The sequence below is a fragment of the Grus americana genome, chromosome 2 (genome assembly GCF_028858705.1).
Source record: "Grus americana isolate bGruAme1 chromosome 2, bGruAme1.mat, whole genome shotgun sequence".
Classification (NCBI taxonomy): Eukaryota; Metazoa; Chordata; class Aves; order Gruiformes; family Gruidae; genus Grus; species Grus americana.
The window spans coordinates 74,538,625-74,610,713 of record NC_072853.1 but is presented as its reverse complement, the minus strand read 5'-3'; the positions used below and the strand labels follow the sequence as shown (position 1 = coordinate 74,610,713).

The 72,089-nt window shown below is 39.0% G+C and overlaps 1 long non-coding RNA gene across 2 annotated transcripts; it reads right to left on the bottom strand.

The window, feature by feature from the left end:
• Positions 1–34,244: 34,244 nt before the first annotated feature.
• Positions 34,245–43,858, bottom strand: LOC129203261 (uncharacterized). Of its 2 annotated transcripts, XR_008575966.1 has the most exons (4): positions 43,574–43,858; positions 41,435–41,552; positions 35,936–36,041; positions 34,245–34,783 (listed from the first exon to the last, which is right to left on the bottom strand). It is a non-coding gene; the product is annotated as an uncharacterized LOC129203261 (long non-coding RNA). The 2 variants fall into 2 exon arrangements; XR_008575967.1 differs by lacking the exon at positions 35,936–36,041.
• Positions 43,859–72,089: the final 28,231 nt, after the last annotated feature.

Below are 72,089 nucleotides of genomic sequence, written 5' to 3'. Positions count from 1 at the left end.
CTCATTTCTCTTCAAGCAGTCCTGGCTCATTGTGATACTAGATAAGTAGACAATTAGCAGCAACGCTTCCCCAGTGTGTTTCATGCTATTCTCACTGTCTGTGTCCTGAATTGATTCAGGAGTTCACTTATTGCTTTGAAGAAGTACTTTCAGAGTTCTTAGTCTCACAATCTTTTTTTTTTTTTTTAAAATCTAAAAGGTTCTTTGAAGACGTATCTGAGCAATATCTAAGAAAGTAGCTTAAAAAGAAGAGATTCCAAGGTCTTTTTTCTAATTAGGAAATTTTGCAGTAATCCAACTAATTGATTTAAGAGTGAACACATAAATTTCAAAATGGAACTAAATAAATCTCAAGGGCTGATGATACCTTGGTAATGCAAATAAGAGCTAGCTCACTTTCATGGCAACTACCTAATTACGTGATTGGGAACAAGCTTTGAGTGATGTTCACATAGAAAGTACGGAGTCTTTACTGCTCTCTGCAACAAAACTACAAGTCTTTTTCAAATGTGTTTTTTCAGAAAATATTCTGATATTCTGGAAAACATAAAATTTGAGGGACTATTTTTAAATTATCGTTCTTCTGTTCTCTTCTTTTTTCCTCCTCCCTTTTCTCTCCACAGTGCTATTTTTTCATATCAAAACCAGGCCAAAACAAATACGATGTTTGCACAGTAATTAGTTTCACCATTAAAAGCTAATGTAGGTAGCCTGTCAGTTGTTGGCTTATCTAACATTGATAATTTAATTAGGTTGCTTAGTGACATTGGGGAGATACATAACAGGACAGGCAATCATAATAGACACTTTTTCCTCACTGAGACACATTAACTTCTTTCTATTAAAAGACAAGAAGCTTATCTTCCTGTTGGTGTACACTTAAACTCCTTTAGCGCTACCAGAAGTATGATATTCCATCAAGGCTAAGTAGAACGCAAGCAGGGCATTCAGTAGGCAGCACTTCAGAGACTAGTTCCTTCAGAGGTGAACTACTGTCCAACACCGGCTGCTCAGGCCCCATTTCCACTGCTTTTAAAAGTCTTCCTTATCTTTTTGCTAGAGGAAAAGAAGTAGGAATTCTGATTTTGAGGTTTGTTTGACAGACTCTTAAGCACTGCAAAGAGCAAATAACTACATCTGTGAGAGGTGGAAAGACTGGCAGTCAATGAATAAAGAAAGAGTAATCACTGTGTTCACCTTCATTTCAACATGTACCTTATTTACAAGTTCTATACAAATTCAATAGCAGCTATTTTCATTCAGGCCTGGATCAGGTCTGAAGCATGTTATTTTAGCTCTGGGAGAGTACTTAGCTCCCAAGAGTCAGGTCCTGGCAAATGTTCAAAGTCTTTGTACATAAAAGTAAATAAGAATTTCTCCTTATTCAGTGTTTCTGCACTGATCACTATACTCCTCCAAAACATGACATTTAATTTCCTTTTCCATCTAAGCATCCTTTGAAAGGTGTCGAGCTGTTCTTTAAAATCAGTTGCATTCCTACCTCATATGAGCTTTTTGCTGTAGTATACATAAGGAAAACAGTAGAACCAAAGACATTTGATTTCATTAGGGCTGTGACTATTGTACCAATACAATTTTCACCAAATGTATAAAACTGAGCACATTGATTAATCACAGAGCCAAAATGGTATGCTTCATTCAAATTTGTTTACTCAGAATTTTACTGCATGATTAAAAATGAATGGAGTATATTTCATATTATTTACTAAACCCATTGCATTTTAATGATACTACATGTATATTGACACTCTGTTTAGGTTCATATTTTTTATTTATCATCATACCTCCTCCAAGCTCAGGAGCGATGCATCCCAACAAAGAGCAAGTCAAGCAAAACCACCAAGAGGCCCCCATGGATGAACAAGGAGCTCCTGGGCAATGTCAGGCAAAAAAAGGAAGCTGACAGAGGGTGGAAGCAAGGGCAGGTAGCCTGGGAGGAATACAGAGAAACTGTCCGAGCAGCCGGGGATCAGGTTAGGAAAGCCAAAGCTGATAGAAATTAGTCTGGCCAGGGATGTCAAGGACAACAAGAAAAGCTTCTATAGGTATGTCAGTGAAAAAAGGAGGACGAGAGAAAATGTGGGTCCCCTCCTGAATGAAACAGGTGACCTGGTTACCCAGGATATGGAGAAGGCTGAGGTACTCAATGACTTCTTTGCCTCAGTCTTCACTGGCAAATGCTTGAGCCACACTGCCCAGGTCGCAGAAGGCATAGACTGGGAGAATGCAGAACCACCCACTGTAGGAGAAGATCAGGTTCGAGAATATCTAAGGAACCTGAAGGTGCACAAGTCCATGTTGCATCCACAGGTCTTGAGGGAACTGGTGGATGAAGTGGCCAGGCCACTCTCCATCATGTTTGAGAAGTCATGGCAGTCTGGCAAAGTTCCCGCCGACTGGAAGAGAAGGAACATAACCTCCATTTTTAAGAAGGGTAAAAAGGAAGACCCAGGGATCTACAGGCCGGTCAGTCTCACCTCTGTGCCTGGCAAGATTATGGAGCAGACCCTCCTGGAGACTATGCTCAGGCACATGGAAAACAAGGACGTGATTGGTGACAGCCAACACAGCTTCACTAGGGGCAAATTGTGCCTGGCAAACTTGGTGGCCTTCTATGATGGGGTTACAGCGTCGGTGGATAAGGGAAGGGCAACTGACATCATCTGCCTGGACTTGCGCAAGGCATTTGACACTGTCCTGCACAACATCCTTGTCTCTAAATTGGAGAGACATGGATTCGATGGATGGACCACTTGGTGGATAAGGAATTGGCTGGATGGTCGCACTCAAAGAGTTGTGGTCAACGGCTCAATGTCCAAGTGGAGAATGGTGACGAGTGGTGTTCCTCAGGGGTCGGTACTGGGACCGGCACTGTTCAACATCTTTGTCGGCGACATGGACAGTGGGATCGAGTGCACCCTCAGCAAGTTTACCAACAATACCAAGCTGCGTGGTGTGGTCGACAGGCTGGAGGGAAGGGATGCCATCCAGAGGGACCTCAAACATCATCTAGTTCCAACCCCTCTGCCGTGGGCAGGGACACCCTCCGCTAGACCACGTTGCCCAAAGCCCCATGCAACCTGGCCTTGAACACTTCCAGGGATGGGGCAGCCACAACCTCTCTGGGCAACCTGTTCCGGTGCCTCACTACTCTCACAGTGAAGAATTTCTTCCTGCTATCTAATCTAAATCTACCCTCCTTGTGCTTAAACCCATTACCCCTTGTCCTATCACTCCATGCCCTTGTAAAAAGTTCCTCTTCAGCTTTCAAATTTTCCAAATTTAGAAACCCTAGAAACTGAGTCTCTGGGAAGAAAAATAAAACCTTGACAAGATTAATTTGGTAGAAAGTGATGTGCTTTTTTCTAAACTGCAATTAGATGGCAAGAATAATTTCTTATGTATAAACACTGAATTTAATGGAAAAAAATGTACCATGTTTATCAGATCAAGGCTTATTTAGATGAACTCCAAACATGCTGCACTCTGCCTTAGAAATTGTTATAAATTACTTTCTAAATCAATTTAATTGAAACAGACTCTTGAAATTATCCAGGTTATCATATATTTCCTATTTTTCTTTAATTTCCAATGGAAGAGAGTGTGTTGAATATAAAGAAAATGAAGGCTAATTCTATAATTCTTGTTTCCTTTCCAATGCTCAGTAACCTATATCAGAGTGAAGGATGAAAGAACAATTCTAGTGAATCAACAATTAGTTGAAAAAGGGTTCATTCTTCACATTAAACCAAACTTACTCTAAGCTTTGGGAAAGTTATAGCAGTAAGGGTACCATCAGCATTTCTCTAAAGATATCCAAATCTCCAAGAACAACATAGAGCAGAGAATAGAATTTTACTGAACAAAATAAAAGTTGCATGATGTTACAGCTTTTTGTCCACAAACTGTGTTTCATTGTTGACATTTCTGTGGAATTATGCACCCCATCCTGGCTTGCCTCTTGTTCTTATTGAACTCTGTGTTGTTTTGGCAGTATTTTCAGTTCACAAGCATGTATGTTCAGGACTGCTTCCAACAGAAGCAGGGGGAAGCTTGGTACCAATAGTTAAATAATGACCCAAGAAGTGCAAGACATCATATGGAAAGCAATGCTGGAGCTTCTTGGCTGTAGGAGAACACAGCTGTGCATACACACACACACATTGTTTAACAAGTAAAATAAGGAAAAGATTTTGGCAAAGAATACAGGAAAGATTAAATTATTTCAGCTAAAATAGAAAGAAACCTGAAGCTTTGTCAAATTTTGAAATTAACTAGGGCAAAATGAAAATATATATTTTAGTTTCCAAACAAGCCAATTAAGATCTTGCCCCTCGAATTTCTAATTTTAGGGTTGAACTGGAGTTCAAAGTGCTGAAAATAGAAGACATAGATTGAGCTGTTCACAGAATCATACAATCATTTATGTTGGAAAAGACCTTTAAGATTATCAGGTCCAACCGTTAACCTAGCACTGCCAAATCCACCACTAAACCATGTCCCTAAGCACCACATCTACATATCTTTTACATACCTCCAGGGATGGTGACTCAACCACTTCCTTGGGCAGCCTGTTCCAATGCTTGACAACCCTTTCAGTGAAGAAATTTTTCCTAATATCCAGTTTAAATTTCCCCTGGCACAACTTGAGACCATTTTCTCTCATCCTATCAATTGTTACTTGGGAGAAGAGACCAACAGCCACCTGGCTACAACCTCCTTTCAGGCAGGTGTAGAGAACGATAAGGTCTCCCCTCAGCCTCCTTTTCTCCAGGTTAAACAACCCCACTTCCCTCAGCTGCTCCTTATCAAACTTGTGCTCAAGACCCTTCACCGGTATCCAGTACAGGGGGATAATCACTTCCCTAGTCCTGCTGGCCACACTATTTTTGATACAAGCCAGGATGCCATTGGCCTTCTTGGCCACCTGGGCACACAAACGGCTCATATTCAGTCAGCTGTTGACTAACACCCCCAGATTCTTTTCCGTCGGGCAGCTTTCCAGCCACTCTTCCCCAAGCCTGCACCGTTGCATGGGATTGTTGTCACCCAAGTGCAGCACCCAGCACTTAGACTTGTTGAGCCTCATATAGTTGGCCTTGGACCATCGATCCAGCCTGTCCAGATCCCTCTGTAGAGCCTTCCTACCCTCAAGCAGATCAACACTCCCACCCAAGTTGGTGTTGTCTGCAAACTCACTTGGGGTGCACTTGATCCCCTCATCCAGATCTTTGATAAAGATATTAAACACAACTGGCCCCAATACTGAGCCCTGGCAAACACCACTTGTGACCAGCTGCCAACTGGATTTAACTCCATTCATCACAACTCTTTGGGCCTGGCCATCCAGCCAGTTTTTTACTCAATGAAGAGTACACCCATCCAAGCCATGAGAAGCCAGTTTCTCCAGGAGAATGCTGTAGGAAACTGTCAAAGGCTTTACTAGAGTCCAGGTAAACAACATCCACAGCCTTTCCCTCATCCACTAAGCAGATCATATCATAGAAGGAGATCAGGTTGGTCAAGCAGGACCTGCCTTTCACAAACCCATGCTGAATGAGCTTCATCACCTAGTTATCTTGTACATGCCATATGATGGAACTCAAGACAATCTGCTCCATAACCTTCCCCAGCACTGAGGTCAGACTGACAGGCCTGTAGTTTCCCGGATCCTCCTTCCGGCCCTTCTTGTAGATGGGCATCACATTGGCTAACCTCCAGTCAGCTGGGAAATCCCCAGTTAGCCAGTACTGCTGATAAATAATTGAAAGTGTCTTGGTGAGCACTTCTGCCAGCTCACTCACTACCATTGGGTGGATCCCATCCTGCCCCATAGACTCGTATGTGTCTAAGTGGTATAGCAGGTCATTAACCATTTCCTCTTCAATTATGGGGGCTTCATTCTGTTCCCCCTTCCAGATCAGGGGGCTGGGTACCTGGAGAATAACTAGTCTTATTACTAAAGACTGAGGCAAAGAAGGCTTTACGTACCTCGACCTTTTCCTCACCCTATGTGACTATGTCTCCCGCCAGCATCCAATAAAGGAGGGAGGTTCTCCTTAGTCCTCCTTTTGTTGCTAATGTGTTTATAGAAACATTTTTTATTGTCTTTTACAGCAGTGGCCAGATTAAGATCTAGTGGGGCTTTGGCTCATCTAATTTTCTCCCTGCATAACCTCACAACATCCTTTTAGTCCTCCTGAGTTGCCTGTCCCTTTGTCCAAAGCTCATAAACTCTCCTTTTTTCTCCTGAGTTCCAGCCAAAGCTCTCTGTTCAGCCAGGCTGGTCGTCTTCCCTGCTAGCTGATCTTTGAGTACATGGAGGCAGACTGCTCATGCACCTTTAAGATTTCCTTCTTGAAGAATGTCCAGCCTTCCTGGACTCCTTTGCCCTTCAGGACTGCCTCCCAAGGGACTCTGTCAACCACTCTCCTAAACATGCCAAAGTCTGCCTCCAGAACTCCAAGGCAGCAGTTCTGCCAATCCCCCTCCTCACTCCTCCAAGAATCAAAACCTATCATTTCATGATCGTTATGCCCAAGACAGCCTCCAACCATCACATCACCCACAAGTCCTTCTGTCTTTGCAAGCAACAGGTCCAGCGGCGAGCCTTCCCTAGTTGGCTCACTCACCAGCTGTGTCAGGACGTTATCTTCCACACACTCCAGGAACCTTCTAGACTGTTTCCTCTCCATTGTGTTGTATTTCCAGCAGACATCTGGTAAGTTGAAGTCCTCCATGAGAGTAAGGGCTAGCAACTGAGACTTCTCCCAGCTGCTTGTAGAATATTTCATCTGCCTCTTCATCCTGGTTGCATGGTCTATAACAGCCTCCCAACATGATAGCTACCTTGTTGGCCTTCCTTCTGATTCTTACCCATAAACACTCAACCCCATCATCACCATCATTAAGCTCTAGACAGTCAAAACACTCCCTAACATACAGGGCCACCCTACCACCTCTCCTTCCTTGCCTATTCCTTCTGAAGAGTTTATAGCCATCTGTGGCAGCAATCCAGTTGTGCTAGTCATTCCACCATGTTTCCGTGAACTATATCATAGTTTTCCTGCTGCGCAATGGCTTCCAGCTCCTCCTGTTTGTTGCCTGTGCATTGGTGTAGGTGCACTTCACTTGGGCTACTGATCCCACTAACTTTTTTGGAGGGAAGCCCTAATTCCTACATGATCATTCTCAGGTGCTTTTGTGGTTTCTAACCCATCAATAATCCTTGTGTCTTTGCTGCCATATGCATCTCTATCCCCTATCTCCACTGAGTTGGCAGACTGAAGGACCTTGCTAGCACACTGTCCCTCAAGTGCTGGCATGCTGCCCCCAGGCTTTTGTCTAGAGAGCCTGGTGAAATCTGAGGGTGCATCTAATTTTGCTGCATATAAAGGTGTGGGGAGTCTACCCTGCCCTCATCTTAAAAAGATGTCTTAAGAGGACATGGAAGTCAGTTATACACTGAGCATCCATGACATATGCAAATTTTTAGTGCATTCAAGTTTAAGTTGATCTCATCTAACTGTAGGCATTTAATTGAGATGCTTGGCTTCCACAGGGTCTCTCTAGAGTCAGTGGAGAGAAGAAAGCACTTCCTCCAGGTAATTCAGGCCATCACACTCATCATGTGGAAGTGCACTGATTAGAGGGATAGCCTAGGGTGATGAGGGTCCTTTGTGAAGTACTTCACTTAATACATAAAGTTAGATTGACTGCATCTGAGGCTTAAGTTTTAAACAGAATTTATATTAAAGCCTGAAGCAGCTTGGGCTGTTTTTAATTCACTGAGCAACTCATATAATATACATTGTATATTTAAGAAATGTGCAACATTTATGCAGTCCTTTAGACTAGCATTAGAATATTCTGATTATTCATAGATAAAAAAATAACTTATTTTCACAGCTCTACTCTGCCTGCACTACCAATGCATAATGCTCAAGGGGTTTGTGGCAATATGCCATGAATTCTTACCTTTCTGGAGTGAAGTCTCCCTGGTTTGCATAACAGATTCTGTCCATTGCAATGACTGTGTCTAGTCATCCATCCTTTCAGTCCTAGGTATCCCATTTACAGCACCAGAAGGCAGAAATAATTCAACTTTTCTTTCAAGAAAACCTTTGGATTTTGAACTGTTGTTCATCCTCTTTATTGGCTTGACTTGCAGTCTCTTACAGATAAATATGCTAACAAACAACTGTGTAAAACCACAAAAATTAAGATAGAGGTAATGATGAAAACCTTTCAGAAGAAGTATTATATATGTTGTTGATCTATTGATGGATGCTCTAGCTACTGAGCTGCAGTTGATCAAGTACTGAGAGGCATACTAGCCTGCTTTTTGCATGAAATTAAGGAGTAAAAGTTGGAATTAGTATTGAGATGTTGCTAAGAGGAAAGATTCTTGTGCAAAAAGATTTTTTTTAATTTTTTTTTCCTTTAACAACATGCACAAATTTTAGAGGCAGGAAAGAGGTGTAAAGTGAGGAGTTTGAGAAGATAACATGTACTTCCACGTAACTATGTACCCATCCTAGGCAAATGAGTGCTGCAGCTGGGCCAGCTCTACCAGACAATAAGTGCAGGTGATTGGAAGCCAGAAATCTTTGTTTCAGTACATGACCACTTTGTCCTACAGCCACCAGAAAATTCCTTTTTCATTTCCATCACCATCCATTTCTGTAGGACAGTATCATAATTATGCACTGAATCATCAGGCAGTATTTCCTAATCATCTGAATCCTCTTTTAAGTCTTTCAATATAAACACATTTGTTACTTTTGTATGTTTCTCTCTTCAGAACAATGGTAAAAATGAATGGCAAATGGTATTTGAATTTCACAGAGGCAGAAAGTCTCAAATTTGCATCCTGATTTCAGCCCATATGAAAATGTCAGGCCATGGATCTCTGGAAAGGTGTATAATACAAACAGAAACAAGATAATTCCTCCTATCAAAATAATTAACATGCCTTCCATAATTACAGTTTGCCAGACATTAGATGTCATAATAAGAGCTAAAGAAAATCATACATATCCATCCATCCAATATGCTTCTATTTGTATTTCAGTGCATTTCTTGTTGAAACTGCAATAATAGTTATTCTCACTTAGCTTCAGTTTCAAACTCTTGAAACCAAAAGGAGAATATATTTTTAGTGTTATGATCGGAATCTCAAAGAGAAAAATTTACATGTAGAAGGAAAGACAACAAAAGGATCCAAAAAGTAACTTGTATCTATGCTTATGCACCACAGTGTCACTTTTTGACTTCGTGCCAGAATATTTAACACTTGTTCACTGAGGTGTCTTTATACCATTGCCCATGGTGATGTCTAAATATAAAAGGGAGGGGGGTAAATTGTACTAATAAACCACAACACTTTGTTGTAGTCTTTCTGCAGTTCATTGTAGCCAGGTGGGAGTTTCAGAAGGGCACAGCTTCTGGGTCTTCCCAGAGCAGGAGGTCTAAGAGCTGGAGCGCAGTCCCCAGACATTCCTCTTCTCTGCAGTCCAGGGAATGACTACTCCCAGTGCAGACACACATGCAGCAGTTTTTGTCAAATCCTCACATTTCCAGCTGTGTACACACCACAGGACAGAGCTCAGCACCATCTATTAACCTGCTCAGCGTCTGCATAGGCAGCCATGCTGAGATCCTTGTTGCCATGGCTATATTGCTGTTTGGTGTCCCAGCCAGATAATTCAAATTTACATCTGCAAATGCAAGCTTCAGTGATTCCACTACCTGTGGTGTAAACATACCCTGAATTCACGGATGCCAGGCTGCACTCTACCAACCACCTGTGGTTTACAGATACCCATTAAAGACTATAGACAAAAAAGCATGCTGTCTGTCAATCCTATACTCGTCTGGCGCATAAATTGTTACCTTTACACACACAGAGGAAGTGTATATCTATCTGTGCTCCTCCTACTCGCATAAAAGTAGCTTTGCAACTCATTGTTTAATCTTGGGCAAGTTGCTTAGTCCTACTGTACATCTATTTTCCAGTCTGTTAAATGCTTTGAAATGACAAGGATTATCTATACCAGAAAGATGCTGTGAAGTAGCATTCATTAATACTTACAAAACAGTTTGAGATTATTAGATAAAAGGTGTTAACATTTTGATATTTTTCTGTCTTAAATTATATTTAAATGATAATAATTTATAATTGAAACAGAAAAACAAAATATGGACAAACTTTAAATGCATGAAAATATAAACATGGAATCCAAATAAACAGCTATAAAAATGTCATTTAGAAGAATTGTTCATGTCATGAAAAGGCACAATATGCCTGTAAAACTATCTTTAAAACATCAGGAATCTCATTTGGCTGCATTTCCACAGTAGCACCTGTTGGTGGCTTGGTAGGAAAAAGACATTTTTCCTTAAAAAAAACCCAACTAAAAAACAAAGACCCCTCAAACGTGCATTTCAGAGGAAGACAAAAATGCAGCATCTGTATAATGTGGAGCTGCATCTAAAATTAGATAAGAAAAACAATCTCTTGCAATAGTATTAACAAAGCAATATGCTGTTAAATCAGGTTTATGATACAACCTGAATGGTTTTTAAAATATGTTTCAAGGTTTTCAGGCAGTGAATGATTCTATATAGCTCTTAGCCACTTGCCCTGAGCAGAAAGGTGGTGATTCTAATTTTAGTTCAGGGGTGCAGAAAAAAGCCAAGGCATGATATTTGAGTATAAATCCTAGAGATGAAAATTTTATTAGAAATGGAAGGAAAATACTTATTCTTTTTTGAAAAAGAAGTTTTGAACAATATATGAGTAGAAGTTACTGATTATATTTGTGATTTACAGGATTCTAAAAATATACAATGTTGTTTTTCTCCTTTGTTTCTAAAATTACCCATTTTTCAAGATTGCTACCTATACAGACATACAAATATACCTATGCACAAATCTTTTGGAGAGGTCAGAAGTTGCTAGTAGGCAATAAACTCTCTCCAGAGATACCTTTTTAAGATTAATTATCTAAGCACATTTCAATCCTGAAATATGCTATCAATCTGTGTATGTACTCCAGATTAGAGGAAATATTTGTAATTTTGTAATTTTGATAAATCCTACTTAAAATTTCTAGACACTATAAAGAGCAAAACTATATGACAGTTGAGTTCCAATTTGTGACTATTTGTGGATATGAAAGTGCATATTGGAGCTGGATGATCCAAACTGAATATTTTAAGTGGCATCATATGCATAGAGTACATATACTGATTATTATAAATCTCTGGTCATCCAGCAAAAGAACAGATCCTCTTCCCTCTCCTCCCTGCCATGAAACTGCTTTATAAGTTCCGAATACTAATTATCAACACCTATAGATTAACACAGGAATAACACAGAGTTGTCAATAATTTCCCTGGTGTACTCCCTGAAACATTTAAAATACTGAAAATTTTGAAAAATAAAGCCAAGTTTTTCTTAGTACTTCAGAAGTAAAAAAACCCAGTAGCTGTTTGTCGAAATTAGTACTTTTACATGAGTACCTCTAGATTTACAGATTTAAATTTGAAGCTGTAGGCAGCTTCAGCCAATGCAAAAGTTCAAGAAAAGAAAACACTGCAGGTAGGCATGTCACCTTTAAGCCAACTGCTATGAATAACCCACTGCAAGGGTGGCGTGTTTACTCAACTAAAATACATACTAAATCTATTGTAAATTAAATCAATAGTCAAGCAATTAATAAAAATTATGAGCTTTCAGAAAGGCTGAACTTTAACAAATCTTTCAGTGAATATTAAGCTTAAGATAACCAAGCATGAATGTCTTAACTTCTCTATTATGTGTGGTCTCTACTTCAGGCTTCTACAGTGAGAACTGGGTATAAGATTTATATATCCATGAAGAAATGGTGATTCATATGATTGAAACTGATTATTCAGGGGTACTTAATTTGCCAAGAGGAGATCTGTATTTACTAAACCACAGAGGCTGAGAAAGACATAGCAAAGATATGAAAAAGCTCTCACATTTCATGAAAAATGGCCTGGATGAGATCACTGATTGCTATCCAAAATAAAGGAAGATTTACAGCAGTGATGAGAACAAAAATAAAATTCATTAGAAGGAAAACACTTTGGGGAAATAACAGCAGTCCTACTAGTAGATTCTGTAGAAACTGGCAAAGTAAACAACAAGTAAATAATTTGGATTTATATCCAATCTCTACCTCAAACATTGATGAGCTAAATGATGGGAAGTGAACCTACATAATTATTTCTATAAAGCATTAATACATTTTTTGGTCTTTAGTACACTTTGTGGCACCATAACTATAGTAATATACTATAGTAATATAATCTATGATATTCCTCAAATAGTCATATCTGCTATTACTTTGTGTACTAACATTGAACACAAGTTCCCTCACTCCTTAAAATATAGCCTGACATTCTTGAAACTAAGTTTAAAAATTCATTTTGTTGATCCTGAGAATTGTGGCAATCATATATATTCCCTGGAACACAGTACTCGTATTTTCAAAATATAACACAGACTATTGTTAGGTTATCAGACACAGATAAAAACTGTATACAAAAGCACGGCTCTGCAAAAAACACAGAGTAATCTGAGAAGATGTTTTGGCATGTTTTTTCTTCAATGGCTGTTGTTACTGCTTTTGTAATGTAGGAGGATGGAGGGAAAGATGCAGGAAACTCTTACACAATCACACAGGACAGATCACATACTCTGATCATTATTTTCCCATTACTTTTGAATGTCTGTTCAACTATCTAAAATATAAATCTGGCTGCAATGAAGTTCAATAAACACTGTCTTTTTTTTTGTCATCTTTTTTCATTCAAGTACAAAAATGTGAAAATAGGCTAGGTTGTCCCACCACACTGGTCAGCTCGAGATCTTGCCAAATTTGACATTAAATGCACTTCCCTTCTCAGTAGGAGACTGATTGACCCGGTGTGTCATTTTTTTAGCAACACATCTACATTGTGAAACGTACTAATCCAAGTTCAAAATTCTTTATCACCTTCTCAGTCTTCTATCTGACAGGAAGATATATAGAGGCAAGCACTGGGTAGCTAAGGTAAAATATGAAGATATTGATTTTTCAGGTTGTAGCAGATTAAGTAACCTGTAAAAACCAAAAGTCATCAGGAAGAAAAAAGGTCCAAGTCAAATGCCCTCATGCCTTCAATCTGAGTTGTTATTTTTGGATGATTAAGAGGAAAACATTTTATTTCTTCAGGAATGACTATATTTATTGCCTTTCTTTAAAAGCTAGAGTGCTGGTAGTTGATAAAGCACATTTTCCTGGACTATACGAAACACTTAGAAAAAGATCCACTGAATTTAAAACTGAAGTTTCTTGTTTCTATATAAGGAAAGGCAACTACTTGCCACCTTTTCCTTTGTGTGGAAATGGTACCCACATGTTCAATGCATGATAGAAATCATTATTTAAAATGTGGTTCTTGAGAAAAATCATTAAGTCTGATGTATCTGATATACCTCAGATATGCTCGCTCCTCCCTTATTCCTTCCAAAACAGAGCAAAAACTGAATTCTCAGTAATCACAGGGACCAAGATATTTTGCCATTCTTCTAGCACTCTCGTACCAAAATATTTTCTGTTAACTTGCAATAGCAGGGGAATGGGGCCAGATGACTCAGAAAGTCACCCCCAGGATGATGTTCTTGTGGCATGTGGCTTTTCATTTTAAAGGTCAACCTTGAGCAGAGGTGCTTTAGAAGTATCCAGAAGGTGATTACCAACAGAATGAAGGAAAAAAACCCCATGAATTTTGTGTCCAGTTTTATGATGAACTTGGAAAAATAGTCTTTGATTAATCCTCCAAACTGGCATATCACTGCTCAATTTTGACAGTAATAGTAGAGAAGACACTTGAAATTTTTGATGTATATCATAATTGGTGCTTTTTGGCTGCCCTTACATTTTGTTTCTTATGTTTATGAAATTCTAAAATAATTTGTGAAGAAAATAAAGGATATTTGTTATATGAAATCTTACATTGTTGTCCTGGTTCTGGCAGGGATAGAGTTAATTTTCTTCCTAGCAGTTGGTATAGTGCTGTGTTTTGGATTTAGGATGAGAATAATGTTGATAACACACTGATGTTTTAGTTGTTGCCAAGCAGTCAAGGACTTTTCAGCTTCTCATACTGGCCTGCCAAGGAGAAGGTGGGAGGTGCCCAAGAAGCTGGGAGAGGACACAGCCAGGACAGCTGACCCAAACTGGCCAAACAGATATTCCGTATTATATGATGTCATGCTCAGTATATAACTGGGGATTGGCTGGGGAGCAGTTCAGCTCAAGAACTAGCTGAGCATTGGCTTCGAGTGGTGAGCAATTGTACTGTGCATCACTTGTTTTATATATTGTTATTGTTATTATTATTATTGTCTTCCTTTTCTATCCTATTAAACTTTCTTCATCTCAACCCATGAGTTTTACTTTTTTTTCCCCTCTCTTTTCAATTCTCTCTCCCATACCACTGTGAGGGGGAGTGACCACGTGTCTGTGCGGTAATGATTTGGCTGCCTGTCTGGTTAAACCATGACAATTTTTTTCAAGATTTTCTTGAAACCTTGTTGCAATTTTCAGAGGGAGAAATGTGGATGGTGAAGACAGCAGATTACAGTCACATTCACTTTGAGATAAAAGTGAAGAAGCTGAGGACTGTACTAGCTGCAAAATCAAAGCAAAAAATGAAGTTGGGAGTTGGGCTGATAGTCAAGAATGCTGTGTCATGCAAAAGAACCTAAGATCAGGAGTAGGTAAAGTTAATTAATTGAGCGGGGGCAGAGAGGCAGAAGTGAGGATCAGGACACAAAGCCAGGGCCGGGCACATGGATTCAAGGAACTGATGTACAACCTAGAATCTTGCTGAGAAGCAATAATCATTACGATAATCTCATGTAATAAAAGTTCAGGCTCACTAGGGTAAAATATCTGTACTCATCCAAATCATGTTACCAAGCTTCTCAAAGAGACTGTTGGCATTGTTACTGGGCTGGCAGCTCAAGTGAGCTGCCACTTCCAAGGACAGAGGCATAAGACTGTCAAGCTGCAAACCTAGATACAATCCCTCTTAGAAAACAGGGTGCTGGTAAGCATGCCACCAGGCCAAACACATGAGAAAATGTTCAGCTCTCGATATTGTTTAAAATACCAAATCAGTCTTCATTTGGAATATGCAGCCTATATTGCTTCTCTATTGCTTTCCTCTACCTCCAGCTCTGCTCATCACAGACTCTTCCTCTCTTTTGCTGAGATTTCTGTGGCTTCCTCCTTCAGGCAAGCCTGGCCATTTTGGAGATACCAAATGGTCCACATAGTAAAAGAAGGACATTATTTGGGACTGTTTTATCATTTTATCAAGAAAGAGTGAAGAGTCTTAAAGCGGTAGAATGAAATTACTCAGTGTGACATTTGTACACATCTTTAGACAGCTTCTCTTTCCTGTCCAAGGTAGCATTTTGGATGGACCTGTAATACATTACACAATGAAAAAGAGTTAGAGGAGAGTATTTTACACATTCATACAATCTGTTTGACACTTTTTGGAATCCCTTGTTATATTTTACTTTGCAATTACCTAGTATCTTGCAGTTTGCCTCTTTTTATTGTTGGCTGGCTGCGGTGGGTTTGTGTGTGTGAACTGTGTGTGAACTCTACTGTGAACTGTAAGAAAGAACCCTCTAGGCAATTGCACATATTTAAAAACAAACAAAAAAACCCCCATGCATTAAGCAAAGCATAAAAAGTGTTGTAGCAATCCAATAGTGTCTAGGGATTGGAAGAATCTAGGCAGTCGGTCCTGAATGCGAGAATTTAAGATGCTAATATGTATTTTTCAGAAACAGCTGAACATGCAGAATTCCAGCACTCAGCTGGAGCTTAATAAAAATATATAGTGTAACCTAGGTGGCAGGGAATATGTCAGATGTTCTTAGGTCAACATGTAAGTGATGGAAATCTTCCAGCCAGGAAATTTTCTGACGTGAAGTGGTTAAATATAGGGTTGCCATCTGAGCCCTACAAAAGGGGTGAGACAATCCAAGCCATGTTGAAAGAAAAGTCAAAAGTATCTCCATGAAGAATACATGAAAATGAGGGACACCTTATTTTGGAGATTTAAGCTGGCAGAGCACAGTTTATAAGCAAAGCCTGCAACATGCTCCTTTTCTCTTTTCCCACTTAGCATAAATTCTGCAATTAAGAAGCACATATAAAGTATACTTCCCCTAGCCTGCTGCACAAAAATCAGTTAATGAGAAAATCAGAAAGCCACTTGGGATTAATGGCAGGGGATTTTAGCTGTTCTTGTTCCTACTTTCTTCAGGTGCACAGAATAAGGTGAAAAGATGAAGCTGATTTCTGCATTCTGTTTTCCTCAATATGGACTTAATACTTTATGTATCAAGATTGGATTTTGATTTTTTAGATTTCAAAGACATCAGAATGCATAAAAATATTTTTCATTGAAACTTTTACCTCATAACAATGACAAGCCTTTCATATATAATTAACTAGCTTTTATACATATGTGATTTCTTTGGGAAGCTTTTTGTCTCTTGCGGGTTGAGGCAAGGAAGCATTTGGGAAAACAGTGACTGAGAGAAAAAGCTGGTCAAAAAGCTCCGAAAAGATCAGATGTTTTCTAATAATAAAAAAACTCACAGAACATTTAATGAAGCTAAGGGGTTCTCTACACCACCCTATAAAATGTTTACCCTTGCAAGTGGAAAAATCCTTCACCCTCAAAATAAGCTTTATCATCAGAGTTACCAGAAAGTGCTGTCAGAAGGTTCCAGTGTGCCAAATGTGATCACGTGTGTTTAGTCACTGTGTATCTCAGTGTGGAATATAACTCTGATAGACTGAGTGGAAGATGGATATTCAGACTGGCTTTGTTTTGAAATGATATTACCTTCCTCTTTCCCATCCTCCTATCCTAAATCTTTCTAGAAAATATTGACAAGTCAGTGTTTCCCCATCGCTTATATGATAAATGATATAATCTACAAACTAAAATACAATTAGAACATCACAATAAAAAACATTTTTTTAAAAAAATGAAACTGAGTATTTTAATTCTTAGAGTAGCATTCTCTTTGTACTGCAGAGATCTTAATTTAGAACATGTGCAGTTGCATTAAATTCTGTTTTTATGGAGGCACATGAATTTGAAGTGCATTTCTCCTTTGGTATACCTGATACTAAGAGCTTGATTGTTTGAAAGGGTTCTTAGGCACATATGTCTTAGTAGAAATGAAACATAGCATATCTGCAGTAGATGCATTAAAATATTGAGCCGAAATATCAGCAGAACTTGCTTGTTTGGGTTTTTTTTCTCCCCTAAACTGTTAATTAGACAGCTGAGATATTTCCCCCTAAGTTTAATCTGATTAACTGGCTACTGATGGACATTATGAAAGGACAGGAAAAGACAGATGCATTGATTAGGAAGTTAGACATTGCACGGTGACGTTGCCACAAACCTTATGTCTTGCCTTACTGAACTTGCAGGATTCATCAGGACTATCTCATTGATATGTCAGTTGGATGTTTTCATGTTCAAATACACCATGCTACAGGCAATCCATGATATTTTGAGCACTTAGCTATAGCTAAAAGAAAACTCTCACATTCTGTACAAAATGACACCAAAGTTGTCACTCTGTAGGTTAACAATGAAAGTGGGTATTTAGCTACAAGATTTTTTCTGGCTTACCATCTGTCATCATGTTCTGTGCTTTCACTGGCACATAAAAGCTGATTAGTCCACATCAGCAAGTGCTGCTTTGAAGAACAAATTAAAATACACCAAAAGTTATGCAGTTCTTTAATTGCCTCCCTGGAATGTATCCAAATTAAAATATGTTTGCCTGGATAAAAATAATATAAAAATCCTCCAAGGGACAACCACCATGGCCCCTGAGCTACTTGGATAAGGTCACAGAACCTGGTCCCATTGCAACAAGATAATGTTGCTTAGCACTAAACTGTATCTCAACATACCGCACCTTGAGTACTGTGTTCAGTTTTGGGCCCCTCACTGCAAGAAAGTCATTGAGGTGCTGGAGCGTGTCCAGAGAAGGGCAACGAAGCTGGTGAAGGGTCTAGAGCACAAGTCTTATGAGGAGTGGCTGAGGGAACCGGGGTGGTTTAACCTGGAGAAAAGGAGGCTGCGGAGAGACCTTATCGCTCTCTATACCTACCTGAAAGGAGGTTGTAGCCAGGTGAGTGTTGGTTTCTTTTCCCAAGTAACAAGTGATAGGACAAGAGGAAACATCCTCAAGTTGTGTCAGGGGAGGTTTAGATTGGATATTAGGAAAAATTTCTTCACTGAAAGGGTTGCCAAGCACTGGAACAGGCTGCCCAGGGAAGTGGTTGAGTCACCATCCCTGGAGGTATTGAAAAGACATGTAGATGTGGTGCTTAGGGACATGGTTTAGTGGTGGACTTGGCAGTTTTATGGTTGGACTCCATGATCTTAAAGATCTTTTCTAACCTAAATCATTCTATGATTCTACATTGTTAATACTAAAAGAATCCATATGGTATTTACAATTGTGTACATACATGTGCACTCCATTTTCCTTCACTTACGTAAGAATCAATGTGTGTAACAGCTTCACAACTCTTACATGTTTTTATCTGTAAATACCTTTCAATACAGAAATAAAATTACAATAAGAAGAGATGAGCGTAGATTGGATGGTCAAAAGATTCTGGTAAAAATACTTTTTTCTAATATAGGTCTCCTAGGCTTATGGAATTCTAACTGAATGGATTTCACCATGTTTAATCACTATAGGTCCAGTTCAGCTACTTATGTGAGCAAGAATATTCATATGCTTTGAACAATATTATACTTAACTTTTTAAAGTGTAATATTTTCTGTTGGTCAAGTAGACCCAAGGATCCTAAGATAGACAGTAAAAAAATACAAGGCAAGTAAGGAATTTGTGCCATCTAAATGCTACACTTTTTAAGTAGCTAGCTAACCAATGTCTTAGATAAATTATGTGTGTATATATTTTAAATAGAAAGCATATAAGATTTCTATGGAGAGAGGGATAATATGGTAATAATATACACCTAGTTCATCCCTTTTTCTGTCATCCCTTTAGTTTTGATATAAACTCTAGCACCAGTACTAATATTTTCTTATTTTCTATTTTATTCCAGCAGCATGAAATCACCACGATAATTGCACAGTTGGGCTTGCATTTTAGGAAGCAAGCTGTTGAGAATGCTTTTTCCTTTGTCTTATCACGCAATTACAGGAAATGCAAAAATAATGTCTTGATCTCCTTTCTTCTAAAGTCTGTTAAAGATGTAAAAAAATAAATACTGGAAATAAGTTTGGTCATGCCCAGAGATTCATCTAACACTGATTTAATTTCAAGTAGGAAGACAGAAATTTTACAAAGAGTGGAACCTGTCTAGACCAAAAATATGGCATATATATAAAATGTGTGTGTGTGTGTATTTCTTCCCCTCCACCAACACATTAGATATTTGCCATGTCAACACATCCAGAATGTCATTGTATATTTATATGGATGTTGTCACCTCTGTAGTTTGCCTAGTTACGCCTTTATTGGTTCTATGCTGTTCCTGAAATCAAGTCATAGCAGAAATACTTTCATTCCTCATAACCACCAAGATACAATATTTTAAGAGCAGGGCTCTCAGTACTTTGCTGCTGTTTGCAGTCAGTGCAGAAAGCAATACCACACCTGGTCTGCAACTGCAATACAATGATCGGGCATATGTCCTCTGCAAATATTTGGTATTTTACACTGGCTGTCTACAAAATATTTGACTTAATGTCAAGATGGCTTTACTTAATTTTATAGTCCTTTAGAATACAAATTTTAACTATATTCCAGGTTTTCTCTTTGAAAAATGTTTTGACAAGTATCTGTGCTTACAAACACTTGGGTAAAATACTGTATCCATGCAATTTAGGTGTCAGGCACTCCTATTTTTGTGAAGCAGCTTCAAGGGTGTGGAATTTGCTCGACTTTAGTGTGTATACTAATTAATTCTTCCTTTCCTCCCTCCTTCCTTTCCTCCTTTCCTTCATCATTCCTTTCTTTCTATATGTACACGGTTTTAAATGTTCATCTAAGAACTGTGGTATTATCTGATTTAATTCCACTCAGCCTTTGCATTTAAGTCTCAATGGGAGGCTATATGCAAGATGCAAATGTTTTCAGAATGTATTAGAAACAGATTTTTGATTATGCTGCAGTGGTCATGATACGGATGACTATGTATGAAATGTTATATAAACAAAAGCATTATGGTAATGTTTATTACACCAAAACCTTCTCCTGGTTGAACCCTCCAAGCTCTCCCTTGTTTTTATGACAGTGTGGACTCGACATTCCATTGGTTCATATCCACCTCTAGAAATTAATTTCTATGTCAATAAAGTACTTTAAATTTTAAAAATGCAATTAACTCTTCACTGAAAATAAGAAATATGATTCTCCTATTTCGTCTGTTGCAGATTACTGCTAGCCCAATTCAGATTAGTTCTCATTACTAGTTGGGCTGTGAAAGATGCTCATTTAGCACCATATGTTCAAGAGGACATAAGTCTTAAGATTAAATTCCACTGCCTCCTCTTGGCCAGCAGCTCATTAAAACAGACCTCGTTTACATGCATCATCAAGTGCTCTTGCCAGAAATGGTGCAGTAGCATTCCGTGGTTTGTCTGCCAGGAACCCAAAATAAATAATTTCATTTCTGTTGGTAAAGACAAGGCATCTGTCTGCACAGCAGAACCAGCAGTTCTGCCTGCACTTCGTTTTAGGAGCTCCTTGCACACTGCCTGTGTACTGTCTTACGCAGGAGGCAGCTCAAGGACTCAGGCATCTATTATCAAGCTGACTTTATAAGTCTCCTTTCAGCTCAGCATTTTGGTCTTCTGTGAGCTTAAAGATTTACTTTAATTAATGAAACAAATTATTATTAGCCTGGAAACCACCTCTAATATTTGCAGGGATAAGGTGACTATAGGCTTTATATTCCATCTTCCACACTCTGTGCATCCTTTTGTTTAAGAAGTTATGAGAGATCACCTGAATTATCCAAATGATAACAGAAACAGGAAGACAATTGTGATATCTGCCAGTTTCTCAATAATTCACAGGTATGCCAGTTTTTCATTCAATTCTAAAGACTACAATAAATTTGAAGGAGATGCACCCTGTGATATCTCCCTATTTTAGAAAAAGTGTGCAGTAGTAAAAAGTGGCTTTATTTTAGTTTGGGAAATACAGGCCAGTCAGTCTCACCTCTGTGCCCAGCAATGTCATGGAGCAGATCCTCCTGGAAACCATGCTCAGGCACATGGAAAATAAGGAGGTGACTGATGACAGCCAACATGGCTTCACCAAGGGAAAATCATGCCTGACAAATTTGGTGGTCTTCTATGATGGGATTACAGCATTGGTGGGTAAGGAAAGAGCAACTGACATCATCTACCTAGACTTGTGCAAGACATTTAACACTGTCCCCCATGACATCCTTGTCTCTAAATTGGAGAGAAGTGGATTTGAATGGCAGACCACTCAGTGGATAAGGAATTGGTTGGATGGTCACACTCAAAGAGTTGCGGTCAATGGCTCAATGTCCAAGTGGAGAACAGTGATGAGTGGCATTCCTCAGGGGATGGTGCTGGGACCAGCACTGTTTAACATCTTTGTTGGTGACATGGACAGTGGGATTCAGTGCACCCTCAGCAAGTTTACCGACGATATCAAGCTGTGTGGTGTGGTCGACACGCTGGAGGGAAAGGACGCCATCCAGAGGGACCTTGACAGGCCTGAGAGGTGGGCCTGTGTGAACTTCATGAAGTTCAATAAGGCCAAGTGCAAGGGCCTGCACATGGGTTGGGGCAATCCCAAGCACAGCTGCAGGCTGGGTGGAGAATGGATTGAGAGCAGCCCTGAGGAGAAGGACTTGGAGGTGTTGGTTGATGAAAAGCTCAACATAACCCAACAATGCATGCCTGTAGCCCAAAAATCCAACTGTATCCTGGGCTGCATCAGGAGGAGAGTATCCAGCAGGTCAAGCCAAGTGATTCCTAGGGAGGTGATTCTCCCCCTCTACTTCACTCTCATGAGACCCCACCAGGAGTACTGCGTTCAGCTCTGGGGCCCCGACATAAGAAGGACATGGACCTGTTGGAGCGAATCCAGAAGAGGGTCATAAAGATGATGAGAGGGCTGCAGCACCTACAGCAGGCTGAGAGTTGGGATTGTTCTGCCTGGAGAAGAGAATGCTTTGAGGAGACCGAAGCAGCCTTCCAGTGGCTGAAGGGGGCCTACAGTAATGCTGGAGAGGGACTTTTTATCAGGGAGCGTAGTAATAGAATGAGGGGTAACGGCTTTAAAGTAAAAGAGGATAGGTTTAGATTAGATATAAGGAAAAAATTTCCTCACTGTCAGAGTGGTGAGGCACTGGAACAGGTTGCCCAAAGAAGCTGTGGCTGCCCCCTCCCTGGAAGTGTTTAAGGCCAGGTTGGATGGGGCTTTGGGCAACATGATCTAGTGGAGGGTGTCCCCGCCCATGGCAGGGGGGTTGGAACTAGATGATCTTTAATGTCCCTTCCAACCCAAACCATTCTATGATTTTATGATTCTATGATTCTGTAAAGGCAAGAAGAAGCTGTGAGCATTTTCAGACAGTTAGTAATGCTGGATATCAAAGTTCAGCATATCTGTTTAAAAACTCATCTGGCCCTCTGGTTTTATTGCAATATTGCCTCAAGACTGGTCACTTAGGAGCTATGCTGATTGCGCAGTACATTATGTTGGCCAATTCTTGAACGATATATTTTTAGGACCCCAGTTTGCTTCAAGAACCTACAAAATGTTGCTGGAAAAATACCTAAAAACATAATACAATAATCTTATAGTGCCATTGTCAGGAGGTAATCTGCACCGAATAGAGAGCTTGCACTAACTTAATTTTATGACATGATATCCTACCCTATGTATGATGATGCAAATTATAGTATGACTGGGCACAAGGTGGTGTTGGTTAACCTGTAAACTGTCTGAAGCAATAAAAAAAAAGGTCATACTTCCTTCTCCAACTGTCTATTTTCTCTCTTTGAAGTCCTATCAAGTTTTCCACGTGCAGTTACTTTCCTGAAAGACAGATATTTCTTGCAGAGTTCTGCACAATTGTTTTCTCACACCTGGCTTGTTTAGGGTATTTGTAGGGTCCAGGTAAGATGTTCTGTGGGCTGAGAAAAACTACAGCATACCTTCAATGTGTATGGAGTTCTCTGATTTGCACTGCCATCACATCTGACCCCTTTAGAATTCCCTAACCATTTAGTTGTATGTGAATATATTGAAAAGCAGCCTATGCCTGACTCATGTCATTTGGACAGGTTAAGAGAAATCTTGGAATGGCAGATAATAACTTCATGGTAGAATAAGGGGACATGCTTGTCAGTATCTAGATGGCAGTTAGGACGGTTATCTATCTCACTGAGGGCAAGGCTGTGGGTCTACATTCTATGCAATGTTTTTCCTCCACCTAAAACCAAATCAAAAGTACTCTGCTGATGAGAAAAAAATATCCTGTTCACATGGCATCACCTCAGGATTTTGATAGCATTGTCCTGCTGTGATAAACCAATACATTTTGCTTATAAATCACTATTTGTGCAGTTGTAATACTTTTGCTTCAAGGCTTAATCCCTTTTGGTACACAGAGATCAAAGATTTGCTAACCTCACTGAATCTATCTGTGGTGGGTTGACCCTGGCTGGAGGCCAGGTGCCCACCAGAGCCGCTCTCTCACTCCCCTTATTCACTAAACAGGGGAGAAAAGGCATAACGAAATGCTTGCAGGTCGAGATAAGGACAGGGAGAGATCACTCACTAATTGTTGTCACGAGCAAAACAGACCAAACTTAGAGAGGGAATTCATCTAATTTATTACTAGGCAAAACCGAGTAGAGGAATGAGAAAATAAAATCAACTCTTAAAACACTTCCCCCCACCCCTCCCATCTTCCCGGGCTCAACTTCACTCCCGGCTTCAACCTTCCCCCTCTCAGCGGCACAGGGGGATGGGGAGTGGGGGTTACGGTCAGTTCATCTCACGGTGTTTCTGCCGCTTCTTCATCCTCAGGGGGAGGACTCCTCTCATCGTTCCCCTGCTCCAGCATGGAGTCCCTCTCACGGGGTGCAGACCTTCAGGAGCAAACTGCTCCAGCATGGGGTCCCCCACGGGGTCACAAGTCCTGCCAGCAAACCTGCTCTGGCGTGGGCTCCCCTCTGCATGGGTCCACCGGTCCTGCCAGGAACTTGCTCCAGTGTGGGCTTCCCACGGGCCGCAGCCTCCTTCAGGTGCCTCCACCTGCTCCGGCATGGGGTCCTCCACGGGCTGCAGGTGGAATCTCTACACCCCCTCATCCTTCCTCCATGGGCTGCAGGGGGACAGCCTGCTTCACCATGGTCTTCTCCAGGGGCTGCAGGGGGATCTCTGCTCCGGCGCCTGGAGCTCCTCCTCCCCCTCCATCTGCACTGACCTTGGTGTCTGCAGAGTTTCTTACATCTTCTCACTCCTCTCTCCGGCTGCAAAAGCTCTCTCTCTAACTGTTTTTCTTCTTCTTAAATATGTTATCACAGAGGCACTGATTGGCTTGGCCTTGGCCAGAGGCGGATCCGTCTTAGAGCCAGCTGGCATTGGCTCTATCAGACACAGGGGGAGCTTCTAGCAGCTTCTCACAGAAGCCACCCGTGTAGCCCCCCCGCTACCAAAACCTTGCCACGCAAACCCAACACACTATCCAAAACAAAAAATAAGAAGTTGTAACTACTAGATTCAACTGATTTTAACGAGACTTATTTGACTGAAAACCTGAGTTCCACTTGGAAATTCTATGGCAAGAATCTCTTTTCTTTTGGAAGAATTGACCATGCTTTGTCCAGGCTAATAAACCCTGCATCTCAGCAGGACTAAAGAGCCCAAGGAGAGTTATTCTAACATGGCTATTCTTGTCTCAAGGACCTGAGCTAGCTTATCAAAGTCTAGTAAGGGTGTAGGTACACGGCACTGCAGCATCGCGGTTAGACTCAGTCTTTGTTTGCAGACCACTTGGTCCAGAGAAGCATAGAACTGATTTTCACTGAGAGTTACAGACACAATCATTATTATAGTGCTATATTTTTAAGCTTAGCCATCAAAATAATCATTCCCTTCAGCACAAAGAACCTTGTTAGACATGTCATACTTTAAATCATACTTTCACCCCTGTGCTACTACAACTTCTTATCAGAAGCTTCTCAAAGCAGCTTTGCAGTGGGTGTGTGTGCTTCATAATGAAACGACCTATTTCTAAATGCCTTCTGTGTGTTTTGACAACTTACTATTATATTAATTTAAATTCAGACAAACAATACCTACTTGTTCCTTACACAAAAAAAATGAACAAGAAACAGCAGAAAAATGCCTAAGATGAAATCCTGTTTGAAACCAAATTTTAACCAGGGAAGTATTTAATCTCCCCAGAGCAACATAGCAAGAGAAGATCATCCTGGTTTTACAGGCAAAGATCTTACAGTTCACGCCAAGCCAGGCAGAACTGCTCAGACTCACACCTTGGACCACACAATACCAGTGAAGAAGGTAGGAGCTGGATACAGGAATCTTGAAACAGTTCCCTAAGAAAGCAGTCTATTACTGCAAATGTGGTGATTTTTTTCTATTATTTTTTATTACAATTTACTTACCATATACATGGATAGGGCCCAAAATTTTGAGGAGACAGACACAGTGTAACAGAGCAACAGATTTTTAATGCAGTAAATTATTATGGAAAAGTATATACATGATTTCTAACAATAGTCTAATGCAATTAAGAATAGGATTTTAATAACATGAGAATCATGAAGACATAGCAGCAAAATAGGACTGGCATTTGGAGGGTAATATAACAGTAAGCTTGTCCCATGTTTATCAAGACACAGTGAAGTATGATGAGGATATACAGAAAAGCTACAAAGCAAAATTGCTTCTACATTTGTAAAAAAACCCGTCAAAACCCAACAGCCTTAACATTTGACATTTTTAAGAATAAACCCCCTTACTTATGTGACAAGCTCTGGATTAAAAATCTGAAATTTAATATTCTCCTTTTGAAAATATAATCAAGTAACTCAAAATGCAGTCTAAAGAAAGATGTGTGTTTCTAATAACATAGCTATAGCATGTACTTCTGACTACAGTATGTTAATAATTGATAATTTGGGTCAATACCCCAATATTTTTGGTTTTGTTTGAGTATATAAAAAGAAGAAAAAAATCAGTTCAACTGAGATATTTAATTTTACAAGAAATATTTAACAATTTCTCAAACCAATGTGTCATTTGAAATTAAAAATCAATGTTTCATTTAAAAATTTTCATAGCTTCAAGTTGTTCTTTTTTAAAGGTATACACACTCTCTCTTTTTAACCTGAACCTGGTATTGAACATAGCTCAAAATCCATTATGGTCACTCCAGAACAGGACACATTAGCTTATAAAATATTGTCTGTGGGGGAAAAAAAAAAAAAAAAAAAAAAGCCTGGTCAAAACTGAGTGCCCCTATGTGCTGGTTTTGGCTGGGATAGAGTTAATTTTCTTCATAGTAGATGGTATGGGGCTACGTTTCAGATTTATGCTGAAAACAGTGTTGATAATACAGGGATGTTTTTGCTATTGCTGAGCAGTGCTTACACAGCGAGTAGGCTGGGGGTGCACAAGGTCTTGGGAGGGGACACAGCCAGGACAGCTGACCCCAACCTGACCAAAGGGATATCCCATACCATATGACATCATGCTCAGCATATAAGGGGCTGGGGAAAGAAGAAGGAAGGGATGTTTGGAGTGACAGTGTTTGTCTTCCCAAGTCACCATCACGCGTGATGGAGCCCTGCTGTCCTGGAGATGGCTGAACACCTGCCTGCTCATAGGAAGTGGTGAATGAATTCCTGGGTTTGCTTTGCTTGTGCACATGGCTTTTGCTTTCCCTATTAAACTGTCTTTATCTCAACCCATGAGTTTTCTCACTTTCACTCTTCCAATTCTCTCCCCCATCCCGATGGTTGGGAGTGAGTGAGCGGCTGCGTGGTGCTCAGCTGGCGGCTGGGGTAAAACCATGACACCCCGTAATTGCATTTCATTTCTGGTCAAAACTTTTTTCTTTGAATTTCTCAGCTCTTACCAAGAATTATAATTTTGTGGCTTAATCTGATCACTGTCTTTTAAAAGAAGTGACAATTATTTGAGGCCAGTTTCTCAGAGTGAATGTAGTTTGTTAGATTAGATTAGATGTTAGATTAGATGTTAGAAAGAAATTCTTCACTGTTAGAGTGGTGAGGCACTGGAACAGGTTGCCCAAAGAGGTTGTGGATGCCCCCTCCCTGGAAGTGTTTAAGACCAGGTTGGACGAGGCTTTGGGCAACCTGGTCTAGTGGAGGGTGTCCCTGCCCGCAGCAGGGGGGTTGGAACTAGATGATCTTTGAGGTCCCTTCCAACCCAAACCATTCTATGATTCTATGACTGTTACCACGGTGTGATCCTCTCCTATTCCCTCCTTCCCCAGTAATCCTGAGCCCACTGGCTACTCCAGAGGGTTCAACACAACCCCTTTTTATATAAAAGGGACAAAATCACTGTAAGGGTTTCGTAAAAACTGATAAGCACTTTGAGGGCATAGCTACTTAGTGCCTCGAATGAAGCAAAGGCTAAACTACTTGTTCTTTATTAGAAGTCAGAAAGCGTGCAAAAGAGAAAAACAATGCAAACCAGCTTTCATTGCCTGCTCACAAAACAAACTATTAGCCCTTGCTTACCAAGTTACAAATAATTTAGGTTAGCCAGGACTGAATAAAGCTTATCCGTACAATCTGATCTGTCAATTTCTTTCAACTTGCAGTATGACTGTTATCTGTATCAGTTAACTGAGCACAGATGAATTTAAATAAATAAATAAATAAAAAATTGAAAAAGGAAAAGAGAAAAACAGAAAAAAAAATTAGAAAGAGAAAAAAGAAGAAGAGAAAAAAGAAGAAAAGAAAAAAGGAAAAGGAGAAAAAGGAAGAATGAAAAAGAGAAAAAAGGAAAAAAGAAAAAGGGAGAAAAATAAAAAAAAAAAAGAAAAAAGGGAAAGATGTACCTGTATTTATTTGCAAAGATGGCACTGACCTTCATTTCATTCCACTAGTACTCTAGGGTGCCTCAGACAAACTTCTACATTTCATGGATGTGCTTTGCTTCAAAGTCATTAGCTCAAACAGTTTGATGAAACAATATTCTGGTTGGTGGAAATAAATAAGTAAACGTGTTTGCAAAAATACTATTTACAAATATTTCTGTGAAGTGAGCCAAGTACAAAATAGAAGTCAGATTTTTCAGTGCAAAGGGATGGGGACAGAAAGGCTTCTCTCACCTCAGACATGACACAGGTGTAAGATAAGTAAATAAAAACAAGATAAGGTTTGAAATGTTGCACAACCTAAAAGAGAAGATTTAAGAAAAGAGAGTGTAATGTACACGAAAAGTTACATGATGACTCATAATGACACAAAGAACATCAACATAATTAATGCAAAGACAGTTAGTCTGCAAACCCACTTAATCCTCCAGTATGCATTAAGCCTGAAGAAAAGGAATCGCTGCTACAGAAAGCAGGGTAAGTTTTAATCTATATCTATACTGTCCTTGACAGCTGTTCTGAGATTCTTGATTATTACCAGTTCAAATGATATTACTGGGGGTGTACAGAAGCTTTATATTATAAGATAGTAAGCATTTTAACCAATTTAATTTGATCTCATTTCATTTGTGCAAATTATCCTGCAACAAATATTGACTTCTTTGCAATTATTGAGTATAACTTTTTAAACACATTAGGCAAATAAAATTTCAGTCTAGCAAACATTACAAACCACTCATTTCAACAGTATCTATAATAATATGGCTAGGATGAATAAATGTAGGTCTATACAGATATCTATTTATTATACTTAGGCAGCCATCAGAGGCTAGTGCACATCTTACCTTGACCTCAAGCTGGTGTTACTGCTAAAAGTGAATTGTGGTGGGTTGACCCTGGCTGGAGGCCAGGTGCCCACCAGAGCCGCTCTCTCACTCCCCTTATTCACTAAACAGGGGAGAAAAGGCATAACGAAATGCTTGTGGGTCGAGATAAGGACAGGGAGAGATCACTCACTAATTGTTGTCACGAGCAAAACAGACCGAACTTAGAGAGGGAATTCATCTGATTTATTACTAGGCAAAACAGAGTAGAGGAATGAGAAAATGAAATCAACTCTTAAAACACCTCCCCCCACCCCTCCCATCTTCCCGGGCTCAACTTCACTCCCGGCTTCAACCTTCCCCCCCTTCAGCGGCACAGGGGGATGGGGAGTGGGGGTTACGGTCAGTTCATCTCACGGTGTTTCTGCCGCTTCTTCATCCTCAGGGGGAGGACTCCTCTCATCGTTCCCCTGCTCCAGCATGGAGTCCCTCTCACGGGGTGCAGACCTTCAGGAGCAAACTGCTCCAGCGTGGGGTCCCCCACGGGGTCACAAGTCCTGCCAGCAAACCTGCCCTGGCGTGGGCTCCCCTCTTCACAGGTCCACCGGTCCTGCCAGGAGCTTGCTCCAGTGTGGGCTTCCCACGGGCCGCAGCCTCCTTCAGGTGCCTCCACCTGCTCCGGCGTGGGGTCCTCCAGGGGCTGCAGGTGGAATCTCTACACCCCCTCATCCTTCCTCCATGGGCTGCAGGGGGACAGCCTGCTTCACCATGGCCTTCACCACGGGCTGCAGGGGGATCTCTGCTCCGGCGCCTGGAGCACCTCCTGCCCCTCCTTCTGCACTGACCTTGGTGTCTGCAGAGTTTCTTACATCTTCTCACTCCTCTCTCTGGCTGCAAAAGCTCACTCTCTCTAAGTGTTTTTCTTCTTAAATATGTTATCACAGAGGCGCTGATTGGCTTGGCCTTGGCCAGCGGCGGGCCCGTCTTAGAGCCGGCTGGCATTGGCTCTATCAGACACAGGGGGAGCTTCTAGCAGCTTCTCACAGAAGCCACCCCTGTAGCCCCCCCGCCACCAAAACCCTGCCACGCAAACCCAACACATGAATACATCTTTCCTCTCACTGTGAAGGAAACTGAATAGAAACAGCTACCATGGAGATATTACATTGCAGATGGCTAACCTAACTGGAGATTATCTATACCTAGGTAACCACCTGCCTAAATCAGAGCATTATTTCTGCTACTTGATCAAATAACTAAAATCTCGAGTAAACAGAAGAGAAACTACTTGGATCACAGAGTAAAAATGCCTGTTCTCATCTGGAGTTAGTGCCTTGGTTTTGGCTGACATAAAGTCAATTTTCTTTCTAGTAGCTAGTATAGTGTTGTGTTTTGAATTTGGTATGAGAATAATGTTGATAACACACTGATGTTTTTAGTTGTTGCCAGGTAGTTGTAGTATTTACACTAGGTCAAGGACTTTTCAGCTTCCCACGCCCTGCCAGGTGCACAAGAAGCTGGGAGAGCACAGCCAGGACAGCTGGCCCAGGCTGCCCACAGGGATATTCCCTGCCACACAACCTCATGCTCCGGATATACCCCCTCCCTGGAAGTGTTCAAGGCCAGGTTGGATGGGGCTTTGGACAACGTGGTCTAGTGGAGGGTGTCCCTGCCCGCAGCAGGGGGGTTGGAACTAGATGATCTTTAAGCTCCCTTCCAACCCAAATTGTTCTATGATTCTATATAACTTGGGAAGCTAGTCGGGAGGCAGGATTGCTGCTCAGAAACAGAGTGGGCATCGGGTTTTGGTTTGTGTCTTCTGCATGTAGTGAACAATTGCATTTGTGCATCACTTGCTATATTTATTATTGTTGTTGTTATTGTTATTGTTGTTGTTCTCTTCCTTTATTAACCTATTAAACTGTCTTTATCTCAACCTGTAAGTTTTTTTTTCCATTCTCCTCCCCATCCCCATCCTCCGATTGTGCGAATGGCTGCATGGTACTTAGTTACCGGCTGGAATTAAACCATGACAGTTAGCTTAAACTTCATGTGCAAAAATATGTTCTGAATAACAACTGATCTTCCTCAATTCAAGTCAGCAAAACCTTCTGGAAGAAATATTCTTAAAAAACCCCCACAATACAAAAGTGATTAAAAATAAGAAAAAACATTCTAAATTATTTTCATCAGCTTTAAATGAGCTAAAGCTTCATTTATACAGGGCATTCAAATCTCAGCACAAACTCACTTTTAATAAGTATGATTATGAATTGGGTTGAAAGTGGGAACAGCAAGATGAAAAGAAAAACTTATTTCATTACTAGTTTCCTAGTATAAGGAATTATGTTTCTAATTTAAATGCAAAGTCTTGATAATGTAGGGACAGAAATAAGTATTACGATGTCAACATTTGCCAATAGCTATCTTTAAACAGGGACAAGACATTTTCATCCATCCTTAGCCTAGGAAATAACTATGGAAACACCACTGGTTATAATGTAGGCCATTATTTTATGATAGCAGTGATCACTGAACATTTTGGTGTGGGAGATTTTTGGTTGTTTGAATGAAAGCGTCAATGCTGCTTTTTCATAGTTTACATAGAAATAAATATTTTATGCCCTTCATAGTTTACATATAAGAGCTGTTGGCCACCAAACATCTTCTGTAGCTGAGAACTGTGGTGACACAGAGCAATGGACAGGACCCTTTCCGGTGTGGTCTCATCTCACAGATTCAGCATCAGCACCTGTGCTTCTGCCCACAGTCTCAAAAAAATCAGTGGACTCATTTGGCAAGTGATGTTAATTGCATTTTCTTTGAATTCAGGAACTTGGAGAGTATTTCTGTGTTTTAAGTTAAGCCTCCTCACCAGGGACCAACTTCAGAAATGGATTGAAGACATTGGAATGATATAAATGGATACCTTATTCTGACTCATTAATATGCATATTGCACTAATCTAAACTCCCTTTTTACTCTTTTTAGATTTCCCCAGGCAATCCTACACTTTTTTCCTCTCATTTTCATAAATTTATCAATATGTTACATCCCACTCTTTAACTTGGTCCAGTGTATTAGTATGAAAAAAAAAAAAAGTGAAAATGTGTTTAATTTCTAGGCTGAAAAGTAGAAGAGTAAGTAAAGGAACACAAAGGAACAAAAAAGCAATAGGTAAATGATATAATTACAGTATGCCTCATTCAGTTGAATTTGCACTAGTTTCTTAGGGCATTGCCAACTTACATATGTATTCTTTTAAATGTTAGTAAATGGAATGGATGAAAGGCCTTATGCTTAAGGCCTCTAAATGAACAAAAAGCTAGTAACAGAATTTGTAAATCATATTAAAGCATTAATACATTTATAAAATTTCAAACCCATTACATTTCAGCAAAACACCCTGTTATTGATTATCTCAGAATACCATAATATAATCTCTGACTTTAACTCTGGCTGCTTTCTGAAAGACATGTTGATTATCTACATAGAATTAGACTTTCCAAAATGCCATCCACTGTCTGGTTTCCCTTGAGAAAGAAATTACAGACTGTCTACAGGGAAGGGAACACATCTGCAAAGCGTTTACAATTTAATGTGAAATTAATCTGGTACTCTTGCCACTGATATAGCAGTTGCTAAAATTGTGCATGGGTGGCAGGGACATAGGTAGATTCAGAGAAATGAAAGCTATTGGAGATTATTAAAGACATGGCAACCTTGAGATACGTAGATGAAGGCTGAGAAAGCATTTAGAACATTTTTACTATATTCTTGCCCTCTTCTCATTACTTTTTCTTAGGCATCCATTTATAGCCCCTGTCAGAAGTGAGATACCAAAGAAAATGGTTGAGTTGTTGGTTTGGCTCACCAGAGCTTCTCTTACAGCTTTTGCAACTTTACATCATTCAAGTTGCATTTGTAATTATATCCATGTTCGCTTTAGAGGAATAGAAAAGAGGGGAGAAAGGGATAGGGAAGGAAATCCTGAAAATTCAAACAGGCCTTATTAAAAGGAATGCTAAATTCCATGGATGTATTATGTTCATTTGAGTAAGTGTGAGCCAGTTTATGGAATAAAAATGAAAAACAAGTATCATATTACGGTTTTTAATTCGTTCAAACACAGAGTATTAAGGTCCTAATTATAACCCTGACTCTAAATCTTGGAGAGTGGTCCAAATGTGGTATGTATAACATATTTGGACAACATATATATCAAATACATGTGTGTTAGCATATATGGAGGACATACATGTATGTGTGTGTGTGTGTAATGGGTTGAGGTCAATTGATTGAATATACATGGAAAAGAATTTTGAGATCTGGCTTTGAAATATTAACAAATATTTGCTTGTTCCCCTGTAAATTCTCTTCTCATTTAGAGGAAAATGCTTTCACAAAGTTTTCAGCCAATCCCTTTTGGTCAGAAAAGTAGACCCATAATTGACTTAAAATGAACTATTAGAAAGGGAATAATTGTCCTGACAAAACAGAAAGCATGTCCTTCTTTTTTTTTTTAATTTTTTTTTTTTTTTTAAATTTTTAAAGATGCTTTTGAAACCATACCCCCAAATGTCTCATTGCCAAGACAAGAGACGCACGGTCAATTTGGCTAAGAATTACTTCTTTGAAACAGCTTAGTTATTGTATGGGTCTCTAATGAAACTCAACATTCTGTTCCTGCCTGAAAACATCTGTTCTCTGGACGGGGAAAAACCTGAAAATCTTTTATACATCTCTTAAAGAAAGGTTTCTAACCTGTTAAATTACCATTCAATGAATTGTAGCCAAAAGAGGCTGTTGAATTTGTGCATTAATGGATTTATAGACCTTGCCAGGATCATAAAGATGAAGAGAAATCCCACGATTGTTTTATGTATGTTTCTTGTTGACCTTCATCAACAAAGTTATGAGATAGTTCAAATACTCTTGACTGTACTTGTACTTGTGATCTTTTTATAGGATATTGATACCTTCCAAGAGTTTCACAAGCATTTTGAAATCACACTGAACTTCCTGAATAAGTTAACTTCAATCTAAAAGTTATCAATAATGAAGAATGAGATTTTTAAATAATATTATTGCAAGGAAAGGGAATTTGCAATAATTTGCATCTAACTGTCTTCAAAATCATTAACACAATGAGTTAAAATGCTTCATAAGTGATAAAGAGAAAGGAAGCATGTTTTCTATGAGAAAAAATATAGAAAAGGTTGCTAATTTTTTCACTGTTATTCTGCTGAATAAAACGTTTGTTTTATTCAATGCTTTCTAGCAAGAAGTAGAGTTACAGTATTATTCCTTTAAAGTAAATTTCCATTAAACTTTTGCTTTTACCTGCAAAAATATCTTTGAAAATATAAAAGCCAAAAGTTCAGCAGGAAGACGAATCAGTCACTATTTCCTACCTTTCTCTATAGTCGTTCAGGAGAGGAATTGAGGGCCAGAAGCATCCCACACTATACACTGAACACAGTTATCTTCATGGTCATTGCCGCAATAGAGTCCTCTATCGCCGAGCCAGAGTGACAGGCATTCGCAAAAGATGATACAACTCACCAGTGGGCTCTACTGTCCCTCGAGGGGCCTCTTTCTCTGTCCAGTCCCTACAGACGATACCCATAGAGCAACCAGGCTTCTAGCTTGGACCTCTTTATGCAGTGCCTAAAGAGAAGTGGGAGGAATACAGGGTGAAGCGAACAGCGCCTTGTGAAAGCAAAGGCTGCCTGTAGCCCCAAAGAACCAGGTTGTTATCTCTCCCCTCAAAAGTACCAGCTTTTGTTTTGCACAAAGACCAGACTAACAAGCTAAAACTGCTGGGAAAGGCAGCAGCAATTAGCCATGCCACTTACCCTCTCAGGACATAAATGGAGCGATCTTAAATTACTTTGTTGACAACTGATGGGGCATTTTATAGAAGCAGAAAATTATTCATCTAAGTCAAAATTTGCCTATGAAGATATCAGGATAGGTTTTTTCCTCCCAAATGCCTTTATCTCTGCATTTAACTTTATGACATAACCTGTGTGCACTCCCATTATTTGACAAAAGGGAAGTTTTTTAAAGGTCCAGAGAGGACTCCTGTTGACTTTCAATGCAAATCGGGCACTTTTTATTATCTCTCACCAGATCTATAAATGTTCTTACTTGTTCGGTACTATAAAGAAAATAGGGCTCCCCAGGCATCGGGTCATTAATGAAAGTGTTCTCTTTTCTTGCCCTAGATAAGGGGTCATGGTTAGTTAATGTGGACATTTTTTAAGAAACTTCATTAAATATTCAACATGACTTATTAAAAAGAGCTAGAAGCAAAATAATCTTTTAGATGCAAAAAAGCCCAACTTTCAACATGTGTAAGAATGGCTAAATTAAGCCTGTTTACTTTTTAAAAGACTACAATTCTGTTTTTCATTATTATCATTCTACATTTCAAGACTCCTTCCTCCACAGCCTGGTAAGCACATATTATCTGCAACCTCAGCCCCTCCCCTCCCAAGCAGGCAGAGGACCACAGATTTTTGTGGTGATTTGGCCTTTTCCAAAACAAACATTGTATTTTAAATTGGTTTCAGGGAAAAAGCAATTCACAGCTGCAAAAGCTCAGTTACAACACTGTAGAGCTGATACTGCACAAGCATTTTCCTTTCTACTTCCAGCAAATTAAAGGCTGCAGCTGATTTGCATGACTTTTCTGTGTAGTCTCCCCCTGCCTTTTTTTTTGCCTTTTTTTTTTTTTTGTTTTTCTTCCTGTGGACCAGTAGTCAAATGCTCAGTCAATTAGGAAGTACTGAGAATTAAATGCTTTTCCAGTCTTACAAGTGAGCTGCTCCCCATAGCAAGGAAGAGGGCAGGTGCCTTTACGCTCTTAGATTACTGCGTATGGTGCTGTGTCACTTTGCATGTTTCAATCCATGCTGCAGTCCTAGAAAAGAAATTATTAAAAGTGAGCAATCTAACAGGATTCAAGAGTTTAGCAAGTGCTTCCTTCTAGTTAAAATTTATTATTGTAATTGCTCAATTAATAATGTCTCTAAATTTTGCAAAGCTCAAGGTTCTGCATGCAAAGCTAAGACTCAAGAGAATCTACACTCTGAAATATTGCTGAATCTTGTTTTAAAGATACAGCTTAGGTGTAAGTCTGAGTCTTATCTCTTCTAATAAAAACACGGTCCACATTTTCTTAAGAAAAAGAATAGTAATCGTGAATCAGACAAAAATAGCCATTTTCAATACCATGCACAAGTGTATCAGAATAAGGATCTCAAACTTGGAATCCACAGCTATCAGTAATATGGTTCAATGTGATCTCAGATGTCATATAAGATTGTAAAACTGATTACAGTAATAACAGTCAGGTTTGTTCTGAAATGAAGAAGCACCCTAGGAGGCTGTATAACTTGCTAGCAATTCTGTTGCATTATTCCCAAATGGTATATAAGCTGTTAAGTGGAGTAGTTTATTAAATATTTAAAAAAGCTGCTGCCAATGTGAAGCTATAAACTGCAGATTGAATTGTAAATATTTAGTATGCATGAGACTAGTGTAAAAGAGACATGGTATAAATAAATATTGTTTGATTACTATAATTATGGCATTGGGGCCAGACTGGGCATTAGTACAACATTTAACTTGATGTCTTACTCTTCTTTTGCCTACAAGAAATTCAATAACCCTAAGAGATCTTTCTTTCTTTCTTTCTTTCTTTCTTTCTTTCTTTCTTTCTTTCTTTCTTTCTTTCTTTCTTTCTTTCTTTCTTTCTTTCTTTCTTTCTCTTCTTTTTTTAATAATAAATCTCTTCTAAAACCTCCTAGAAATTTTAGAGCTAGTCAAACTATACTATACAGTGTAAATGTAGTTCTTATCTTCTGATTGCATATGATTAATAAATCGGTTGTGACTTATGTGGATATATATGATGAGCAAATATCTTCAAAGTAGTTTATTGTCCATGAAATGTGAATTTTGACAGTTCACTATTGACTGCTTTTGGTCATATGACATTGTTTTTCTCCTTTCTTGAAATTTTGAAAAAGTACAAACAAAATAATTTTCTGTGTGCATAAGACCATTCCATGTGAACATCTCTGCATCTGCAGAAACAGTTTCTGCAGAGTATCAACAAGCAACTTTCTTATGTACTATTTGGTCAATTCTACAGCAGGAACTGCCTGGGGAAGTCTCTGCAACAGCCAGTTCCTCTACCCAGGATGTTAATCAGCACTTTTAAGCCAGTAAATACTGCCTGTCAATTTGGCTGTGGACAGCCGGAGATGCCTGAGGGAATCTACAGGGCTGTCTGAAATTCCCACCTGAAGTGCTCCTATAACAATTAGTCACAGCTCTGCAGGAAGCCAGCCAGGAGTTTAATCAGTCACCTTATCTTAAGTCAGTCCACTGCTTCATCTGTGCAGAGAACAGCTGGCGAGCACCTGGACCATCCAGGGAAGTGCTGATGATGCACACTGCATATGCACGTGAGCACAGTCCTGATAGCCAGCCACTCGACAGTTGTAGCTTGAACTTCCACCATGTTACCATTATAACAAACTCCATAGGCTTTTCCATAATACACAGATTTGGGGCACAGATTCGGGGCACAGATTCACTTCCAGTCCATAAATGACCACTGTTCTTTATTTAGAAATTTCAGCCCATTAAGCATAAATGTCTACACTTAGATGGGATGAATCAGTATCTATTTGACCTTTGATGCAGCATCTTTGACCTACAAATATAAGATCTAAGGTTTAGAAGTTAAAGAAGCAAAATGAGGTCTGTTCCATGGAAGCAGCCTAACTTGGTGAATTCCTTGTGGAATACTAGAAATTTGTTTGCTTTGAAAGTTTTCAGAAATTGTTCTGCCCTTTTCCTCCACTTCTCAACATTTCTGCATTTGTGGTTTCTGAGAGTGTGAGAATAGAGGAATTCTGTATAAACCTCAAGTGTAAAGGCAGCTGATGGCTACAATTTACAAAAGAGTGAAGGAAGAAGATGTGTCCTTATTAAGTTGACTTTGAACAGCCCTAGACACTCAGTAGCTCCTGCTGAAGCTGTCAGGCTCTTTGGAAATTCATGTTATATATATAGGTGCCAGTGCAGGGGGAAAAAAAAAAAAAAAGTAATGAGGTACTTCTATGACATTCTAACACACTAATTTTTTATTTGCAAGTTCTGTTTCAGTTTCCCCTCTTTCAGTTGCTTTCTCTTTCTCTTAATCTCTCTAAAACTTTCCTGACATAAGAAGGCATTTCTCAGCTTATTTCTACATCAAGCTTTTTTTTTCTTTTTTATTTCTTTTTTTTCTTTTTATTTTTTTTTTCTCTATTTTGCATTTTGGAACATAATTCCAGGTAAGTACTCATGATAAAAGTCAAATTGTCTTGTATACCATCTCCTGGTAGTTGGTACAGAGCCAATTTCAATTAATAATAAATAAGATTAAATGGAAGATAGAATTTTAAAGGTTTCCAAGAGAAATCTTCTCATTTAATATGAAAATCTGTTTTCACATTTGGGACTCTTCTACTAGGTAATCTAGTTCATCTAAATACAATGAGTCAAATATCTACTTTTTTCTTTCCAAGATAAAGTTTAATTTCTTACAATAATATGTGTTTATTTCACACTTGGATGACAATATAATGGATCAACCTGTAGACCTGCAAAAAATGTTCACATAATACTGCAAACATAAGTTTAAACTGATAATTGAAATGCTTTGTAGTGATACTGTGAACTTAAAATAGTGATGTGTTGCGCAACACAGTAAATAATGAGTTGCAAAATGCTATATCCTCACAAGCAAGTGTTATGAAAAAATGTAGAGGATGCAACACAGGCTGGAGTCTAGTACTCTTAAAAACCCTCCAGCTTTTTTAAAGGAACACGTAACTGATTGAATATTTGTGAAGCAGAGGATGGGACGTGACAAGTTCAGCCATTGACCCACTTGGTAACTTCGAACAGTGCATGTTGAAGTGGCTGTACCACCTTCCCCCTCTGAAGTTAGTATTTTCAATTTAGACCTGAAACATTTCAATATTTACTGGGCCTGGGAATGTCTTGAAGTTGAGAAACTTAAGAGACATCTAGCAAGCTCTGTTCTGGAATACCCCATAAATTAGGAGTGGAGACTTTCACCTAAGAGATGGGAATCATATGTTTGAAAGCCAGGTGCGGTGTTAGGCAGAAGAAAAATGGGCATGTCTTGCTATTTGTACATGAGAAAGGAAACACTGCCACCCTCATGAACTTTTAAATGTAAAAGTGAGCTGGCTTAGACATCCACTAGTGAATAAAAAAAGATTGTGTGTGTCTGGGTTCTTTGGTACCTGTGCCAAACAGCACAATCTTGCATTGATGTCAGGGTTCAGCCCCAGCCGGCAGCTGAGCACCACGTGGCTGCTCAGTCAGCCCTCCCCCACGGTGGGATGGGGAGGAGAATCGGAAGAAAAAAGTAAAACTCATGGGTTATGATAAGGACAGTTTACTGGGACAGCAAAGGGAGAGGAAAATAACAACAGTACTTATAAAGAATACACAAGCGGGTGATACACAACGCAATTTGCTTGCCCAACTCGATGCCCAGCCAGTCCCTGAGTAGCAGCCCCTCCTTCCCAGCCAGCCCTGTTTATATGCTACGCATGACGTCATATGGTATGGAATACCCCTTTGCCTAGTTTAGGTCACCTGTCCAGGCTGTGTCCCCTCCCAGCTTCTTGCGAAAATTAACTCTGTCTCAGATGAAATCCGGGACAACTGGGTACCCAGAGCCCCGGCAGTGCCTACAGGAAGGGCTAAACCCGTCTGAATGTGATCCAGGACAGCTAGAGAGCCAAATGGGAGCCTACTAGATCCACACAACAGAGGCATACTGAGAAGCAAGAGATGCCTAACCAATCCAGCTGCCGTACGGGGTTCAGGTACTTTATGCAGGCTACAGAAAGGTGCATCTCTCCCTGTGGGATTCAATGCCCAGATCCTTCCCTTGGCAAATGTGTCCAGCCCACACCTTTCTGCTCTTAAAGGGCGCAGGTATAAATGTATAGGGGAGGAGAAGAGGTAAAGAAAGGCATATTACCAAATACCTTGTGTTGCAGCTATTCAGTCAAGATCCTACTGGCTGAAAGGGATGGATAGAAGGAAGGGAGAAAATTCTCCTATCTACCTTTTAAAGAAATTATCTAGGAGTGGTAGGAGTTGAAGATGTGAATTAAAAGCCCTATTCAAATAATTGCTTCTGTGTTTTCGAAGAAGTAGTTAATGGATAAAAAAAGAAACAGTACTTGAGGAATGAAAAAATACTGTCCACTGGGGTGCTTTGGGCAGACATTTGTATCTATGTCTCAGTCTACAAATTGCAAGTTTACCTCTGTCTTCTTCAAACACTGTAATCCTTAAAATATATATTTTATATATTTGAGGATTATTAAACAAATTATTCCTGAAAATGTTGGAAGTAATAGTTACAAGCTTTTTAGATATGTTTATATAAAATTACCTAGGACGTTTTCAAGTTAGTATTAATGCAGTTCCCCTTCTCAGTTCTGTCCTTCAAACAGTACCCTAAAAGTGGAGACCCCATGTCTTTGTACAATCACACAAAACATGGCACTTAATACAATAAACAGCCTCAGGAAAATCACTATTTTGCCCCATTCGAGCCTGGAAAAAATCATCAAATGTAACAGCTGCATGGTGTGCAGAATAAAGAACATAGAGTATACATGGATGCAAATCACTTCCAGCTAACTTTTTATGATGTGCCTCTAAACAGTGTTTGTGACTGAATTTGTAATTAGTGTACTGAACAGATGGAGTTAGCTGAAATACTGAAGTGCCCATAAAACGACTCGTGCCACCTAGTGCTTGCAGGCTGGAATATAATTTGCTCACTAGAGCTTTGTTTCTGTGGAGAATGCTCCCCACGAACAGAGGAGAGAGGTAGAGAGAAGAATGTTTTATAGCTCTGGTCTCTATTAAGAGCCATGCTCAAGGAAGCAACTGCTTCATCGATCAAGTTTAAATGACAAAGCGTTTGATAATCATAATGGCAAGCACTCAGAAGCAGACCAAATTTAAACGTTTCCTAGGAGGGCTCAAGAAGGTTTGACAGCTGTGAAAGTTCTCACAACAAGAATTAAAATATCCGTGCCTTTTCTTCGGTTTCTCAGCAACAACTATGAACACCTTTGATGCCTCTGGGTAATATTTCAAAGAAACAGCTAAGCAGTAAGTGCAGAAAGGCTCAGCTCCACTGTGCCAGATATTCGCAGCTGTGTTGTCGATTAAATCAGTGACAGGAACATGACATACCCATCACTGTCTGTCAAGGTGGAAGCACAGACGTGACTCTGGAGGTCTGGTCTCTCTTCTTGGCTACAGCACTAAGGGACTCATTTGCTGTCAGCACTCCACACTTCAGTCTTCCCATCTGTAAAATGGGGATAACAAATCATACTTTGCACAACAGCCATGCGACTTAGCACAGAGTTCACTAGCACCTGAGTGCATACCACGCTCTGCAGGAATATGCAGTAAAAACTAGCAAAAATTAGCATTAGTTCTCAGTAGCAGTTAGATTATCAACAGCAAAAATTACCAATTTCCTCATTCTTTATTACTTAAAACCTTCTGGTAAGCTAACAATACCTCCAAATTCATCCTGCAAGCTTCTTCTTGTGGCTGCATCTTGTGTCCAGACACTCGTGCAAGTCTGTTGGTTACAACTGCTACGTTACTCAGAACTGTCCTGAATGAGGGCTGGACAATACAATGCTCTCTCACTCTAGAAACCACTAAGATTCATATTTTTTAAGTTGTTTAACTCCCTAATTTTCAACAGAAGAGAGGTTATAGGCCTCCTCTAGAGTTCTATTGTAGGCATTGACCACTGATTTTGAGTCAGGCCTCAGTGCTCTTGCTCTGAACTCTTATAGAGTTCACTCCTGTATTCTTTGGCGAAAGAATTTTGCCTAAAAGCATACAAAAGCATGTATGTTTAATATTATAATGAAAAATGGGCAAATAGGTGTGATATTTGAAGTTTGCCCCCAAGAGAGAACATAAATCGTTTTATGAGAATTATGCTTAAAGGGTCATCAGATGCATGATCAGTTGTAGAAGCTTGTTCCATGACTTCTAACAAAATACTAAATTTTTACCTTAACAAATTGGAATAACTGATGTTTCTTTCCATTTAAAAAAATACAGAAAGAAATCTCAGCAGCTTCTGGACTATATAATTCCTTACAGGGCGTGGGGACCCTGGAAAAAGGACTGCAGTAAGTGAAATAGCTACATCTACCACTCACAATTTTTGTTGTAGAATATTTTTAATTTTTTAAAGATAGAAATCACTGCAAGTCAGCTTCTAATCCCACTCGAAGCATGACAAATACTGGATGGACTATAAGAATTTGAAACTTTTGCCCATTAGCCTTGCTGTGTCTCATATTCCAGGTTGACAAGAGGGTTGGAAATGTGGCAAAGACAGCACAGTTCAGCTGAATAACTGAAAAGGGAGGGCAATGTCTACACATGCACACACAAAATTGACAGAGGGAGGGGAAGAGGAAGGGAGAGAGGAAGGACGAGAGATAGAGGGAGTATCAAACTGAGCCCTTTTTCTCAGGCTTGAAACAGATGCATAAAATAAAGGAAGTTTCCTAGCAGAAAGTAAGAGCACTTAGCAAATTGTAAAGAAAAAATGTTTTTCTAAGAAAAATATCATAACAGATGGCAAACTGTGTGTGCTATAGTTTGTTCAAAAGTAATAAAAAAGTAAGTACAATGAAATAGACAGCATAAAACAAGAAAAGAAACAACTTCTATTAGCAGAAAAGGATAATTAGGATACTTAAGGTGCAGAAAAATATAAAATGAGCAGAAAGATCAAGTTTATTGAGAATAAATCCAATTAGAAAGGAGTCCTTTGCAGCAATTATAAAGGAGCTAGCTTCTCAGCAAAGAAACTACAATACACTTTAAGTATTTCATATACAGTAGTATTATGCAAAATTAATTGCTGAGCACTTTTTTTTTTCCACATGAAACACAGGATACATAAGAAGAAATGCTTAAAATACATTGCAGAAATTTAGATGGCAAAGGTTTTTTTCCAAGACACACTAAGCAACACAGATTGAAGGGCTACTTAAAACTGCTGGCCATTATTGCTTCGATAAATAATAAATCAACACTTTGCCAATGACTTCAGCATGCACAAAGTTAATGTACACTTCATGGACCATCTGATGCATGACTGTGTGTGCTTGAATTTTGAGAGATATATTTGCATGCCAAAGAATATTCTCTCTGCAGCTGAAAAGAAGAAAATTAAGAAAGTTATGTAAAAGCTTAGAAGGATTCAGAAAAAAAGTTGGACCATAGAGAGATCATTAGAACACTTAGAAAAAAATAAGAGAGACAGTATCTCACTTTTCAGCCTCTTACCAGAAGGGGCGAGAAATGCTGTCTCCCTGTGAGCAGGCTGCTCCACGTTTTGTACTCAGGATTTGTTACAACCTCCCCCTCTGCGGTTCATGACAACGGCCACGGTCAGCAGCAGCAGAACGCCCCAGCTGCGTTAATCCGGTACGGCGGTGACTGCGACCTTCGCGTCCCTCTGCAGCGACCCAGGCCTGGTGGGTCAGGCAGCTCCAGCCCTTCTCTGATCTCGTGCAGATATCTGGGCCGGGCTTTTGAAGAAGAGAGGGCACTGTACGAAGGTACAGCCAGGAAGCTGCATCACCCCTGCGCTGACCCAAGAGATTGATTTAGAGAGAGCACAGCTTGCAGAATCTAGGCAGAGTATTTGTGGGCACTTTTCCCACTGGTCCTCTGCTGAAACTATTTTAAGGAGTGACTTAATCTTTTACATATGCTTGAGATGACACACTGTGATCTTCATGGGACAGTGAAAAAAGGAATCTTTAGTTTTGGCCTATTCAGGCACCACTTGGTATTTTGGGGGGTTGTTTGTTTTTTTCCTATTATTATCACTCAAGATATGATTTTTAAAGAAGTAATATGTAAAAGAGGAAAGGGTCACGCTGAGTAAATTAAGGATATTTATTGCATTCTCAGACAGTACAATGAAAGTACCTACACTTATAGAGGGCATAAAAAAGAAATATTAAGAGCTCCCTCTTAAGAAATATTTTTATTGCTAGCAATTTTTAAATAGATGGGACTGGAGTGGCACAAGCAGGTTTTAATCTGAATCTCTTTACACATTTTTTAACAGTGTGTCATAATATAAGCATTAAGAAAGTGAAAAGTTTTTCTTCTTGATTGAAACCTATGGGCCTTCGCTTCCCCCAAGCCTATATTTAAAAACCTGACACATTAGTTATGAATATATTCAAATTAATTTCTTTTTTTGGGAAAAAAAAAGAGCCACCTGCTGCCTATGACACATCAGAATACAGGAAAATTAGGAGATTTCAAAGAATAAAATGATAATGTCACTGACAAAATGGTGGATAAATGCACACAGAGCAAAGGAAAAAGACAGAAGTCCCTGTGGTATCTGATTTAACCTGATCAGCTCTAACTATTGCTCACTGAACTACAACCACTGTATAGACGTGTTTGGCAAAAAACAGGGTTTTCCAACAGGATTGGTAAAAAAAGAAATAGATCAAGCCTAGACTAGCAAATAGTTACTTGGGAACCGGTTGGCGTAGGTGCAAGTTACTGTTTCTGTTAGGAAACAGATGGAGAGAGGGTCATGCCTTCCCTACGAGGTGACTGTCTACTTCAACTCTTCTGTTCCACTGTTTTCCTCCATCAAAATACCACCCTGGCCTTGAGACAGTGTCCTATTAAAAATGATTTGTTGGTAGCAAATGGTCTTGATTTTGATGAGCTGCTGCGGTGTATTATTGAGGAAGTCCTCTGATAATTCCCAGCTCTGACAATTGTCAGGATCAAGACAATAGCTAGAGTTTGAAAAGAGGTTTTTCATCAGAGGCGCATAACCTACACAGTCATAGCTCGTTTCTTGACAGCTGATGAAAATCAAAGTTCTGATTTTCAGCACAATTACCTGTATCTTAGTTATAGGGTTATTTAGCATTCACAGGGGTAATGAGTTAAACAATTTCTCACAGATATCATTAAAACTCACATTACTATGCAGAAAGCATAATTTGATTGACACTGCCAAAACGTGTGTTTTACAGCAGTAGTTACACTGTTCTGTGCTGCACCTACATCAAACAACATCTTTAATGGCTCATAAATTACAAATGGTGAAAAAAACCCATGAATTCAGAGCAGGAAATGCAGTTAAAAAGAACACTACATTGGCAAACAGCAGTAGATAACAGCGTGTTAACTACATCTCCAGACAGATGGCTTCGGGGATCAAAGGCGTGGCACTGGTATCCATTTATGTATTTTAAAGATTTGTTTATTCTACATTGAATACTCAGTTTTCTTAAATTCTTGCTGTTTCAAAGCAATATCAAAAATCTTCTAATTTTTTTTTTTTTTTTAAAATAACAGCAGTAACCATCGACTTGCTTCAAGAGCCAGGCAGAACAGTTAATGTGAAGAGGTTTTTCAGGGCAAAACTCAGGAATTTACATCCATGAGCCATATCGATTATTATTGTCTTGGGTTAATTAGACTGTAATTTTGGTTTGCTTTTTCTGCTGTTATCAGTGGAAAGTAGTATGTAAGATGTACTGCTCAGCAAATAAACAAAAATTTCAGAAGGATAATAAGAAAATAAAGAGCTAGGGTTTTCTTCACAGTTTGGGTTGAGGTTTTTTGGAGATGGATTACAAATAGGCTCTTCTAAATTAATTCGTAAAAATGATGCACTATATCTTACTGTCAAGCAACTTTGTACTCATAGCCACATTGTAATACTCAACAACATATACGTCTTTACTTTTTTGCCTTTTTAAAAAAAAAAAAAGAAAAACAACAAAAAAACCCAAACCAAAACTAAAAAAGCAAAACAGTACAATGTTTCTTGAGGATTCAATGCCCCAAAGTGTGGCAGGATAAATGTCAGAGCTCTTGGATGGCTGTTCACAGACAGCAGAACATTTTATATGATTTGTGTTTAAACCCAGGTTCCCTTGCTCTGGAGTTTGACCAGTGTGAGCTGGGACAGTGTCTCCCATGTATGGCACCCTGATGCCATACCACAGATGATACCAGAGTTGCCTGGACTTGCTTCATACGGAAAATAAAAAAAAGTTGGGTTTTTTGGATGTATTTTTTTTTACAGCAATGTTCTACGTATCCTGTAGGAAGGCAGGGAAAGGATATAGTCTATGATGTAGTGCATAGAAATACAATATTTTCTTGCAGCATAATTTGTATTTGGGAGCAGGCTATCCCATTTTAATTATTTTCTCTAAAATACTGTTAGAAACAAGGGAAAGCAGCAACCTGTATACCTCCACACAAAGCACTGCAACTACAAGAGCACATAGAAAACATTGCACAAGTAGCTGGCTTCTGTGGATTCATCTCTGTAACATTCAGAGAGATTTGGAGATATTAATGAAAGACAAGATAATGTATCTATGGATAAAGCAGTATTTTAAGTAGACTGTTGCACTGGCAAGATGACACATACTAATGACTATACTAAGATTTAAAATATACAGTTTCCAAAGAGAAATTTAGTTTGCTTAAATGAGCAACTCGACAAAAACTAATAATTGTATATTAGGTTTTTTATGTCAATTCTAACAGGCCACTTCTTAGTTTAAGGAATGACTTCCAGATAAGTTCAATTTAACAAGTCAATTTTTCAGTGTCCGATTAGGACCCCTCCTCCCACCTTACTTTCAGCAATCATTTCAATGATAAGACAGTTCTTGCCCTTGAAGCAATAGGTATTGGGATTCTTTTGAAGTAAAGATAGGCACACATAATACCACAAGAATAAGCTTCCTAATGCTATGTCCTGTGACCCAAGCTTGCAAGGCTTGCAGAATTATTTAATTTATGCAAACCAACCAAACTGTCTGCAAAGCCTGCGAAAGAAATGTCAAGAGTTAATTTTGTTCAGTTACCTAGAGATTGCTAAACAAGACTTATGTAGTTTTTCTGATCAACCCGTATGTTACAGTAGTCCTTGCAATATGCCTGCAATACCCTTCTGGAAGTCATTTGTTCTAAGCAGGATGCATTTATTATTTCCTCTTAATCCATGGGATTCAAAGCAGATTGTTTTGTGTGTCCTATGGATATTATGCAGTACTTCCATATATAACAAACACATGCATTCCTGGTGTTCTTCAACTTCAAAACTTAAGAAACAAGTGATTTGATGGAATAACACTGAAGAAAGCTGATTTTCTAATAGTTTTTGCTTTGTAATTTCATAAAATCAGCACAGATGAATGGCAAAATAATCAGCAGAAGAAAAAGTGAGGGTTTCTTCTCTTTAAAAAACAAATAGCTAATATGGATATTCCTTTTTTTTTTTTAATCAGAAAATAGTTTTAATACAAGACTTTTTTCCTATTAATATTATCCTTTGGTAATTTGTAATAGTTTCAGCAAATACAATATGGTCTCTCGCCATTCCTTTTCCAAGGAAGAAACCAAGAAAAAGAAATCGCCAAAATATGTTATCGCCAGTAGGCTGATCCATTTTGTGTGCTCCTGACATTATTTACTATAAATTATTTAATTTGATCATGGAATTTATCTAAAAATTAAAACTACATACAAATTAAGTAATGCAATTGGACATAGAGGTAACAGCAGTAGGTTCATTCTACAGTGAACTAGCAACAGGGTATAAAATGCACTGCAATATTATTACTATTACTAGGGGCATGGCTTTAAAAACCATTAAGTTGTATCTAGATTTAATGAAGTGAGAAGAAGTGTTTCTGGTGTTGCTCTAGCTCCCATAAAGGGACAAAAGGGAGAGCTTCCTTAGCTGCCAAGGTAATAGCCAACTACATAATAAACATGCACTTATGGAACAACACACTCCATTTAGAAGAATACTAAGTCCTGGACACAGTCAAAAATAGATCTATAAAACCAAGGTAATGTGGTTTCTCATCTAAACTTTACAAGAAATTTTTAGATTAAAGGGCATTCAGTTTACAAATTTACCATGGGGAAGACCTAAAAAAACACAGCTATTACCAGTTAATCTTAGCAAATGACAGAATATTACAGTGAAATGACAGACAGATGGTCAGATTCATAGATGCAGAAACATATTACAAATACATGTGTGCATAGATATATATATTTATATACGTTTCTTATGTAAATACCAGCTACGTACAATAAATCTGGAAAATGAAGTTTGGTTAATGATAACTGCTGACTCTCTGTACATGCACATGTGTGTGCATGGGGCTTTTTTGCATATTCTTACAAAAAACATGCAGATTCTTTTTTCAAAGTTAGTATGGCTTTACAATACTAGCTAAACTAAATCTTACCCCATAAAATAAGCATATGGCAATTATGAACAAATACATCACCTCCCCCATTGATTCTAGGAATGTCTTAATCATGTGAGTCCTATGAAACACAGCACAGGTGTCCTACAAGACACTTCAAACTGATCCCCATGAACATCAAATCTAAATCTGGTTTATGGTTTGAGGAAAATTCCTGATGTATTCTTCGGTTACAAAGAAAATCATATTCCTATCTGATCTTTACATCACACTCCAGAAATACCACTGGGGCCAACAGGACACATTGTAAGGAAATCCCCTGCTAACCAGTCAGCCTATATTCCTGATGAGCTTCTCCAGATCTTACCCTCATTTTTGATGAAAGATAATCCACCTATTTTGGATGTTGCAACTTGAGTTTCTGTTCAACACAACATCGCTGATGACCTAGGACAGAGATTCTCATTTGACAGTCCACAGACCACAGAATACGGACAATTCATCCACCACAGAGCATACTCATGACAGTTTTCTTTCCAAGCTCCATATGCAAGTAGCAATGGCCACAAACAGTACATTGGGATGTTAAGATAGGACATAGGTAAAAGCTTCTTTAGTAGCAGCATAGTGTAGCCCTGAACCAGGTGCAGAGGTGAAGAATGTCCATCTTGGAAATTTCCAAGACTTGGAAGGATGAAACCACAGCTGAGTTGATCTACTGTTGGAAAGCTGACAAGAAGTTTCAACCAGATGACCTCCAGAGGACCCTTCCACCTTCTGTGGTTCTCTGAAAACTGTGATGACAATATTCTTAATCTATTTAGACAGAGTAAAAACACAGTAATAAACTTGGCAGGATATATACTTCTTCCAGTGGAGATTACTCTTCTACTGATTGAAAGGGACATTATTAATGAATTTGCAGCTCCTGCAATGCTGTCATTTGCAACGAATTCACAGTACAGTAAGAACACAAGACTGCCGTTCTGCACTCCTGAAGGAAGATCTAACCTGAAACACGGGAGATAAGAGAATAAGGCCCATGTTCATCACAGTCTTTCTACCTAATTTATAGATACCTTAGGTAATGCCTCCAGACCTTCCATCTGGAGGTGGGCTGTGATTGGCTTCTTCCATTGTCAGGTATCCTAGATCTAATCCCACTCTCTGGTGAAGGCCAACACAGCTGATTTAACATCGGTAGCGCACTTTCAAACTTGTGCTTAGTAGAGCCACTTATAGCAACAGCCTTATCCTGTATCCTGTGGTCCATTTGAACTCAGCCAACCTGTATACCAGTCACAATGGCAACGGATTAGAGCAGTCTCTTGTACCAGAATTAAGTTGGCACAGAAATATATGTGGAAGGGCTGATCTCATAAAAATCACTTAATTATACTTCAATGCATACAGCAAATGCTCAAACTATAACAACAAACTGGAGATGGAAGAGGAGAATGATTAACTGCCCAGCCAAAATGCTGAAAAATATATTTTTTAATTATACTTAATTAAATCAAAACAGAAAACTATGTATAGTGTATCTTTTCAATTGCACCTGTATTTTACATTTCTAGATCTTGAAATAGGTGTGTCTTGATAACTTCAACCTACATAAACATAGCTTTACATCTCTTTTCTGTCATGAGAATATGTAGAAAACTACTAGATTTCCATTTACATCATTACTTACTGGCAAGGATTGTTATCCTAGGCTGCAAATAGGGAACTCATTAGACCTCATTAGACTATTAGAAAAGAGTGTCTTTTTCCTCCTTGAACTTTATTATTATTATTATTTGTGACTCATAGTATTTGCTCTTTACTGTGCAAAGTTTAACTTTTATTGTTTAACTTGCTTTTCAAAATGCATGTTGTTCCTCATCATCGGCATTGATGTATTAACTTCTAACACTATATTGTCTTTCAAAGGTGTGGTATTAAAAAGATACATTTTAAGATGACATTACAACTCAGGTGAAGAAGATTAAAGAGCTTGACTTTTAAAATTTTCAATTTCTTGTCAGTGTTTTTGAATTGGCAATTTGCCCCAGTATCATCAGCAATCACCTATTACTTTTTTTTTTTCAGCTAGCAAATTATCTGAAGTTCTCACATGAAGTAATGCTGCAGAAACTACATTGATTTTCAGTCCACAATATTTCGACTAGAAACAAGGTCATAAATTGCATTTGCCTTTCTTCGCTGTCCTGTCTAACCCCCTTGGGGTTTCTTAGGTAAGGGGACTTTGAAAGAGAACATTTGTCCTAGCCAGCTGGAGACAAGAAAGTGCCTTAAACCCATGCACATTAAATGACATAATGCTCCATTCTATGTGATCTCTCCAGCGGATAATACAAATAACACTGTTTTCCACTATGCCACAGTCTGTGCATTTTTCTATGCACATAGGCTTCCTGCTACTTCAAACAGTATCAGGAGACAGGTAAAACAGATTGCAGGAGATGTTTGCTGCAAAACTCAGTGTAGCTGAGAAAACCCCCAGTACTCCTCTAAGTTTCCTACAAAATGTAAGAGGAAGGACTTAAATCTTAAGTAGATAAACCTTGAACAGGTACTTTTTGGTTTAATTCTGCAAGAGTTTAACTTAAGTTATATTATTTTAAAAATCTCAAAGTTGAAAAAATAAAATTTTTTCTTAACGAGATACTTCTCTCAAGTGTGGCAAGGAAAGGTATATTGCACAACATGTACATCAGATCATTTATCACAAGTAAATCAAGATCCAGAGAGCTGAAAGAACTGGTACTGGAATACTGTATTGATAAAGAAGAACATTTAAGAGAAAATAGATATAAGTACACATCTCTGTGAACTGAAATCTTAAAAAAAAATATGTTATTTTGGTCATAAAAACATTAAAAACATAGCATGGTTGCACTTTGATATATATTTCTGTCTCATTTGTCCTGTATTTTTATACAGGAATCCAAGTATTTCATCTGGGTTACATCCTCAGCACCATTCTTTAGTAATAGAACTAATGAAAAAAATTTTTCTTTTTAAATTTGTGCAACATCTTACATGGAAAAAAACTCATTAAAAGAAAAACACTGCAGAAACTGAACCAAATATAACAGATATCTTCTTTATTGTGTTTTCCATACAACACAAGGTAGTGTGTCTAAAAGGGCACTAATATGCATGTTGCTGTTCTTGTTGGAAATACGAGTCCCTGTGTCTGTAGCTGTCAAAAGTGCTATTGCAGGCAGCAAGAAATTAGACTTTGGAAGGCTACTAAAAGCATCTAATCTAGGCATGGCATTAAAGCATACTGCTTCCCTAGGCATCTCCTCAAATGATCTGATGGATCATTTATTAAAATTAAAATTTTGACCTGGGAAAGCACTTCAGAAACTTACTCAAAACCCCGTTTTGCTAGGAGTGCCACTAGACCACAGAGGCCTGCCCCTATTTTCTTATAAACTAAACATAAAGCGACACAGTTACAGGTAGTTGAGGGACTGTCATATCACTAAGACAATATTAGCCAGCATAACAGTGAACAGAATAACATTTATAGAATAATTATTATTCATGTTAGTTTAGCATCTTGGACTGGTGCTAAGGGCTTCCTGCCATTTCTTTTCCTTCAAATGGAGCTCTGTGCTATTACTGCAATTCAGCAGCATTTATGAAGTTCATTTTGCCCTTAAACCCAAATTGAACATTAGCATTTTGTAACATTACCGACTTATATGTTCCAGTATGAAGTGAAGCCAAGGTAGGTTCAAGGGATGAGGGAATCCAGCTCATAAAATGTTAATTATTGCTCCTATAAAAATGTTAATTAACTCAAGTCTAAAATGCCAACAGAAATATGAGTGTCATTTGTTGTGAACTTGGAGGTACTGGTGGTCTGATATGTCCTGCACAAGAAAAGGCATATTTGCCAAACAGAAAGCAAAACAAGATTTTACAAGTTGTAAAAATTAACCATACATTCTCTGACTTAGGACTACATATATGAAAAAAGTAAATCTCAGAATAGTGAGAAAGCAGGTTTCATCTCTGTTCTCCTGAACAAGCCACTGAACCGTCACTGCAGTAGCTGCGCACAGCACAGAAACCTTCTTCAAACCTGAAGCTCATCATTTCAGAGCGGACCTCTCAGCAGCCATTGAACAACCAACCAGGTGTACCGGCTCCCATTTGTTAGTCCGGTATTGCTCAGTTAGCCACCTTGTCCTTGGGTTTCACTTCTCCTGTTGATATTTGCCATGATGAGAACGGTGGCATGATCCACCAAGGCACTACAGCGATTAATCACTCCGACTCTTTTAGCCCATGAGAGTTTTAAGACACCAACACTACAGATGGAGAGCCAACAACAGAACAAGGTGCTTGAATGTTTAGTTAGTCTCAGCCCTGGCAGTAGCAGAGCAAGAGTCAGAAAACATTCAGGACAAATTCAACATCAACTTTGCATCCTGTACATCTGAAATTAATTGCTGCTTTCCCAATGACTTTAATGAGGGCAGAATCAGACTGCTAGAAAGACAAAAAGAACCAAGTGTCTTGACACAGGATTTATTTTCTTTTTTTTTTTTTTTCAAGAAAATGGTAAAAGGAAAGAAGAAAGAAAGGAATGAAAAAGGAAGGAAATCATGTATAAAAGATATGAAAGAAATCCTCTTAAGTACTAAAAAAGTAAAAAAAAAGTATTATCGGCCAAAATAAATCAGATTTGCAGCATATTCCAGTGAAACATACACACATACAGTTTCTGCAAGGTGAGAGGAAATTAGCTTAATTCATTATTCCATGCTGAAAACAGGGTAGCAATGGGAAAGATCTTACTCATATCACTTAAAGAAAAAAGCTTATGATAATCAGTTGTACTAATATCATCCCTGCAAAATGCTTTAACTTCCAATAAATGCTGTTGTTTCAAGCAGAGCTCCTGAAAGGGAATTCTAACCCAAAAAAGTAATTGTAAAAATGCTTCTTTCTTATTCAAAAGAGAGAAAAGATCATCTTTATAATGTGGTGCAAAATGTAATTTATATCTGGCTCTTGTTCTTTACTCAGGCTCTTCTTTTTTTTTTCATTTCATTCTGATTCATTTTTAAGACACTGATTTGAAAACATGAAAACCATATTCTCTCAGCGTGCAGAAATAAGCTTCATCCTCTTCATGATAGTACCCGGCAGAGCTGTTGACACCCTGAATATGTCATTGGTTATCAAGACAAACTGCTAGAGGATGTGTTATAGAGAAAACATTTATTTATTGCTACTTTGTCGTGTTGTTTCCATTGAGCACGTGGAAGTGGTTCTATATCACACCTTCCTGTTTAAAACCAAAACTGTCTGCTGATTTAACTGGTGATGATGTCGTTGCTTCAGATTTCCTACTGAGTGAGCAGACACATTGCTGTTAAAATGTTAGCCTTTTTAGCTCAGGGAGTAGAGGTCTAATAGCCATCACAACTTCTTCTTGCCAAAGAAGAATTAACCACCTGCTTGTGCCAGACCAAAGACGTAGATAGGAAATTTCACTTTCCATCTGTCAGTTTGATACATTTCACGTGGACTAAATAATGTTTAAATAAAATGGTTACTGGTGTTTACCTTTGTTTCCCAGATCTTCAGCTTGACAAGTTTCCTTGTGTTTGGTTTTGAATGGAAATAGAAATGTGAACTCAAATTCATAAGGGTTTATCTGCACAAGTTAACAATTACTCAGAACATGTTCTTCCCTTAACGATGAATCACACTGCAGCTTAAAACATATACATCTTTATACTTTACCTCCTGTGTACAACCTTTCACAATACTGACTTAATTCTGGAAAGATAGGTCTAATTTTTAGTTATATACACATTCATTTCCAGAGAACCGCAAATGCACACAGTATTAAGAAAGCAGTCTTAAGAGAAGAGGTTACTTTCGCAAAGGGCTCTAGAGTCTGATGTGATGAAGAAAGAACAAATAAGGGGAAAAAAAGTCAGTACATGAGTGGCTTTTTTGTACAGGAGTGTCTCATGGAACAGGGAAGACTTCGTCACTTTCTTCAAAATCAGGCTGGACTCAGGTACTCTAGCATATATAATACTACCTGCTCAAGAAAAACTAGATATTATACTCAGTGAAGAAAGAGAAGAACAGGTATAATTAGAGAGCAAGGAGAGTAGAGTAGCTGTCAAAGTAGAGACAGAGAACGGTGCAGTTACGTATAGTCTGATTGATCGAGAAGCAGCGATGGGGGCAGCAGAAAGGGGCAACAGGAGGGAAAGGAGAAGAAAAGAAAGACGAACAGCTAGTCTTTAACTGAATGCATAGAGAGGAAGAAAACAAAACATAGTGAGGAAGAAAGAGATGGCCACAAAGGACAGCCAGACAGAATACCAGTTTGAGGCTTTGGATGAAAGGATGTATTTCAAAGGTCTCTTTCCCTTATGGGAAAATATCCAACTTAATATTTGCAATTTCTTCCCATGTAAATGATCTCTCTTGAGTGAATAATCATTGTTAGTTAGGCATTACAAAACATAATTGCTGAAACGTAAAACTTTCAGCCCATTATAGTTATGTGTGTTTTGCCATGATTTTAAATGGGAAACTGAAACACTAATATGATGACTGGCTGTGAATTATAATGCCAATTAGACAAAGCAGACAGCTAAACTCCAGCTCTATAAATGTGACTGCAGGAGAGAATGAATTCTCTGCTAGTGATGGCTGGTATTAAAGACAAAATTCAGAGAAATACCAGGCTGACCCAACTACCGCTTACTGTACTCTTTATTACACAAAAGGAAAATACTCGCAGGTTCTTCAAACCATGAAAGTTAAGGGGATGAGCAAATCTGGGACAAATTATCCAACTAAATCATTAAAACGAATCACCAACTTGACTCCCATCTGCTTGCATTACATTGATTGAAATAAAAAGCGCAGCTCTGCCATCCGCTTTTCTCCAGTACCAAATAAGTCCAGAGAGCCTATACTGAGTCAGACAAAAACAAATGCATAGTTTCTATAAATAGTTACTGACGTGCATTTAGCACTTTCTGAGCCTTATGAAACGCATTCACAACAGTACTCATTCAAGTGTTTTAATTACTGTAATATCTGCTGTAGCAGTAGTCACATAGTAGCATTTTGAACTTAACCTATGGATATAGCCTCAGGAAAAGACCAAATTATCTGGGGTTTCCAGCTTATGTCAAAAGTCCTTGAAGGTTTACACAACATTTTTCCATTACTCTTTTTTTAAAAGTGAAAAAAAAAAAAGTCAAATGTGTCAATAACCCAGAGTATGAAGGGTAGAAAAAAATCTAAGTCATTACAGTAGAGTAAAACAAATATCATTTTGATGTAGGACATTAATATGGAAGTTTTGCCACCCTCAGGACCTGTTACATATGCCTACAAAGATCCCACCTGTTCTTAATTAGGTCAGAGATACCTAACTAGTGCTACATTACACCCTGTAATCCTGTCCCAGTTTGATCCCACGCACTACATCCAAATCCCCCTGAAAATTAGGATACATGGTCTTTAATGTGTAAACATCTCTGAGGACTTGCAATGCTTGCAAAAACTCTCTGAGTTTATAAAGGTACAGCCAACTAGTTGTCTTCCTTTAGTCATCTCAACACACTTGAAGCAGCTTGTCACTGACAACACCATGTTTCTGTGATCTTATCTCCTTTTCTTCTGCTAACCATTCCTGGAAGTGGCCAAACCTTTGCATGCTAGGCTTTTTGCGTAAACCTCCAGTCGTACCCAAAGAAGTACACGTTAGCAAACAGGAGAGATAACTCTTGTACAGAATTTGCAAATAGCTTTTCTAGAAAGAAAAATGGGGGAAAAAATGCAGATTAATCTCATTTGTTGCTAAGACTGATCCTAGGATAGACCTTCTAACATCTGGAAGTCTGGATAGTAAACAGCTTACAATTTTGACAGTCTTTATTTTTACTCCTTTCTAAATCTGTCATCTTCCAAAAAAAGTAAGGAATGTTCCTCTGCTGTTAGACCAATCACTACATTTGTAGCAGGAAGACTACTGCAACTTAATGTATTTTAGGCAGAGAAAATTTGTCTAGAAAAATCACATTTCCCTTCCAATCTTGCAAAAAAAAAAAAAAAGTACTGAAATCAATACCTTTTCCATTTTCTGGGTTTTGGAGGGTTTGTTTATTTGTTTGAGTAAAAAACCACCATTTCATTGCTACCAATGCACAGTCCTGTATCTAGCTCTGTAGCTGTCTAGAGAAATTTCTCCAGTAAAGGAGAACTTGATGAGAACCACAGGGGGCAGAGCTGCAAAGTCCCTGAAAGCCCACTGTCCAAGACCAGTCAAGGGAGGTGCTGTAAAGCACTGCTGCTTCTCCTCCCTCCCCAACAAACCACAGGCTAAAGTGCCATACTTCAAACTAGAGTAGGGAATTGGATAGGCTTAAAAATTTCCCAGAAAAAAAGCATGGTCTTTTAGTTCTATGTGCTCCAGATCAGTTACGCAGTTGCGGTGGATTGGCCTTCTCTGGACACCAGGTGCCCACCAAAGCCGCTGTATCACTCCCCTCCTCAGCTGGACAGGGGAGAGAAAATATAACAAAAGGCTCATGAGTCGAGATAAGGACAGGGAGAGATCACTCACCACTTACCAATTCAGGCAGAACAGACTCAACTTGGGAAATTAATTTAATTTATTACCAATCAAATCAGAGTTGAGTAATGAGAAATAAACCCAAATCTTAAAACATCTTCCCCTTACCCCACCCTTCTTCCCCGGCTTGACTTCATTCCCAATTTCTCTACCTCCTCCCTTCCAGCGGCACAGGGGGACGGGGAATGGGGGTTGGAGCCAGTTTGTCACATGTTGTCTCTGCCACTTCTTCCTCCTCAGGGGGAGGACTCCTCACACTCTGCCCCTGCTCCAGTGTGGTGTCCCTCCCATGGGAGACAGTCCTCCATGAACTTCTCCAATATCAGTCCTTCCCACAGGCTGCAGTTCTTCACAAACTGCTCCAGTGTGAGTCCCTCACATTCTCACTCCTCTCTTCTCTGGGTGCTGTTGTACAGTTTTTTTCTTCCTCTTCTTAACTCTGTTATCCCAGAGGTGCTGCCACCATCACTGATGGGCTCAGCCTTGGCCAGCTGCAGGTCCGTCTGGTACCAACTGGTGTTGCCTCTATTGGACATAGGGGAAGCTTCTCACAGAAGCCATCCCTGTAGCCCGCCCCGCTACCAAAACCTTGCCATACGAACCCAGAACACCAGTACAGTGCAGCTGAAATACTGAAGCATAGGAGAATGAACAGGCAATGTTACAAGGTGTGGCAATATCTTAAGCCCTCATCTCTAAGAGGCTGCTGCAGTAAGAAGTGATCTGAGAAATGTAAGATCAAAGCAGTCAGGAAGCATAAAAGTGTCTCCAAAAGGCAGATTAGAGCGTTGACATACATTTACATAGCATTCAAGTGTTAGTCACATAGCTGTCAGAAAGGGGGACTATATACTTGGGCAGGAAAACATGCTTCTCAGAAAAATCGAAGAGAGCCAAGCTGCTTTCTCCTTTCATTTTTGGATTAAAAAATCTCATTCAAACTCCTCACTGAATTATTGTATTACAATAATAAAAAGTCACTTTTTACATTAGTTAGTCATTGCTAACAAACTCCTCCTGTGGAAGTTGTCTTTGAGGTGAGAGCAGCAAAAACCTACACATACACAGATAAGAAATATTTTTCCCACCCTGAATTGTTTTAATCAAACATTAATATTCTCAACTTAAAAAATAAGTTTCCTCTATTCATGTAATCTTTGATTTTTTTCTGTAATATTTATTGCTCTTTTAAATACTCTTCAGTTTTGCAATGCTATTTCACCAGCTGTGCTTCTGAGATATCCCTATTTTTCAATTGGTTTTCCTTTTATTTTACTTATTTAATTTTAGCATTTGCAGCAGAGTATAAAATGCAATATAAGCATAGGTCACAACAATTTCTATGAAGAAGAATTAAAATTAAATAGAAACACATTTATATATTACATTAAACAAAGCCTTCATCACTTATTCAATGCTAAAAATGGTAATGTTATCCATGTGATCAATGGAACAAGCTCGTAAAAGTAGTTATATTAGATATTCACCAAAAGACATTAAAACAATTCTGCACTGTAAGCTATGGAGATATAAACATTAAATATTAAAACACTCAGTGGCAACTGCCCAACTTGCTTGGTAGTGCAATAAAAAAAATTGTAGATGTACTTTTGGGTTGCATGGAAAGGGGACGACACATTTGTGGTTTTGTTTATAATTCACTAATATTCCACCCATATCATTAGTAACCAGAAGACAGCTATAGAATACACAGACATATATTTGATAATCAAAATGTGTCATCAAAGTTTTAAATAGGTATAATTTTTAAGTGAAGCTGTAAAATTTTAGAAAGTTGAAGGGATACAAATCAATGTTTTTGGCCCTTGTATTTGACAATCCAGCTTCTAAGCAATGAATCTAGACTTGTGATTCTATAGGTGTGTGGTAATATCTCAGTCATGACATCCCCAAGCATGAACACTTAGCTAGAACCATCTCTTTGCTGAAATCATAACAACTACCAGAAAACAGGTCAAGAAGAAGAGGAAAAGTGCAGCTGGGAGCAAGGTTCTATAGCCAGCTTATTCATTAGGAATAAACTTAAGGCAGCAGGGAGAAACTAGCTACATTGTGAGCTTGCTTTGTTCTTCAGATGCTTGCTGCTTCGCTCCTGAGCTCCTTTGCAGAGATCAAAATACCTTCTTACAGGAGGAAACATAGGTGTGGTTGAACCGGTGGGTCTCTCCAAGGCCCAGTCCCCCAGAAGCAGCAGAGATGCAAAAAACACCAGAGCTCTCCTGGTTGATACGCACACTCAACACTGCCTTTCCACTCCACACAAAGCTTGTCCTGAACAGCAAGAACATGAGCCAGTCCATACCAGCCATCCCCGAGGCTTGTTCACACCCTGGTGTTTCCACAGACAGCTTTTACTTTTCTGTGAAAGAGAGAGTACAATATTTAACACCTGCCTTTAGGAGTTTCATCTATTAGATGAATGTCCTAGGTTCAAACTCCAATGAAGAATGTTATAACAACGGAAGTGAAATCGATGGAAGTGTGTAAGTTCATAAGGGTTTTGCTTAATTAGGACCATATAGTTTTGCAATTTGTGGAATTAAGCTCCAGTTGATTTACGGTCAATCCCATTTTCTTGCATATTTTTTATTTTGGCATACACTGATTTTACCAAAAGACATTTGAACCAAAAAGAAAGTGTGTACTTATTATCTACCTGTCTTTTCTTCCTGTAATTCAAACTTTGTCATTACTAAGAATCTGTTTATTTTTCAGATGTTTGCACAATTTATCAATAAAGGAGTATTTTTCTTGCATGTTAAGTCAGATATTATCCTGACAGCAAATGGTCTACTTACTTTATGCTTAAGCAATCTTCTGAAGGTTTGATATTGCTACTAATGCAAGGCACCAGATCTCACTTAACTATCCTCTGCAGATGTAATTAAGTACTTCCAAATGTTTTGCTTAATTGCATTCCTTAATGTTCTGAGTGATGTTTTGCTCTTTTCCTTCAGTTACGAATTGCATTTATAGCTTCCAGTAATCCCATTTATCATTGCAATTTGCTTAGCTTGAAATGTGCTACATTAATTAGTTCTTTTCAAGTCTTTTAAAAGAAATGTCTGGAGATCATTAATTCTATATGGGCAATTTATTATTGCTTAAAAGAATTACATATTGCGGTCTGTTGCTCTTTTTTTATAAACTTCTTTCAGTGTTTCCCTGTGTAAAAATTATCTTACATGATCACCTTTCATAAACCCTCCCTAGTGAGTATCATTGTAATTTTTTATGGTTATAAGAGGCTCACAAGCATTCAACAGCCAATTCCAAACAAACAGCATTAGGATTTTTTAGAGGGTTTTTTTGTAAACTGTTAATCCTAAATGAGTTTGCAAAGCTGCATATATTACCAGAATACATAATTTCCATAATTTATTAGTATGTAAGATAGTAATGATGAAGGTGCACCATGCAAAGAAACACAGGGAGACAAACAGTGGAGTTGTTCTTTGTACAGGTATTAATCTGGAGAAGAAAAGATTGCTTTTTATCTTCCTTGAAATAAAATGAGAATAGAAATCTCATCCTCCATTCTCCTTTGGTTTCAACATTCTGTCCTGGTTTAAGTTTACTGCTGCAAAGGCTTGTTCACATGCTTAATTTCAAACACATCAGTTTCTATACCGAGCTCAGTGCCTTTAAGCACAGGAGAAGTCTCAGTAAGATCACAGTGTTATTCACGACATGTTGACTCCAGTCCAGGGGAATTTCTGAAGCCATCTGTTCCCCTCCTGAAGAGAAGATGAGGAGGACTGAATATCCTAAAAGCCCTAGAAAAAAAAAAACAGCATTCTGAATACATTGACATTCATACTGCTATAATTCAAAAGGATCTAGTAAATGGTGGAATAATATTAGAGTTGAAAATAAATGTGGTAATTAGATATGACTAGTGTTACCTGTCTAAGGAAGATTAACAAAGGCATGGCTTTCAACTGTAATGTTGGTAACACACCGGTGTTTTGGCTACTGCTGAGCAGGGCTGGCACAGCACCAGGGCTGTCTCTCTCCAACATTTCCTCCCCCTCACCAGTAGGCTGGGGGTGGGCAAGATCTGGGGAGGGGACACAGCCAGGACAGCTGACCCAAACTGACCACAGGGATATGCCATACCATGTGATGTCTGCTCAGCAATAAAAGCTGAGAGGAAGGAGGAGGAAGGGGGGGCATTCATTATTTGCAGTGTTTGTCTTCTGGAGCAACTGCTACACATACTGAAGCCCTGCTTCCCGGGAAGTGGCTGGACATTGCCTGCTGATGGGAAGTAGAGAGTAAATCTTTTGTTTTCCTTTTCTTCCATGCACAACCTTTTGCTTTTGCTTTATTAAACTGTCTTTATCTTGAACCACTTTGTTGGGTTTTTTTGTTTTTTTAATCTTATTTCTTTCCCCCCCTGTCCTGCTGAGGAGGGAAGTGATAGAGCAGCTTGGTGGGCACCTGGTGTCCAGCCAAGGTCAACCCACCACATTAATATGAAAAGAAATTAATATGGCTGTGTCAGTAGATATAGCTTTGTTCTTTTACTTATTTTTGTTAATATAATAACAAAAACTTTGTTGTTTGCCTCTAAGTAAGGTTGAGCTGTAAAAGAGAAGCTGTTTAAAAAGAAAATTTCACAGACTCTATTATCAAGCCTTTTTGATGATTATTTGAAACACAATGACACTACAGTATATAAATTACTTCTAGTTCTACCAGTGGTAAAAGTGATTTTTAAATGAGCCACTGGGGAAAAATAATGTTTCTTTAGGAGAAATGTAATGATTTATTTTATTTACTTTAGATTTCACAGCCTAGAAGTAGGGTGACAAAAAAAAAAAATTCCTATATTCCTGAAGGATATTTTGCAAATGGAATTCTAACTGGGAAAAGTAAGAAAAGAAAACCAATCATTTAAAAAAATGAAAATTAGTAGAAACTGCAGGTAATCACTTCCTGTAAAACTGTCTTATTTCTTCTGGAAAGAGGAATAATATATTATGAAAAAAAAAATCTGTTGGTAAAAAACATTCATGTTAAAAGTATCTTTCAAGTTTACAAGTTCTCTAGAAGCTTATAATCCTTTTTAAGTCCAAGTAGTACTGAAAATTTCTGAGTACATGTAGGTGATGTTTATAATACAACATTCGAAGCATTCTGCAAAGAGGGATAGAGGCAGTTAAGTCTAGACAAAATTAAACTGTATACAGCAGCAGAGTAGCTGAAGTACCACATAATTTCATGTAAGTTAATTTACTTGTTTCTCAGGATTTTTTTTTTTTTTTTGAACAAGCATGAAACTCTTTATAAGTCTGGGGAAAGTGGAGGGAGGTTATGAACTACTGAAAGTTTAATAGTTAAGAAAAGAAAAAAAAAAAAACCCCCAAACTCTCAGAGATAAATAAGAGAAGTCATACTGCATTGACAAAGATCCATCTAGCTATATCCATCTCTGATACAGGCCTATAGCAAATGACTAGTGAAAAATATAGAACTGGGACAATCATATTGAGTATTTCCCCTAGAATACTCTTTAGCAATGTAAAGCTTAAGACCTGCCTGGAAAAGCAGTGGTTCTCTAAGGATGCAAACTCACTTCAAAATCTTCTCTTAAAATATTTGCTACAACTTTAAAAACCTTCATTATAGTAACCATGATAAAACAGATCTGCATGAAGTTAGTAACATGGTCCCATTCACTATACAATAGTGAACTGTTAAACAAGGCTCAGAAGTTTTGCACGTTTATTCCCAAGTAATTATTGCCATTTGAAAAGTGTTAAGTGATACAGTGTGCTCCTTTTTGAGCAAAAGCAAAAATGACATAAAAGGGTGCTAGTTTAGCTTCTATTGCTGCTTAAATCTTATTCTGCTTTTCACACAAAGGAGGGAAGAGGTTGAACAGAACAGTCAAATAGGAAATTCTGTCCTAGATGTTTTTCTTGATCCCAACACTTTTTCTCATTGTAATGTCTGGAAGAAATACAGGCACAGCCAGTGGAAGACAGCAAGAGGATCCATTTCTTTGACCTAGACTAGTCAAAGATGCCATCTTGGACTGGGGTAACAGAGGCCTCATCATCTTCCTTCTCTCTTCTTGCAACCCAGGATAAGCTAAGTAAGAGACAGGCGAACGACACTCTGGAAGTCTCTCCACCAGCTGTACCCTGGTCCTCACCATCTACTCACATCTCCCCCTCAAACCAGGCAAGAGAGGTGAGCACTGAACACTAGCTATGCTGAGGATTCAGAAATAATGCAGTGCAGGATTATAACTTTAACCATCTGAATGAGATTGAATATAAATCTCAGATAAAGCTCTTACCCAGGATAAATGTTTTCCAGTGAAGTTCATTTCCAGCACACGATATCCAGTCTGCTATGTTCCAGTCCCATTGTTCTCTTGTTTGCCAAACACAATCACCACACAATAAAATAGCCCTCTGGAGTTTGTTCATCTTCCTACACTAATTAATAAGAAAATCAGTAAGTGCTTTAGAATCTTTAAGAATCTCAACCTCCTTCACCTGGACAGGCAATGGGATTATATCATACCTTTTGTGGATCAGAGGGAGACGTTCTTAGTCGTTCTTGGTTTTGCAATGTGGGAAATGTTGTCACGTTATGACACAACGTAAATGTGCAATATACAGATTATACAATTTGGAATATAATGGATTTCTTGGCTTTCATTTCATCTGGTTTGAAAGAAAAACTGGGGGTTTTTTGAGGCACCAATTATTAAAATAGCAATATGAATAACAAATTTCACTACAATCTATACATGACTATTCAGATAACAGCTCAAATTCTGAAGTACAAAGAAAACTATGTCCACAAACTTGTTCATATCTCATCAGCTTTATAAAGAAGAAACTCTCCTGAAGTATTTAACTGGAAGACTTCAGAAGTAAGCCTGGAATTGGATGATCACCAGGAAGAGACTATGGCAGAGAATATGACTAGGAAAGAAAATTGATCTTTCTATAAGAAACAGAGCTAAGGATTAAGGAATTAATCAAATATCAGAGTATGATGAAATAATAATTCAACACAGAGTTCCTGGCCCTACTCCCCAGCCTTTTCTTACTCATAAAAGTAGAAACTTGGTTAGATTAGGACAGATTTACTTAGTTCTTACCTTGCTTTTTCTTTGCAGGTTATTACTGTCTGTAACTTACTGCCCTTGTAGGCACCTCTTGTCTTTTTCCTGTGAGATACAGAGAGAAGCAGCAGGCTAGGCAACAATAGGATATTCCAATTACTACTCTCTATACACGGAATCTAGTAAAAATAGAATCTTATTATGCTCTTCTTTATATCTATTTTAAGAATGGATATGACCAGCATCTCTGCAGAGGATCTCCAAGCAGGTAGCTTTTTTTCAGAGTAAAGAACTACATGACCTCCTGGGGTCCTTTCTAGATCTAAACTTTTATGATTATATGAGCCCTTTGAAGACTTATAAATTGTGCCTTGCTTAAAGTGGAATATTCTCTCATCACTTGGACAATACTTGGGTAATGGCTTTGGTTATGGTTACATTTTCATATTAATATAGCCAGCACTCTTCTTGACCTTTGGATACTTTGTTGTTATCCTGTCTGACATGAGAAACAGTTTTACATCCTTCTGCCTCACCAGTATGGCATTACCATTTGAAATTTCTCATAGAATTGATTAATAGAAATTAGAGGGAAAAGAAATCATCAACAGGTATTTTGCTGTGATTTACAATTACCATTGTAATAGTTGTTTTAATGGCAACACAGGAAATTGAGGTAATACAAATCCTCCCAATCAAGAAAATTATTAACCACTAGTGATTCTGGTATATGCTTTTTATCCCAGTTAAAGCTTAAAGGGTTTACAGTCATGTTACCAGCTAATCTTGATTCTTTTTCATGATTAAGAATGTACCTATGCAACTGCAACTGTCAGTATTTATCAACTACAATCTCCAGTAAAGTTTACACACACACATCCTTCACAAACAACCTCCAGTAGTTACTAGACTACCACTGATGCACAGGCTGGCAAAGCCTACTTCTTTTCATTGACCGTAGAAAAATATACACATCCTTATTTGAGCAACTAAATTCTTTCACTGAAAATAAACACTGTAAGTGCTGTCCTAAATGTCCATATGGTTTTAAGAATTATAAGCAATAGAGTATCTGACTTAAAGTGCAGGTATTTTGTGTGGGTCTTCTATAGCACATTTCCTTAAACCATTTCCCTGCAGCATAACTGGTCAATAATTCAATTCAGACTTAAAAGAATTAGAAATACTCACTGCTCAGTATTGATGATTTTCCATCTAAGTATATCTTAATACTACTTAACACTATTTAGCTTGTGAAAAAAACTACTGCAGTATTGTACTGGGTTTGCGTGGCAAGGTTTTGGTAGCAGGGAGGCTACAGGGGTGGCTTCTGTGAGAAGCTGCTAGAAGCTCCCCCTGTGTCTGATAGAGCCAATGCCAGCTGGCTCCAAGACAGATTCACCGCTGGCCAAGGCCAAGCCCATCAGTGATGGTGGTAGCGCCTCTGGGGTAACACAGTTAAGAAGGGAAAAAAATACCGAGGACAATTGCAGCCAGAGAGAGGAGTGAGAATATGTGAGAGGAAAAACTCTGCAGACACCAAGGTCACTGAAGAAGGAGGGGAAGGAGGTGCTCCAGGTGCCAGAGCAGAGATTCCCCTGCAGCAGCCTGTGGAGAAGACCATGGTGAGGCAGGCTGTCCCCCTGCAGCCCCTGGAGGACCCCACGCCGGAGCAGGTGGAGACACCTGAAGGAGGCTGTGACCCCATGGGAAGCCCACGCTGGAGCAAGCTCCTGGCAGGACCTGTGGCCCCGTGGAGAGAGGAGCCCAGGCCAGAGCAGGTTTGCTGGCAGGACTTGTGACCCCGTGGGGGACCCATGCTGGAGCAGTCTGCTCCTGAACGAGTACACCCCGTGGAAGGGACCCATGCTGGAACAGTTTGTGAAGAACTGCAGCCTGTTGCAAGGACTCACATTGGAGAAGTTGGTGGAGGACTGTCTCCCGTGAGACATGTTTTGACCCAGATTACTGCCTTGAGTTCCTTTCCTCCATAGCACAGGAACTATCTTCTTCCATCTATTTACATACTCAGACAAGGTTTACTGAAAACATAAGTATCGTGGAAAGATTATATGATTTTTTTCTTCAATCTTTCTGGTCTTCAGAATAGAAAACATCAGCTGAGAATGGCTTTGTAAACTGCAGAAATATCAAGTTAAGTCTGAGGCACTGTAAACGCACTGGGCACACCTGAAAGTCACCCTTAGCTTGAAATCCCTCTCAGTTTGTTAGTTCAGTTCAAGAAGCCATAATGATTTAAATAATCTTTTATTCCAGAACACTTTTTACATACCTATTAGCACAGACAATAATCATTTAGATATTTTATAGCAATTTAGGTATACTGAACTTCTCCCTTCTTAGGTAGATATAGGAATTATGATAATCCACATCTGCATACTGTCTACGATAGAAATGGTAACATTAGCATGTCTCTCAGCTTCTTACCAAGTTATAAAGAATGTTGAATAATGTACAAATTTCAGCACCATGCTTTTGATCTTACACTTAGACAGGACAGAAAGATAGCATATAGATAATATATGAACCATGTATGTGTATGCAAACAGGTCTTTTTTTCAGGAATATGAGAAAAGTAGAGGATTTTGGGTGTCTACTTAATGTGTCAAGACTGATACACTTTGTTTAGGAGATGTTTTGTTTGATGGTGATACAGTCTTAATTTGTGGAAAATTAATGAGTTTGGATGTCAGTAAACTTAGCAGATCAGATTAATATACTTATTATTAATGGCCAAGAAATTCTCACAAATTCCTTAAAATAGATAGTAACTTTTGAGGGTAACTTTAATTACAATATTAGAATTCTAGGAAATTTTGAAAAAAATTAAGAAATTTAAATCTGTGTCACATTATCTTTCTCTCCTCTATCTGGACTCTGTCAAACTTTTTTCTGTAAAACCTCATCTTTCCTAATTACACTCCGTAACAATGATAATCTCCTCACTCATACTCAATAATATTTTTTGTGTGATACTCCATCCCTTCCTGTAACAGTCTATCTCTGCAGCAAGCTCTTTGGGGAAAACTCTCTGTATTTATACACTACCTAACAAAAAGGGGAACTCATTCTTTGTTTGCTCCTTTAGGAACTGCTGTGATACATAAGATTATTAAACTGACAGATTTTTCAAAATGGAATCAGCAGTAAGTAATCCTAACTAAATGTGGGAGGTTTTAGCAGCCTTCTTGCAAGACCGATGATATTTTTATTTATTTAATTACTGATGCAACCTAAGCCATAAGTCATTCATTTGCAAACAAGGAAGTCAGACTACATTTACGAACAGGAGAACTGATCACTTCCTGGAAATCTGTAGTTCTGAAGAAAACCTGGAGATTATTGCAGACAGGCCACTGAACACAAAGTCAAGTGCAGTACTGTGGGAAACAAGGATAATGACGTACAACCAAGATAGTGGGTAAGAGTAAGACCACATGTTGGACCAGCACTCAGATGCTGTTAATAGGTTCCAAACTACAAAGAGAATGTTGCAAAAGAGAAAAAGTATGCTAAACTGAGTTATTTAAGGACCTCACTTTATATGGCAGGGAAAAAATCTAACCTTAAAGTTAACTAGAAAATTACATTTCACAGAGGAATCTTGGGTACTAAAGAGCTCCTAACTGTGTCAGAGAACCAGCTGGCAGTTTCAAACAGAAGAATTTATTAAATAATAAAAAAAAAAGTACACTTTATAAAAACACATGTGATTAACTATTAGAACAAACTACCAAGGGAAGATGAAAATGAAGATGTGAGACCATGAGGTATATGTTCTAGCCTCAATACAAGTTAACTTCATTTCAGGCATAATATATAGGATTCAATATGTCAATACCAAGTACATCTCAACTATTTATTATTTATATGGAGTGTCATACTAGATTAGTCGTAGTTTTCCAAGTTTTCCAGCAAGGTCAGAAACATGGTTAGTGGCAGGAAGGGATGCGCTGTGATCACTTTCATATCATCGGGTCCATAGGAGCCCAAGGGTCAGCATTACCTCTCTGGCTGGGTGCCAGGCTGACCACACTGAGCAGGTACAATAAGGAGAATACATGCTAAAAACGTGAGACTAAGTGCACCTGCATGAGGGGGTGCATGCACCTGTGAGCTGCCCCACTCCACAGTTACTTCAGCCACTCAACAACACACCGGAAAGCACAGGCAGCCCTGCAATGGCAGTCGGGAACGGACTGCTGCCACCCGAGCCTCTGGACTGACTCTGCTCAAGAGATATTCAAGAGAGAGTGGCTTGGGAGAAGCCCATGAGCTGAATTAATTGCTTGATCAGAAGACGACACTCCTAAATCCTTGAACTACACATCTAAATGACCTCATGTTGTCTTACATTTAGCCAGATCCAGACAGCATTTTTCCCTAAATTTTTATTTTAACTTCAAGCATACTCTCATATAAATTAAGTGCTAGTGATTGAGAATTTCTGACCTCCCTTGTGTTTATTTAGTCACAATGTGAGACTTGATGGCCTCTTGAGAGGTAAGTACCTATAAGCAGTGATAAGTACATACAGATGCCCAGGGGTGGCTCTTGTCCAGTTCCACAGATGATAACTCTACAGTATAGATTCCATAATGTGACAGAAAAATTTCTTGGGAATAACATGCAGGTAAAGCAATATGACCTTGGCAATCTTCCAGAAAACTCCCTCTGGTCAGCCACTGGGTAGACAGAATCATATGTATCATCCTCAGTAAATGCTAAATGAAAGGCCAGAGCATGTGCAGTACTGTTGGAGCCTGAACTGGTACAACAGAAGTCCTTCAGTTGAGGGCTGACAAACCTAAAAAGAAAACAAAACAAAAAAAAATGCTACTTTGCTGATTTAGGTGTTTTATTTTGTGATGTTCACATGGGTCCACAAATTAACATGTTTTCTTGCAAAATCATGTTAAAAAAATAAGTGAAAAAAAATGCACATAACTGTGAAAATCCATTCAAAATAGAATCAAGCAAGGAAAAAAAAAAACCTACTTGTTTATTTGGGGATCAGTGATTTTCTCACCAGCAAAACACATAGATGGGACACAATGTTAAATTACGGTGTCAAGCTAAATAGATCTAGTACTGGAAAATCATCTGGTGTGTTCAAAAAAAGTTATATAGGAGTTTCAAAACTGCAACTGTAATCCAGCCTTTCTCCAAAAGGCTTCTTAAATTTCTGCTTTGTAAGACCTACATCTTTTTCTGAGACATTCGAAGAATTAGCATTAAGTCTCAAAAAATATTTTACTTCACAGAAATGTAATAACATTTCAATAATACTTTTTATTATAGTATCGCACCTTATATTACTTTAGGATATTTCAAGAGAAAACTTGGATGAGAAATTCAATTGCTCACAACATTTCACATCTTTGCAACATCTACAGATTTTTCAGCACTGTGGAATAAAGAGCTGCTTTTTAAAGTGAAATTCTGAAAATACATTCTAATATTGTGTCATCTTTGCTTTATTAATGATGTAGGCTCGCCAGAGAAAGATAAAAACTTTTAGGGATTAATGGCGTAGTATTCAATAAACATGTCTGTTATAAGAGAACAGATGATGCATTCACACCTGAAAAGCAGCAATGAATTATTTTATTTTCCAATAATTAATACCAAATTAATACCAAAATCTGTGCATCATTTTCAAAATTATAATCTTTGATATATGCAAAGGGAATGTGGAACAGAAGTAAGAAGGTGGTTTGCAGAGTCTTTCAAAAAGGAGGGGTTATTTCAAGAACTGTTGCAGTAGCGAACACATGAAACTACAACAAATCATAGAATCATAGAAACATTTGGGTTGGAAAGGAACTTTAAGATCATCGAGTCCAACCGTAAACCTAACACTGCCAAATCTACCACTAGGCCTAAGTGCCACATCTACATGTCTTTTAAATACCTCCAGGGATGGTGACTCAACCACTTCCCTGGGCAGCCTGTTCCAATGATTGACAAACCTTTTGGTGAAAAATGTTTTTTCCTAATATCCAATCTAAACCTCCCCTGGTGCAACTTCAGGCTGTCCTATCACTTGTTACCTGGGAAAAGAGACCAACCCCCACCTGGCTACAACCTCCTTTCAGGTAGTTGCAGAGAGCGATAAGGTGTCCCCTCAGCCTCCTTTTCTCCAGGCTGAACTGCCCCACTTCCCACAGCTGCTCTTCATAAGACTTGTGCTTGAGACACTTCACCAGCTTCAATGTCCTTCTCTGGACACACTCCAGCAGCTCAATGTCTGTCTTGTACTGAGAGGCCCAAAACTGAACACAGGACTCGAGGTATGGCCTCACCAGTGCTGAGTACAGGGGGAAGATCACTTCCCTACTCCTGCTGGCCACACTATTCCTGATACAAGCCAGGATGCTCTTGGCCTCGCAGGTCCTTTTCTGCCAGGCAGCTTTCCAGCCACTCTTCCCCAAGCCTGCACCGTTGCATGGGATTGTTGTCACCCAAGTGCAGCACCCAGCACTCAGCCTTGTTGAACCTCATACAGTTGGCCTCAGCCCATAGATGCAGTCTTTCCAGATCACTCTGCAGAGCCTTCCTACCCTCAAGCAGATCAACACTCCCACCCAACTTGGTGTCATCTGCAAACTTACTGAGGTTGCCCTTGATCCCCTCATCCAGATCATAGATAAAGATATTAAACAGAACTGGCCCCATACTGAGCCCTGGGGAACACCACCTGTTTTTTACTCAATGAAGAGTACGCCCATCCAAGCCATGAGAAGCCAGTTTCTCCAGGAGAATGCTGTAGGAAACTGTCAAAGGCTTTACTAGAGTCCAGGTAAACAACATCCACAGCCTTTCCCTCATCCACTAAGCAGATCATATCATAGAAGGAGATCAGGTTGGTCAAGCAGGACCTGCCTTTCATAAACCCGTGCTGAATGAGCCTGATCACCTAGCTATCCTGTATGTGCCATGTGATGGAACTCAAGATGATCTGCTGCATAACATTTCCTGGCACCGAGGTCAGGCTGACAGGCCTGTAGTTCCCTGGATCCTCTTTCTGGCCTTTCTGGTAGATGGGTGACACACTTGCTGACCTCTGCTCAACTGGGACCTCCTCAATTAGCCAGGACTGCTGATAAATGATGGAAAGTGGCTTGGTGAGCACTGCTGCCAAATTCCTCAGTACCCTTGGGTGGATCCCATCCTGCCCCATAGACTTGTGTGTGTCTAAGTGATGTAGCAGGTCATTAACCATTTCCTCTTGGTTTATGGCGGCTTCATTCCACTCCCCATCCCTATCTTCCAGCTCAGGGAGCTGGGTATAGAATCATAGAATCACAGAATGGTTTGGGTTGGAAGGGACCTTAAAGATCATCTAGTCCCACCCCCCTGCCAGGGGCAGGGACACTGTCCACTAGACCAGGTTGCCCAAAACCCCATCCAACCTGGTCTTGAACACTTCCAGGGAGGGGGCAGCCACAGTTTCTCTGGGCAACCTGTTCCAGTGCCTCACCACCCTCACAGTGAAGAATATTTTCCTAATATCTAATCTAAATCTACCTTCCTTCAGCTTAAGGCCACTACCCCTTGTCCTATCACTACGTGCCCTTCCTTGTAAACAATCCCTCTCCAGCTTTCCTGTAGGCCCCTTTAAGGGACTGGAAGGCTGCAATAAGATCTCCCCAGAGCCTTCTCTTCTCCAGGCTGAAGAAACCCACCTCTCTCAGCCTGTCTTCACAGGAGAGGTGCTCCAGCCCTCTGATCAGCTTCGTAGCCCTCCTGTAGACTCGGTCTAACAGGTCCATGTCTTTCTTTTACTGGTAC